Here is a 72089-nt window from a genome sequence, read left to right on the forward strand (position 1 = left end):
TTACTGTCAGAGTGCATATCATAATGGTTTTAGCTATGTGTTCACACAGTGATAAAGAGTCGTACAAAAACCTCTGTCAGTCAGACGTCACAGTGACTGCACTGATTCAGCTGAGAGAAACTGCAGCTGCTGATGGAGGATCACAAACTACACAATATCAATGTTTAGTTCAAAGTTTCTAAAGACTTAAAAAAATAATGAATTCATTGAGTAAATATACATTTATCGGTAGTAATATATTTGATATGAAATAAGAGTTAGAGCTGATATTGATTATGGCACTGGGATGTTTTATTGTCAGTGTTTCAGATCACAGTATGAGAGCGATGCGGAGTGAAGCAGAAACACCAGCTGTTTTTAATGTGTTTTCTCACTCCAGGATTGATCTCAGTGGTTTCTTTCATCAGTGGTCGAGGAAATAATATACACACTAACTAATCAGATTTGGTCTGAAAGGAAAGTTAGAAAGTTGTTGCTTATAGAACTGTTATATAAAGTAATATCACATTCACAGTCGTGCTGCTCTTCATGTCTATGGTAGAATCACAGGCGTGCTGATATTCAGTATAACGGCACTCTTGATCATGTGACACTGCTTAAATGTGGCAGGAGGAAAGAAAAAAATAGCACAACACCTTCACACATTTAAAGACAACTTCAGCAAGGGCATTTAACTGTAATAGAAATATGGGAGGCTATTTGATAAAAAATAAAATAAAAATGCTACCAAGCATTGTTTAACCCTCTGGAGTCTGAGCGGTTTTCTGGGCCCTGGAGGTGTTCTGACATGCTCTGACATTTGTGCTTTTTTCAGTTATTTATAAACATGTTAATGGCAAAGGTGTAAATTCACTCTATATAGCACAAACAGAGCTACCATGATATGTGAGCAACAAGAATGTAGATGTTTGTATTTTTAAGAGAATAATGTTTATGCGTGGTTATTGAAAAAAATAAAAATGAAAGTTGCTGAAATAAGACCACAAAACTCATAATAAATATGTGTCAATAAGACTTTTGACTAATAGATGTTGTTGCTTCGACTCCTGGCTTCAAAATTATGTGAAAATAGTCTTGCTTTATCGTTCACATAAAACAATACATTGATTTAAATTGATGTAAAACAGGTTTTGCTTGGAAAGCCAATATGCAAGGGGGGCGTGAACGAGGAGTGGTTTACACCTTAGATTACAATGTCCCACCCACTCTGCATAATGACTCTGCATAATGAGCCATTCATTCAGATGTGACACTGACTGAGCCACAATGCAAGGACAAAAGATATATTTAGAAGAAGACTTATAGGCCTATTGACCATTTAAGATTTCGCTTACATCTATCTTGTAAATATGTTTTGCTATTTTATTAAAAAGGTTACAATTACAACAATATTTCAAGTGTACTCTTTCTTTGTAAAAAAAAAAAGAAAGATTATAGGCCTACATTGTATCTATGTATTCATTAGTTTGAATATAGCCAACATTGGAACAGCTAACATCTTAGTTGATGACTTTATTTTTGACAAAAATAGTATTTTATATATATAGAAATTGCTAAACAAAAGCTTATTTGATGTGGCAGTATATTCTACAGTAAAAATGTACCCAAATCTAGTCAACAAAATGTTGTCTTTCATATTTCGCCTGACTGTAACGTTGTTTTTATGAAATATTAGGGCATATAAATGTTAATTTGCAGTTTAATACGTTGCTTATACAAATAGCCTACATTTTATTTCAACATATTTCAGTCGATTTTTACTCATCTCAGTATAGCAATACAGTTTGCTAAAACATCATCATTCATTCACACACGCAATTTAAATTTAACCTGTGTTTTTGCAAGCTGTGGTAAACAGCGCGCATCTCTGCCGTTCATTCATTCATAAACAGAACCCGATTCACATGAGAAGGAAAAAAACTTACTACAGTATTCCAGCTCGCTCCTCGATATACCCGCACTTCTGAGGTACATTTTCCATTATTATTATTCCTCACAGCGCTGCGAGACTGTGTAAACAAGTAATGATCTGAATAATCTTGTGTTTTCTCGAGCTGATATGGGGGCGTTCACAGGTTTGCGTGGATTGCCTCAGCCATTTGCGTTTGAATAGCGCGCGCTCTCCGTGGGCGGAGTCACATTAAAAATAATTAGATGAGATGAGAACGACTGACATCTCGCTCTTTTCTTACAGATTACATGAACTGAGAATATTTGTTTTTTATATAAATTACTTCATTTAAAAGAAGAGAATTCAAGCTTCATGCCTGTGTGTCTGTATGCCTGTTTGACTGAGTATTCGCTGAGTTATTGTTCATTTTCGGACGCGTTTCAGAATGGTCTTCACTGACAGAGAGAAGTCAGAACTCGCATCACGTTTATTTTTCTTTATTTGGCAAAAAGCACAACACTTTGTTTTTATTGTGAGTATACACAAAAATAATACACATTTAACAGAATCGATTGCTGTATGAAACTCCTATGGAAAATCAAAGTCAACAGAGTATTTATGAGTTTCTTTTACACTGATAAAAAAAAAAGTGAGCTGGTATCGCCGGCGATACCGCCGACTTCAGGGGGTTAATACTGAAACACATTTTCATAACTCTTTATACATTCTGCATTACCAACATGAATCTTGGCCAAAGAGTTGGCCTGTCGGGTGGGATCTCTGCTGAGACGACCTCATCTACCCTCCGCCCAGTAAGACTGAGATGAGCAACCCGTACCCATCACTCTCATGCCTTGGTGGACTCAGGAGCAGAAGGTAATTTTATGGACCAACACTTTGCTCACAAATTCCACGTTCCCATCACGCCACTTAAGGACCAGATTTCCATCAACGCACTCAATGGACAAAGACTTCCCAACATTTCTTTCACTACTGGTCCCATCACACTCATCACCTCTGGCAATCACACTGAAATAACTACATATTTTCTCATGGACTCCCCCTTGCACCCATAGTTCTGGGTCATCCCTGGTTAACCAAGCACAACCCCAGAGTGGACTGGGGACAGAACTCCATTTTAGCATGGAGTGATCATTGTCATGAGTCTTGTCTTATATCTGCCTGTTCGTCTGTGTCTGGTTCTGTGTTTCAGGAGGAGGCAGTGGATTTGTCTAACGTGCCCGTTGAGTACCTCGACCTGAAGGAAGTGTTTAGTAAGTCCTGTGCTGCTTCTCTTCCTCCGCATCGACTTTTTGTGGGGAAGAAGGATGGTTCTCTGCGACCGTGTATTGATTACCGAGGGTTGAACAACATCATATTTATAAGCTGTAAATTCATATTTCATCTTGATTCTAATTTACTTTCTTTATTAGAGATTTCAAACCTATCTGCATGCGAACTCAAAACATGCACCGTAGCAGACAACACAGGAAATATTGAAATTTCCCTGTGGGACAAACACATTCATCTAGTTGAAGTAAACCACTCATACAATTTCACAAACCTTTCAACCTGTATCTTTAACAGTACCCTGACAACAACTTCACAAACCACCATAACTCTGTTACAAACCCCGATTGCATCCATTTCTCCACACACCAGTCAACAACCTCCACTACTACAGATCACAGGAGAGATTGAAGGGGCTGTGATAAACCAATCAAACAAATGCCCAAAATGCAATACTCCTCAACAGGTAACCTTGAAACAAACTTTCCACCGCTGCAAAGTATGCAAAGTAAACCGGAAAGCAACCACCTACATCAGCACATGCAGCGGACTACTGACTTTTAACACACCCACCGAAGCAGTAGAGCTAACCATAACCAACTCTGTCCTGAGACAGTTTTTTAAAAACCTAAAGGACATAAATGCAATTGATGCAGTTGACGAAGAATATTTACTGACTGCCGGGCCTCTGACAGTTACATATACTGCTGAAAAACATATTACAGACCTCACGCAAACCAAACAAGACCTCTCCTCCAAATCAACCCCTACATTGCCACAAAGCCAATCTGCAACAACCAGTGACCAACCTAACTTCACCCAGTCCACTACAACCAGTGACCAACCTAACTTCACCCAGTCCACTACAACCAGTGACCAACCTAACTTTACCCAGTCCACTACAAACAGTGACCAACCTAACTTTACCCAGTCCACTACAACCAGTGACCAACCTAACTTCACCCAGTCCACTACAACCAGTGACCAACCTAACTTCACCCAGTCCACTACAACCAGTGACCAACCTAACTTCACCCAGTCCACTAAAACCAGTGACCAACCTAACTTTACCCAGTCCACTACAACCAGTGACCAACCTAACTTTACTACAACCAGTGACCAACCTAACTTCACCCAGTCCACTACAACCAGTGACCAAACTAACAAGTCAATAACATCCTGGAACGACCAACCTTCAACCTCTGACCCACCTGCATTTCCTCCTGACCCAAAACTCCACAAAAACCTCCTGCTAACAACAAGTGTCCAACACCACAAAAGATAAAAAAAAACGACTGAAAGTCCTTCATCTACTTGTCCTTGTCATCAGTCCTTACTATGACCGATGACAACGAACCCGCTCTAGAAGGCATCTCGTTTATGTGTTTGTGGAAAATTAAACACTCCACCACAATATACATGACACATATATCACACATACACACATACCTGTTTTAATGTAATGCATTATAAATATGTTGTTATATTTTTCCTGTGTTAAAGTTTAGTCAAATGTTTTATTCTACTTTTCCACTATTAGTATTTAAAGTGTGTTTCCTTCCTGTTCACATATTGTTATGTTATATACTACAATGTAAAATGTTACATTATTTACATTGGCTATGTTACATAAAAAGTTAAACTAAATACATACCACTGCTTCTTTAACATGTTACTTTCTGTGTTTCAGTATTTCTCAACCCTGTCCTGGTGACCCCTCACCACTGCACAAGTCTCCCTCACTTAACACACCTGATTCAACTTATCAGCTCATTAGTACAGATTGCAAGACTTGAATTGGGTGTGTCTCATGAGAAAGACATATCATATTATATATATATATATATATATATATATGTGTATATATATGTGTGTATATATATATATATATATATATATATATATATAATATGATGAAAAAGGTTGTTTTTAAGTCTCAGGTTATAAAGGCTGTTTTACATTTTACACAAACCCTGGCAAAAATCCTTGATTATGCGGCACGTTCATACCTTCATGTTGATGTAGGTCAGCAATGGTTTCTTCACTGGAATCATCATCACTCGTGCCTACTTCATCTGGTTGGGTAAAAAAAAAACAGTTTGGACCAAGTATTTAAATCAAAGACTAAATACAATTATAAATGTGATATGAGAAGTACTTAAAAACAAAATTTAAAACTGAATTTCACCTTCAGGATTGATCTCAATGTCATCCAGCCCTTTCCCTTGCAGGTCAGACAGTCTTCCTTTGTCTATTGCTATCAACAGTTTGCTAACTTTTGCAAGCTGCAGGGTACTCTCTGGAAGCTGATAGAATTCATGTCCTAGAAAGGTAGCAAGTTGATCCATTTCATTTTCTTTTAAGTTTAGTACTGTTGACAAAGTGGCAACTTGTTTCCTCAATCTTGTTGAGGTGAGTGACTCTGTTTTTTTTTTCACCACATCGTTTTGAATACTTGCGGAATCAGTCAGAGCCTCTGTAATGGGAAAGCACACATGGACGTGCAAACAAGTACACATTCTCTGTGTGGACTTGACACTCATTCCTGTTTTTAATCCATTGCAGTGATCATGTCAGGTGTGAGAAGCACGGGCACCATTCGTGACCTTTTACCTCGAATCTCAACTCTGTCAAAGTACTATTTTACAACCTTCCTCTCAAACTCAGTAAGGCCCATCATGATGTCAGGATTCAACTCTGTACGGTTTCTTGATGTGAAAGCCTGGAGTTCCATTTCTGAAACTTCCCCATGCCTTCTGTTAAATAGTACCACCTGCGTCAAAGTCACTTGTGCAAGATTCCCAAAGCTTTTGATGTTGGGTTCTTCCTCAAGGTCCTTCATGCACTTACCACGCTCAGTAGCAATAAACTTGTGCAGCAGGTACACATCCCGTGTAAAGGGCAAAACATGTGGTTTATTCCATGTGGCTTGTTGAAGTGTACCCAGTGCAGCACCTGAAATGGATTCCGCCCATCTTTTCTCATATAGAGTGGCGAATTGCTTGACAGACTCTGCGACGGCATTGCGAATGCCTGCAACCTTAGCCAAACTGTAACCCAATTTTAAAGCCAATGATGGGATTTTATATGAGTTGCTATCCAAGTCATAACCAGCAACATATCTCACTGCTTGTATCACGTGGGGGAAATTACTGGGCATAACAAGGTCTTCAGTGCTCTTCAAAGGTGTTGTAGCTCTTGCAGTTATCAAGAGTCTTGCCATCTCTCTCATTTTTTGACGTATGTAATCATTTCTTTTCTCATTTGGTTTCCTGCCATTGTACATTGACTCGCCAAGACTAAGTCTCTTTCACTCCTTACAACTAAAGAAATGTCATCCTGGTTCATTTCACAAGCAATCTTCCAAACAGCTTCATGAACTGTATCAGCTTTTGGTGTGGATCCGTTTTCGCCCAACTCTAGTCTCCACCTCAACAGACTTCTGAGGGCAGTTTCTGACATGTCTCCATAGACTATCTCTTGCATAGAGTCCTTGACAAAACTTGCAGTGACTGAAGTCATTAGATTGTCGGCAAATCAGAAGAAAATTAATGTTTGTGAACATTAATTAAATAGACCAAAATCGAGCTGTTTTTAGCAGAGCTGCTGAGAGAGGAGCTGCAAAACGATATTTACCTGGTGTTTGATACTTACAACTGCAAATACCCCTAGCATTTGATAGATCTAACTACCCCTCAAAACATTAAAAATTATTTTAATTTTCACAAAATTTAATGTTTTTATCTACTTCAAACACATTTATTGCCCATGTAAGCTTCTGCTTATTAGTTTACATGGTTTAACTTCTAGGGAAGTAGATCCCTGTCCATTACTGTGGAGATTTTAGCTTTCTTTTACTACAACAGTATAACTTAGAAGACAGGAGCGCTGACTCTTTGTGTGTTCAGTCGTCATGTCCTCATTTTGCTTTAGGCTGTGAAAGATTGAACTGTGTTTCAGATGACATCCTGATATTGTATGTTTCAACGTTTACAGTGTGTGTGTTTAACAGTGTCATCATATTGTGGGTAACAGATATTGTACAGTTTTAGATATTTCCATAGAGTCTTAAGGAACACAAATTGTAGTAAAAATAGCTAATGTGAGGACCTGGGCTTTTCATTCAAATGCAAAGTTGACGCAGCCCTTGACTTCAGCAATGAGTCTCAGCCCAAAGGTGGTTATGATAGAATGGGGGTGGGAATTCTTTGAACTGAAATAGGTATAGGATCATTAGTTTGTTATAGTATATATGTTTCAATATGATCATCATGTTTTAGGTGTAATATATGATCCTGTCAATCAAACTGAACAGACTGCATTCATGCTGTCTGGACGTGATGCTTTCCATTTGAGACACAGAAACTTTTACATTCTTGATTTGTGATCATGTTTTTATATGATTTATGATGCCATTTTAATATATAAGTTAATTATCTCATAAAAAAATTAAATGATCATGTTTTTATATATCAGTTTGTCTGCGCTGCTTCACTAAAGCAGAAGTGAAAGTGTTCCAGTCCAGATCATGTAACCAATCAGAGAGTGAGACTGAAACCCCATTTGCATTGTCAGGGTGGAGTGATTGTGATCCTCTCAGAATAGAGCAGCTCTGTCTCCAGAGACCATGTTCAAACCCCAAGAGCTTTATTTGACATTTACTGCTACATCAACCTTCTGAAAAGCACCTGCATCTTCATCTGTTAGTTGAATGATGTTGTCAGACACAAAGTGAACTTGTTGAGAAGCTTTATTGAATGTTGCAGCAAACACAGCAGATTGAAAGATCACACACACACACACACACACACACACACACACACACACACACACACACACACACACACACACACACACACACACACACACACACTCAGTTTCAGTATTGAGTTGTAAATCACTACAGCTGCAGCACTAGACTCATGTGAATCCTGCCTGACACAGGACGCTCAGATACGGCTCATTTAGGAATATTATAAGAATTAAATCGACAGGGTCCCACTTTATATTAAGTGGCCCTAATACCTGTGAACTTACATGGTAACTACATGTGTACATAGTATGTAACTACAGCGTAAGTACACACTGGTACATAGTACGTACAGCTGTAATATTTGTGTACCTACACATATGTAACAACTCACGGAATGGTATGCGTAAGTACAAATGTGTAACAGTACATTGGTAACAACACTTTTTTCACTTCAGTAAGTACACGTGTAACAGGAATTATGTAACTACATTTTGTAACAACAATATGTATTTAATCAAGTTCTTCCAATTCCACATGGAATCCAATACTGCAGTTACCAGTTTGGGATACACTGAAACTATATGTAAACCAGGATGATTCCTATGTTTATACCATGACTGGCAGGACTAATGTTGAATTACAGTGTACTTACATGGTAACTCCTCAGCAACGGTAAACAATATAAAGTCTAAAAAGGTCATCCTTACTGTATTATTTAAAACACTGTATTTACAGTGTACTTACATGGTAACTCCTCAGAAACTGTCCACTTAATATAAAGTGTAAAACGGTCGGTCCTTACTATGTAATATGCAAAACACAAACCTCTGTGAAACACTGTATTAACAGTGTACTTACATGGTAACTCCTCAGAAACTGTCCACTTAATATAAAGTGTAAAACGGTCGGTCCTTACTATGTAATATGCAAAACACAAACGTCTGTGCAACACTGTATTAACAGTGTACTTACATGGTAACTCCTCAGGAACTGTCCACTTAATATAAAGTGTAAAACGGTCATAACCTACTGTGTAATATGCAAAACCCAAACCTCTGTGAAACACTGTATTAACAGTGTACTTAAACCCAAACCTCTGTGAAACACTGTATTAACAGTGTACTTACATGGTAACTCCTCAGGAACTGTCCACTTAATATAAAGTGTAAAACGGTCATAACCTACTATGTGATATGCAAAACCCAAACCTCTGTGAAACACTGTATTTACAGTGTACTTAAACCCAAACCTCTGTGAAACACTGTATTAACAGTGTACTTACATGGTAACTCCTCAGGAACTGTCCACTTAATATAAAGTGTAAAACGGTCATAACCTACTGTGTAATATGCAAAACCTAAACCTCTGTGAAACACTGTATTTACAGTGTACTTAAACCCAAACCTCTGTGAAACACTGTATTAACAGTGTACTTAAACCCAAACCTCTGTGAAACACTGTATTTACAGTGTACTTAAACCCAAACCTCTGTGAAACACTGTATTAACAGTGTACTTAAACCCAAACCTCTGTGAAACACTGTATTAACAGTGTACTTAAACCCAAACCTCTGTGAAACACTGTATTAACAGTGTACTTAAACCCAAACCTCTGTGAAACACTGTATTAACAGTGTACTTAAACCCAAACCTCTGTGAAACACTGTATTAACAGTGTACTTAAACCCAAACCTCTGTGAAACACTGTATTAACAGTGTACTTAAACCCAAACCTCTGTGAAACACTGTATTAACAGTGTACTTAAACCCAAACCTCTGTGAAACACTGTATTAACAGTGTACTTAAACCCAAACCTCTGTGAAACACTGTATTTACAGTGTACTTACATGGTAACTCCTCAGGAACTGTCCACTTAATGTAAAGTGTAAAACGGTCATAACCTACTGTGTAATATGCAAAACCCAAACTTTGGTGCAACACTGTATTAACAGTGTACTTACATGGTAAGCAAACAGCAAATGATGAACGTTTGGTCTTACTAACAGGCAACTGCACATGACTGGCCAATGTAGACAATCTCCATCTCCAGACTTCCTCTGACCCCTGAGGAGGGAAAGAAATGCCCTTATCACAGGGCCTGACCCCAGTCCCGGTCATACTCAGATAGGGTTATTAAGTTATATTAAGTGGACAGTTCCTGAGGAGTTACCATGTAAGTACACTGTTAATACAGTGTTTCACAGAGGTTTGGGTTTTGCATATTACACAGTAGGTTATGACCGTTTTACACTTTACATTAAGTGGACAGTTCCTGAGGAGTTACCATGTAAGTACACTGTAAATATAGTGTTTCACAGAGGTTTGGGTTTAAGTACACTGTTAATACAGTGTTTCACAGAGGTTTGGGTTTTGCATATTACACAGTAGGTTATGACCGTTTTACACTTTATATTAAGTGGACAGTTTCTGAAGAGTTACCATGCAAGTACACTGTTAATACAGTGTTTCACAGAAGTTTGGGTTTTGCATATCACATAGTAGGTTATGACCGTTTTACACTTTATATTAAGTGGACAGTTCCTGAGGAGTTACCATGTAAGTACACTGTTAATACAGTGTTTCACAGAGGTTTGTGTTTTGCATATTACATAGTAAGGACCGACCGTTTTACACTTTATATTAAGTGGACAGTTTCTGAGGAGTTACCATGTAAGTACACTGTAAATACAGTGTTTTAAATAATACAGTAAGGATGACCTTTTTAGACTTTATATTGTTTACCGTTGCTGAGGAGTTACCATGTAAGTACACTGTAATTCAACATTAGTCCTGCCAGTCATGGTATAAACATAGGAATCATCCTGGTTTACATATAGTTTCAGTGTATCCCAAACTGGTAACTGCAGTATTGGATTCCATGTGGAATTGGAAGAACTTGATTAAATACATATTGTTGTTACAAAATGTAGTTACATAATTCCTGTTACACGTGTACTTACTGAAGTGAAAAAAGTGTTGTTACCAATGTACTGTTACACATTTGTACTTACGCATACCATTCCGTGAGTTGTTACATATGTGTAGGTACACAAATATTACAGCTGTACGTACTATGTACCAGTGTGTACTTACGCTGTAGTTACATACTATGTACACATGTAGTTACCATGTAAGTTCACAGGTATTAGGGCCACTTAATATAAAGTGGGACCCGTAACAAGGAATTTGTAAATATTATTAAACATTTTAACTTTGGTTACAGTCATAAGTAAAGTTTGCCACAATATCTAATAATCATTATTATTAATAAATGTTGTTCTTGTTTCCACTGTAAAACACTTTCTGAAATCTAAATTGTATTTTTTTATTAGGTGATTAAATAGACAGACTTACCGATCACCAGTTTAGTTCCTCCACCGAAAGTCCACCACAGTGATACAATCTAATGAAACGCTCGTACAAAAACCTCTATTCCACTCGAGTGAACACACACTCCAGCAGAGAGAGAGAAACAACACTTCAACACACTGATATTAGAAGATCCTCAGCTCTTCTCAACACTCACTCATTCAGATTTGACTAAATGCTTTCTGATATAACACTGTTTAAAGAAATATATTTGATGAGCTGTGACCTCTGAGGTGACCTTTGACCTCTTTGATCATGGATGATGTTGTGGAGTTTCTCATAATGATGCTTCTGTTCTTCATATGCAGATCAATCATCATGATTCACAGAAAAACCTGCAGCTTCAAATAAATGAATCAATAATTCTGAACATTTCAGATGCACATTGTTTAATATATAATGACCTGATTATGAGTCCTGATGAACTTCATGCATGTGGAAAATGTGGGAAAAATAGACATCATGATAATATTTCCCAGAGAGCAACATGTCAACATTGATTCCAAAGACCATAATGGACTTTATTTTTATTATTATTCCTCTAAATATAGTAAAACTGATTTATTTAGTTCTTGATTTCTCATTGTTAACATGCTTGTAAAGGTGTAGCACAGAACTGAACTCAGAGAAACTGCTGCGTATGACATATGTTTAAAATGATCTACATTCATGATTCTCCAGACAAAACCTAGTGTCTTATCAGCCTGACAAACATAAACAGAAATATTTCACAAATAATACATATGTACAATTAATCACTAGATTGTTCATTAACCCTTGTGTTATGTTGGAATTCTGTGCACTCCCCTGATGGTCCAGGTCAAATTGACCCGCATTGGATTTACAATACAATTCCTCAAAAATCACACTATGAAAAACAACAAAGATTCAGGTACAAACTAAACTTTTAATATCAACATTTGTCAAATATTCCAAAAAAATATATATATGAAGATATGATTTAATGAAAAAATTGTTTAACCATTTTTAAGACAAAATTTGAATATACATTATATTTATATATATTTGAATATACATTTTTTTGACTTTTTTTTTTTTTTGCTTAGAACGTCATAACTGAACAATTAATCAATTAATCTGAGCTAATTTTTCCTGCAGTCTATGTCGAAGTCTCAAGATATTTCAGATATCTTGAATATATTAATGAGAGCTTATTTTACTATCTGTGTCTGTCAAAGATTTTCATTTGTAATTTGCAATTAACTCTGAACACCATGATTTAGCTTTTTCAAGTGTGTTTGGTTTGGGTTAGAGCACTTTTAGATACACTTACACTTTAGAACTGGAGTTGATGCCCAGTTGATACATAAAATAAATGTTTTTATGTTGTGTCTGTACAGTTGCTTTTGAATAGCCTATGCGGGTCAAATTGACCTGCGAACATCACAAACGTAATAGTAATTTTGTTTGTATATGTCAAAAAACACCAGCATGTTGAAACTTTGCATGCATGTTCATGATGATAAATGAGAAAAAGTCACAAAATATCAAGAAAAAAAACATAGGTTAACCAGTATTTACAGCAACTATAAAATCTAAACGGGTCAAATTGACCCGCAACATAACACAAGGGTTAACATTATTCTGAAAGTAAAATCTTCTATGTAGAGTTTATGAGTTTGTTATCAGCACAAGCTGTTGTAAATCCTGCCCACTTCTTTGCATTGTCAGCACATGCTTCAGTGCTCTGAGAGTGTTTATAGTGCTGTGAGTTTAACACTTCATGACTGAGAGCAGAACAGAACACACTCTTCATCATCACACAAGACTAAACTACAGCAATGAACACAATCAACATCTTCATCTGGACCATTGCACTGTTTATTCAAGGTTTGTGTAATACCGTTTTTACAATGATTATTAGTTCTTTTAAAATTTTAAATATTTAAATTATTTTTTTCCTTTTTTCTTTCAGAGTGTAGAGGACAGATCACTGTAACCCAGAGTCCATCAATAACAGCAGTTCAACCAGGAGAACAAGTCAGAATAAACTGTAAAACCAGCAGTGATGTGTATTATTATAGTTCATATGGTCATTACTTACACTGGTACTCACAGAAACCTGGAGAAGCTCCTAAACTCCTCATATATACAGCATCAACCCGTAATACTGGAACTCCATCTAGATTCAGTGGCAGTGGATCTGGCAGTGATTTTACTCTGACCATCAGTGGAGTCCAGACTGAAGATACAGGAGATTATTACTGTCAGAGTTTACACTATCCAAACAGTAAATGGGTGTTCACACAGTGATAAAGAGTCGTACAAAAACCTCTGTCAGTCAGACGTCACAGTGACTGCACTGATACAGCTGAGAGAAACTGCAGCTGCTGATGGAGGATCACAAACTACACAATATCAAACCTTTCACAGACTTTATTCATTATTATGATATGAGTAAACATGTAATATAATAATATAATCTTATATCTCTTACTAAACTGGACTAAAATGTGGAGAAAATGTGAGTGTTGCTTGTCCCTGTAAAACTTGCCACTACAATATTATCTATACAACTTAATGGAGTTTATTGAAAATAACTCAGTTTAGTTGGATTAACAGTGTTGTTCATCATTATGCACACTGTATATAATGAATCACTATATAAAGTCAGATGTCAGTGAGTATAAAACACTGAGAGTCCACAGTCTGAGCACAAGCGCTACTCTTCAGCACAAACCACAACATTCAATAACAGAAACAACTCGAAATGTCCAACAGAACTGGGCTGCGTTCTCCGATAACGTTGTCTCTTAGCGCGCTACGAAGACTCAAAAGGTACACCTTAACTACAGGTATACCTTTCCTACGTGTGTTCTCCGAACTATACCTTAGGATGTTGCTTAAGGTAAACCTTCTTAAGTTCGACCTTAGCAGGCGCTGTCCATGGTGGAGGCGCTGAATAGGTTGATATCGATGCCTCGATGATCGATTGTGCGCTCTTTCCTTCACAGCGGTATAGGTAAATATTGAGAAAACAATATTCTTTATAAAGAAGCGTTTTAGAAATAGTACAAACTGCATTTATCGGGGCTCATTGAAATATGTACATGCAGAAATAAATATGAGTATGTGTTTATAATTTAGCAAGTGTGCAATCCCAAACCCTCACGGCCATAAGTGTGTTAATGTTCTCCACAACGTATGCTGATTATCCACCAGCCATGTAGTTGACATACACTAACTGGCTCAGCGGACGGCGCCGTCTTTGATTTAAAACAAGTACTCGCTGTCTCACTGCCATAGCTATAAAGTTTGTGTAAACTCATCTTTCTTTATATAGACTCCTAAGCCTTTTCTGTCAAATGGTTCGCCAGCTGATGTGCCTTAGGATAGTAATTAAAAAAGCTAACAACCATTAGTGTATGGAAACTTTATTAATGAAAACACTTCCATACACTGGGTGTAGGCTATAACAACTTAAGTATTTTATGTGTAAAATTTTAAAGTAAAAATGTAATTTTAATACTAAATCAGATTTTATATTAAATGTTCATATAAAATTTTCTATGTGTAATTAAACTGCGATGTAAAAAAGCTTTTTGCGTAGTGGTGGCCACTAGCGGTATGAACCGTCAGCAGCGATAAGGTAGGCTATAGCTAAGAGCGCTCCAGACCAACCTTACGAACTTATGACTTACAGAAGGTATACTTAACTAAGAAGGTTTCGGAAACCACGTATTAACGATAAGGTACTTCTTAAGGTACAACTTAAGAACGACGTAGCGTTAAGGTAGTTTCGGAGAACGCAGCCCTGAACATTAGACATTAACATAAACTGCCAACATCTTTCCCCGTGTGCTCTACGATCTACTTCAGGCTTATGATGCTAAACGCAGCCCTGGGCCGTGGACCTGGAGTTCCCAGCATGCTTTGCAAGGGACTGCATTAGGAGAGTCAATTAAGGTATTAAGTGTTAATTTATGTGTTTTACACTGTATCACTGAAGGGCCTGTTTCTGTTTTCACACAATTACTCTGCGTCGGTCCTAAAAAAATTATAAAAAAAAAAATCCTATGCTGACTTTTTTGACAAATGGATCAAACCGACTGTATAATATGAGCCAGTTCAGAGTGTGCATCTGACACAGGTGCACTGATGATATGAACAATATATGGAAACAACCTGAGAGGAGAGGAAGAGTACGTGTAAGAGGAGGATGAGGACGAGGAAGAGCAAGGGGACAGTGTTGTCAAGGCTGGATGTGTCTGACTAGAAGGTTTTTCCCTTCGTCCGGCAGGAGACAACATTGTCTGTGATGTGGACAAAGCCAGAGCCAGCAGGATCACATGATGCTGAAGCAGAATCAGCTCTCATTGTCCTCGATGTTGCAGCTGCACAACTTACAGTATTTGAGTCTACCGTAATATGCCTTTCATTAAGAGTTTTATTTGACCTTTTTGGCTTTTGCAGTTGGACTGCAGTATTTTTACAGTATGCAAATAATAATAATAATAAACTATTAATATGAACTAATATTCAGTAAAATACTATAGCCTACTTGTAGTGCATACAGAATACAATATGTTAACTCTACTCAGTTGCAATTACTAGACTTTTAATGTAATTGCAAAAATTGTTTACTGTATACAATATTATTCTTTTCTGTAACGTTCTGGATGCTGTTTTCTCCATGCTTTGATGTTGTGTCTGATGGATGTGTGTGTATGATCTGAAAGCATTGTTTGATTTTGAGTACAGTAATTGTTTGACTTTTTGAGAAGAGTCGATGGTTTTCTGAGTTTAGTTTGAAAATTTGGATTTGTGTTTAATGTTGTGAGAAAATGGGTGAAGCTTTCAGAAAATGTGTCTCAGCAACTGTGAAACACTGTAAAGAAAGGTCAATGCCTGTGATGTAGACAAAGTCCTCAGGCCGGACCCAACATGACTGATGCTTTTGTTCTGATCTTGACTCTGATTCTGCAGTTGCACAACTCTTCTGAGTGATTTATTTATAGCTACATTTATTTATTTTGTTACAATACTTTTTTTCTGTAACTGCAAACTTTGGATGCTGTGTTCTGCCACATATAAACAATGAGCCAAAACTAAATTATTGATCATTTTCATAAAATCATATGTAACACGTTCCTACATGTGCTTACGTGTTGTTAACGCGTTCCTATGGCGACCGGTGGAAGTGCCAGTAACTGATCGTCTTCCCAACATGTTGTTTATGTGTGAAGACACATTGTAACACTTTTGTGTTTTTCTTACCTTAGTTTAACTTCTTATGCTTCAGTTGTATCCTCTATAGTCCACGTTTGATTATTGCAATGGCTGATTTAGAAAGTTATGTGCGGTGTATTATTAAAGTTAAATAGCAGAAGCTATTATTAACAAACCCGGCATGCTTTGAAAAGCACGAGATATTCCACATCATTTTTCCCCATCTTCCAATTAAACGGAAGTTTCAGGAACAGACTGCTTACATCTCATATTTCATAGAAATACTTTACCATACATTCAAATGCAGCGAAAACTGACCATTTCTATTAGACAAATCGATTTTACTAATATAACAATTGTGGTCTCAGATAAATATAAAAATGTGTATTCCTACTCTATAGAGGTCCGATATGTCTGAATCTCAGGAGGATATCTTTGATCAGTAGAGTAGACATCTCTGTAAATGCAAACAAAAGTGATGTTCTTTATTTCCATTCAAGGTCTTACACACAAATCAGCTTGGCTTCTATGAAAACTGAACGTGTTTATATTTTATAACCTCAATTAACATATCCAGAGCTGACTCTGAAAAGTCTAGCGGTTCATGAGAAGTTGAGAACAATTGAAAGTCTTTATCTTAAATGTAAGGTCCACTGTAAAGACTCCTGGAATTGTAATGTTAAACATCAAAGTAGCAATGAACTAAAATAGGTTTATGTTGAACTATTTTAATATTGATCAAACTAATAACAAATACATATTTTCTTTTAGAATTTTCTTGAAATTGCTGTAGTTTACAATATTCCTGACTGTCACGGCCAGCTCGTTTCCGACCGTAACATAAAGAGGTTTACACATACAAACAAACAGTTTGCATTGCAAGCTTACTTACAGTATGTGGAACAAAAATGATCTGTTACAGAAATATAACACAATGTCCAGGGATTTAAATAAACAAGATAAAATAATAGTCCAATGGGGTAATAAATGTTGGTAAATAATAGACAAACTAAAATAGAACAAACTGGAACAAACAACTTCTCTGGAGAACTACGGTCCACCAGAGGAAGTAACGCTGGGTAAATCAGTTCAAACATTTATACTGTCCACCCATCAATTATCCAATTAACAGTGACGTCACAGTCGGATGTTATACTGCCACCATCAGGTAGAGAATAAGGACAGGGTCGTAACACCTCCCTCCTCAAGAGATTCTGCAAAGAATCAAAGAGAGAAAAAATTAAGAAACAACCCAAAACAATAATTAAGTAGTCTGTCGATCCATGAATCATCTCCTACTCCACTTCATCTTACAGCACCTCTGGGCCCTAGAAATGCAAAAAGAAGAAGAAGAGAAAAACACGCAACAGAGACATCATGTTACATTCTAGAAAGAGCGTCAGCGATTACGTTATCCTTCCCTCGCACATGCTAAATTTCCAAATGGAAAGGCTGCAAAATGAGACTCCACCACACAAGTCGTTGGTTTCGATTTCTCATCCGATTTAGAAAAACCAGAGGGTTATGATCCGTATAATCCACAATTTGAGCAGCAATTGATCCCAAATATACTTCAAAATGTTGTACCAACAACACAAGGGTGAGGGCTTCCTTCTCAATGGTTGAGTAAACCTGTTGATGACAATTGGACTTCTTGGAAAAATAACTAACAAGATGTTCAGCTCCGTTCGAGTCTTCCTGCAAGAGAACAGCGCCTGCACCGCAAGCACTAGCATCAGTCGCAAGACTAAAGGACTTCTCAAAATTTGGAGCGGTCAAAACAGGGGCACTTGCCAATAAAACTCTACAGTTTTCGAAAGCTTGCTGAGATGTCTCAGACCATTGAAAAATAACTTTTGGGCTCAGTAAGGCCCCGATCACACCTAACACGTTTTTCAGGTTCTAAACCGCGAGGCGCACAGCCCTGCCTTTTTTCAGTGCTTTTTCCCATCACACAGAACTAGCAGTGCGCTACGTTTTTATGTTGCTAAGCAACCACGAGTCAGCTGTCCTATCAGTCTAATCACGAGCGCTCTAAAAACAAAAAAATACTTGGTTTGCAGTTAAGTAAACTTTCACATTGTACAGTCAAAAAAACAAAAACAAAGCACAAGCAGAGGGCGCTTGCTCTGGCTTTGATCGAGGGTTAGAGTTGTATAAACACTCAGGAGACAGGGAAAAGGAGATCCATGTGGATACATGTGACCCTTAGAAAGAGGAAAGACCGCGGGGAGTGCCACCAATTGGTCCAGGAGCTTCGCCTTAATGATGGTCGGTTTAAGGCTTATTTTAGGATGAGTCGGAGACAGTTTGACAACCTGCTGTCAATCGTCGGTTCGAGCATCACAAAAATGACAGCCAAATATAGGGAGTCCATCGGTCCTGCCGAGCGGCTGAGCATTAGCACAGCTAATTAGCATTTGCATTTGTTTACGGTAGGTAATATTTTTGCTTGTAAATGTGTAACGTTCTGTAAAATGTTAATAGTCTATATCCTGCTGGGTAGTTTAACCTGTGATCGTACAGCATCATTTATGAGTTAATATTTAGTTAATATATTTTGTATCAGTACTCAAAATCTGTAAAGTAACTAATTGGAAGTGTTAGACAAACATATATATTTACAATATTACATCTGAAATTATGCACAGACACATTCACCTAGAGGTCAAGGCAGACTGCAACTCAAATGGGCCATTATTCTACCCAGGGTTATGTATGAGCATATACTTGGACATTTTAAAAATAACGTCTAGGCTCTTGCACATTCACTATCTACCATCTGAAGACACAATACATCCAACATCAATGTGAAAACAAAGGCTCTTTTATAAAGTTATGATTCTATAACTCTAGTGTATATGAGTTTGTTATCAGCACAAGCTGTTGTAAATCCTGCCCACTTCTTTGCATTGTCAGCACATGCTTCAGTGCTCTGAGAGTGTTTATAGTGCTGTGAGTTTAACACTTCATGACTGAGAGCAGAACACACTCTTCATCATCACACAAGACTAAACTACAGCAATGAACACAATCAACATCTTCATCTGGACCATTGCACTGTTTATTCAAGGTTTGTGTAATACAGCTTTTACAATTATTATTAGTTCTCTTAAAATGTGAAATGTGTATATTTATCATATACTGAACATAATTTTCATTTTTGTTTGTGTTTTCTTCCAGAGTGTAGAGGACAGATCACTGTAACTCAGAGTCCATCAATACCAGCAGTTCAACCAGGAGAAGAAGTCAGAATAAACTGTAAAACCAGCAGTAATGTGTGGAGTGGTTATCATTTATTAGCCTGGTACTCACAGAAACCTGGAGAAGCTCCTAAACTCCTCATATATAGAGCAACAAACCGTTATACTGGAACTCCATCTAGATTCAGTGGCAGTGGATCTGGCAGTGATTTTACTCTGACCATCAGTGGAGTCCAGACTGAAGATACAGGAGATTATTACTGTAAGAGTTATCACTGGATCAACAGTAAAGATGTGTTCACACAGTGATAAAGAGTCGTACAAAAACCTCTGTCAGTCAGACGTCACAGTGACTGCACTGATACAGCTGAGAGAAACTGCAGCTGCTGATGGAGGATCACAAACTACACAATATCAATGTTTACCACAGTTTCTAAAGACTTTAAAAATATACATTTATCAGTGGTAATATATTTGATATGAAATAAGAGTTAGAGCTGATATTGATTATGGCACTGGGATGTTTTATTGTCAGTGTTTCAGATCACAGTATGAGAGCGATGCGGAGTGAAGCAGAAACACCAGTTGTTTTTAATGTGTAAGTGTTTAATAAAGTCAGTGGTCTTCACTATTGTTTCATGATAGCCACATTGATGGGAGATATTCAATAGGAGAGACACTTTATCAAAGTATCAAAAGTTTCATCCAGTCATAAATACCATGTTTGCTTATTAATCTGTCATCTCTGAACATACAATATGTGGGTCATCATTCTTTATCATTTACCAGTTAAATTTGTAACTGAGACAAGATGATTTCCCTTAATGACAAAAAAATAGGATTAGAATATATTTTTAATGACCTTAAGTCATTTATTTTCTACATTAGCCCATCATGTATCTAACCATCCAAGAGCACATTCAGCGTTAAGAGCTGGACAGAAACTCTGCAGATACGCTTACATGAACAACTTGTGTTTCAATCGGACTGAATTCATTATGATTGATGAATATGAATGAGTTTACATGAACGCTAAACGAGTGATCGGGTTAATGTGTGCGTTTATATGTCACAAGAATCAGGGTATCTTCCGTCCATTCCAAATCCGTTTTCAATTAAAAAACAGAAAACAAAAAATGTAATCGTTTTTCAATTTATTATATCCGTCATAAAATGAAGAAAAAAGAAGATGGATTTTAAAAAGAAGGAATTAATACATTTTCCTATATTTCGTTTCTCAATCTTACTTCTTAAAACTAAATTGTGAAAAATGAAATAAACAAAATCTTAAAAAGCTACATTTTCCACGACGGAGCTACCTTTTTTCATCAGCATTTGCAAAGGTCAACGGCAGGGGGAGCAAAGATTATTAATTATTACAAGACAAAATTATTACAATGGCATCTTTAGCAAGGCACGCAGATGTGATCGTCAACATGATTGATGATCATAATAAAAATATTTATGCACACTTATCCCAAACGGGTGTACAAAAATGCTCTGCAAGGAGTGTTCGCAGATTTTGCAAAGAACACAACGTGAAAAGACGCAGCCACGTTGATGATAGTCATCTAGAGATGGCAGTGGCCAGCGCTATAAATGAGGTAAGTTTATTATTCATGTTTATTCATGTTATGTAAGGGGACATTTGTTATGAATGCAGCACAAAAATATTCAGCCTGCAAAAGCAAATCTATTTGTTATTACTGATAATGATTGTGTCTTCCTTTCGCATTTGCATTTATTGTACATCTTTGCCAGGATTAATGAGAAGATCTGGCATGACATGTAATCTCAGATGTATATGTAACACTCTTTGTAAACACACACACACACACACACACACACCTATCATTAAGGGGACTGTCCATGCGTAATTGTTTTAGTATAATGCATACTAATGAGTTATATCACAAAAACAAGATTTTCTTCTTTGTTCAACATTTGGGCGCACATTTATGACAGGTTATCTGTCATCAAAAGGCATACGTGCAGGTGAAGTTCGGGTCGGTAAAGCACTACGACTGGTTCATCACCATATCATGAACTGCGACATACGGTTGGTTTTACCCTGTCTTTAAGGCCTTTAAATTAGTTATTTAATGCAGTTGTCTAATCATTTAAAGTTAAAGCTTATTAATTAAATAGTATTATTGTTGATTATTCCTGAGTGAGTCTGAAATGCAGTGGCAGTTCTGTCACAACATGCGTCACTCCAAACATCACCAGCTTCTCATTTTGGTCCAAGTGTAGTTTATGTCCCATGTATTCTGCATGGTAGGGGACTGGATTCAGATTGCGTAAACCCTAATAGTTCACAAAACAAGCTGTTATAACAGAACTGCCACTGCATTTCAGACTCACTAAAGAATAAATGTTAATGGGGCATGTATTAACCTGTAAACTTTCTGATAGATTGTTAAGTTGACAGGTTAATACATGCCCCATTAACATTTATTCTTTGTGTGTCAGTCTTAAATCAATGGTTCTCAATTCCTGACCTGAGTGAACACATCACTGCACTTTTCAGATGTCACAGACTGGAAACGTTTTTGACTCCCTGACAAGATATTTCTATGGGCCCCCTACCCATTAAACACACTATATCACAATACTTTGGCCCTTATGAACAATTTGAAATTCAACTGGTCTAACTAGAACTGAGAATCATTGTGAACTAATTCAGCAGGTTTTGAACACTTAAACTGCACTGCCAGTTTTGAAGCCTGGATTTTCTTTCAGAGAAGCTGTGACAAAAAAACGGCATGTGGGATCAAATCCGGGTTGACCATGGAAAAGAGTTTTATATGTGCCTGTATATCCAAGAGCTGCTGTCCAGACACAGATACAATATAAACAGGCAACCATATGTCCAGACAAAATCATCAAGGGTACGTTTTCCCTGCCACATTAAGAACCTCACCTGAAGTCCATCATTTCTTTACACAATAAAATAAATAGTATGATACTGTATCCACAGAACCTCAAAGTTGAGCAAATATAGCCAGAAATAAATAACAGAGTCAACTATCCCCTGAAAGAAGCCCTGCTGCAACTTCAAGACTATGAGGTGATCAACACGGAGGACAACACAACTAGATTTTGTGTATCCGATCTCACTTGTCAGGTTTCCTCAATTGGGCTTGAACGAACTGCTTAGAGTTCTCAACGGGCCTGAAAATTACAACCCGACCCGACCCGACCCGTGGCTTTTTTTAAAGCCCGGACCCGATGTAACCCGGCACATAAACATGAATTATCTGCCCGAACCCGGCCTGCGGCCCGACGGATTTTTTTTTTTTCTCTCATACACGTATTATCATGACCAGCAGACGGGAATTCAAATCTTTTTGAATCCTCTGAGGTGACCTTTGACCTCTTTGATCATGGATGATGTTGTGGAGTTTCTCATAATGATGCTTCTGTTCTTCATATGCAGATCAATCATCATGATTCACAGAAAAACCTGCAGCTTCAAATAAATCAATAAATAATTCTGAACATTTCAGATGCACATTGTTTAATATATAATGACCTGATTATGAGTCCTGATGAACTTCATGCATGTGGAAAATGTGGGAATAAATAGACATCATGAAAATATTTCCCAGAGAGCAACATGTCAACATTGATTCCAAAGACCATAATGGACATTTTTTATTATGACTCTAAATATAGTAAAACTGATTTATTTAGTTCTTGATTTCTCATTGTTAACATGCTTGTAAAGGTGTAGCACAGAACTGTACTCAGAGAAACTGCTGCGTATGACATATGTTTAAAATGATCTACATTCATGATTCTCCAGACAAAACGTGTCTTATCAGCCTGACAAACATAAACAAAAATATTTCACAATTAATAAATATGTTCAATTAATCACTAAATGGTTGAATAACATTATTCTGAAAGTAAAATCTTCTATGTAGAGTTTATGAGTTTGTTATCAGCACAAGCTGTTGTAAATCCTGCCCACTTCTTTGCATTGTCAGCACATGCTTCAGTGCTCTGAGAGTGTTTATAGTGCTGTGAGTTTAACACTTCATGACTGAGAGCAGAACACACTCTTCATCATCACACAAGACTAAACTACAGCAATGAACACAATCAACATCTTCATCTGGACCATTGCACTGTTTATTCAAGGTAAGATGTAAAAACTGAGTCTGGTTTTGGTGTTTTTGTAAAAGTATATGATGATAATAGTTTTAAACACTAATAGTTTTTATTTTCTCTTCTTCAGAATCCAGAGGAGTGACTCTGACTCAACCTAAAGTTAAAACTGTCCAACAGAGTCAAACAGCAACAATAGAGTGTCATATGGATGTAGGAATAACCTATAATGGCTTAGCCTGGTATCAGCAGAAACCTGGAGAAGCTCCTAAACTCCTGATTTATTACATAAACAGCCTTTATACTGGAACTCCATCTAGATTCAGTGGCAGTGGATCTATCTATGGCACTGATTTCACTCTGACCATCAGTGGAGTCCAGACTGAAGATACAGGAGATTATTACTGTCAGAGTTTACATGAAATAAGCAGTAAAGATGTGTTCACACAGTGATAAAGAGTCGTACAAAAACCTCTGTCAGTCAGACGTCACAGTGACTGCACTGATACAGCTGAGAGAAACTGCAGCTGCTGATGGAGGAGCACAAACTACACAATATCAAACCTTTCACACACTTTATTCTTTTATTATGATGTACTACTACCATTCTCGCTGGAGAGGAGAGGACGCTGGCGCGTTTTTGGCTGCCGCTTCTCCCTCCGGGAAATCAAATCAAAACTTCTCATTGAATTAAAACTGTCTCAGCACTTACCTGGACCTTTTCGCCTGCACGTCTCTGCTACCGAGGGACCCAACCCAGTTTGGTTCGACTGCGTTTTGGGATTACGGACTGTATAGTTGGCAACGCCGCTCGATCGATCGGGCTAACACCCGCGCTTTCGGGCGGTTACGCTAACTTCTCCTGCCCAAGACGACTTCCCTCCCGGACGATGCAGTACCTGGTCCTAATTCTTTTTCTGCTCTCCATCCTGCTTCCTTGGTTGCAAAACTCCACTAACAACTTCATGGCTTTCCGGTACTCAGCTAAACATCTACTCTAGCTAAACCGCTATCCATCGGCTACTCCAGAGCTCACCGCTGAAATAAAAACCTTCGGACTACTTCAACGTCACCGTTACATCCACAGAGGCTCCCGTAGAAACTTAATACACATATCCACCGGGAATGACAGCTTCGGCAAAACACTTCCACATTGCTTCTCTTTCGCGTCCCGGCATCTCAACAACAGCAACACTCAACGTCATCAGAGCCAACGTCACGTGAACCATTTCAACCTCCAGTCAGTTCCCATTTCCGCTTCATCCCCTTCAAAACAAGAGTCTCTCAAGCTTGGACTATTGAACACAAGATCCCTTAACAATAAAAGCACCATTCTCAACAAATTCATCCTGGACTCACAATTAGACTTAATCTGTTTAACTGAAACCTGGCAAATACCCCATGACTATTTCTCCCTCAACCAAGCCCGGACCCGATGTAACCCGGCACATAAACATGAATTATCTGCCCGAACCCGGCTTGCGGCCCGACGGATTTTTTTTTTTTTCTCTCATACACGTATTATCATGACCAGCAGATGGGAATTCAAATCAACCTTTAATGTTCACGCCTTTTAACAATACAAACAATACAAACAACTGAAACAATAAACTTTAAATATATAAATAGGCTGTAGTAGCGACGGTGAATTAACCTGTGGCAAGTTTACTTCACCAACTCCATCTTCTTCTCCAGGCTAAAGGCGTGCACTCAGCGGCGTCAGGTCTGCCCCCGCCCCTCTCCATGATGCACGTTGCACGCAGCAGCCAGACTTTCTTTATGGTGACCAGCAGCGATGATTAATAAATGTTTTTGTTTTTTTTGTTTTTTTTTTACTGAGCGGAAAAGATTAAGCCCGAGGTCCGACCCGACCCGAGTCATTTGATTATATTTTCGACCCGAACCCGGCCCGAACCCGCGGGTCCCGTCGGGTTTGTCGGGCCGACCTGACCCGTTGAGAACTCTAGAACTGCTATCATGGAATGCACATAGGATTGCAGGTATTTCTAAACATGCATTTTTCTTTTTTTGGTTGTAACAATGTAAACATACAAAATTATACACAAATCATTATTTTGTATATAATTGCACCATTGTCAAGCTACATGTAGATTTTGTGTCCTCTCTATGATCGAGATCCCAGCCATTTCATGCCAGAGTTGGCTTTACTTACAATCTTTTTAAACCTTTCTTCTTGTTTATATATTAATTATGGTACTGCCGTTGTAGGAAAAGGAATACCAAACATCTTGCTGAAGGTGGGTGTCCAGCAAAGATTTCCGAGGAACTCCTTCCACAGGCCTCTGTGTTTGCTGACATGTACCAGCAAGATGTGGGGTCCTGTCTGACAAGAACATCCACATTCGGGACAGATCCCTTTTCTTGTGAGGAAGACAGAGCCCATGCGGAGGAAGAATTTGCTGATCATTATCCAGACATTACACTGGGCTTTGATCAGGCTGTAAATTATGACTTCACAGCCTTTAAAGAAGCCATATTTCATCTCATAAATGTAACAAGAAGTTAATCATGACGATAACACCAGGAACAAGACATTCATCATAAAATTAACATTTATTACATATTTCTGTGAACAATAATTTTACAAAGTACAAAAATAAACAGCAAGTCTTTTGAACATAGGCATTATCAATTGTATTAAAACAATGCTGTAATTTGAGGTATAAAACTGTCACATTAAAGCTTTAATAAAGTGCTATCCAGTGCTGCATTTTACTTTAAAAGTTGAACTTGACACTTAAACAGTGATATGTGGTATATAACTTACACTGTATATGATGTATATAATTACTCTGATTAAAGCAGAAAAAGTGCTGCCTGTAGTGCTTCTCACTTTTAAGTCAATAACTGAACAGTAATAACTTTTTTTTATACTGTATATGTATGAGTATATTTACTCTTAACGTGTAACTAATAAAGAGCTGCCGTAGTAGTGCCATATTATGAAACTTCTTAACGTGTGACACTTGTAACAGGTATACAGCTTTTTTTCCCCACTGTATTTAATCTTTGTTAAGATCACCAAAAGCAGACAATGCACCATCAGTTCCTGTGACTCTGCAGGTGTTTTCCCTTGAGTTGTCTCCTCTGCATTTCACACAGGTGTTGGCATTTCGCTGCCACTGGTCAAAGCACACTTTGCATGCAATGAGACTCTGACAGCAAACTGCAAAAACAGGATCATTCATGGGCCCTAGAAATTTCAAATAAAGAAAATTACTTGTTAGTTTTTTCATAATATTTCTGGGATCTTAATCCAGATAGAAGAGAGGAAAATATTACAGTTTAATTCACAAAATACTATCCTGGCTATCAACAAATCTTATAGAGACTAAATTATCTTGTTAACAAACCATTGCAAATTATGCAAGCAAATGCATTTTTAATAGCTGCACGTTCTTCGTCCGTGAATGTAATAAAACGTCTGCGTGCCAACGTGAGCTCAGATAAGCCTCTGATGGCCTGTCCAACCTCTGGCAGTTCTCGGGATGCCAACACCACCTCTTCAATTCTTTCTAAGACCTCTGGTAGCTGGCTGTCATCAACCCGATGGCTGAGGAAAGAAGTTACAATAAGCACACCATGTTTTTCATATATTTAAGTCGGTTAACTGTTAGTAACTAGCATGCTCCAAATATCTGCTATTTTACTTTAATCTTCTCCTTTTGGATCTCATATTCAAGAACTGTTGTTCAGGCACAGCAAAAACCTTCCTAGAATTTTGTTTCCAGTAAAGCTGACCCTGGGGAAATCATTCGTATTTTAAAAGATGAATTATGTGAAGATTGAACAAGTGAAAATGTTATAATAGGAAAACAACACTACTAAAATGCAGACACCAAAACAAGCTGCTTTCAATGTGCTTTTTGCCCTCTATCGAGGCTTCATCAATCAGAACCTGATCATTTTTCTTTAACTTTTTGAGGGTCAGATAAATTCAGGTCATTTTAATGCATTTTAATAATATTTTTATGTGAATTAAAAAAATTAAATCATATTTATATTGTTTAGCTGTATAGAACTTTTTTTTATCAACTGGTATTACATTTCTCTGACCTTACTGGTGTTTTCATTGTGTTTTTCTTAGATTTTTTAAAACAGCTTGTAGTCAATCTCATCTTTTGCAGTTACCTTGTGTTCCCTCTGTATCGAGAATTTCATTCCCCTGGCCATCAGTCAGTATCATACCATCTTCTGATCCAATAGCATCTTGGACTTTTGCCAAGATACCAGGAACTGATGCCTCATGTTCATGAAAACGGATAGCCACAGTCTTCTGGGATGTCCATTTTCCACCAACCAGGGGTGCGTTTCCCGAAAGCATCATTAGCCAACTATGGTCGCAAGTTCCGTTGTTATCAGCATAGTTCAACGATTTGGTGTTTCCCGAAACCATCGTTCCAACGAACGTTCGCAAACAACATCGCAAACTTGTGTGGTTGGAACGACAGCTCTCGAGCTGTGCTTAGAAGCAGAGTTTCTAGTTTACATGAGATGTAGACTGAATAAATCCTTATCTTTAGCAAAATAAGCAAGCTGACATTCAGTACACCCCGTGTTATTTATTTAGAATACATACAAATGTAATTTACGTCTTTTAGTTTGTCAAGAGATTTAAAGCACCGTTTTTGAAGACTGCGCATGTGCGAACGTGCTCTACTATGTAAGAACGAGCCAAATATTGAGTCTGGTAATAAAGCAAAATAACTGAGAAAAATTAGAAATGGTCTTCAGATGTCATGTCTGTAACTTATATGACAAAATCTAGCGTTAATTCGATCTCAAACAGATTAATTAAAATAAGTTATTAGTCCACCACGTGCGAGACGTCATAAACCAACGTGGTTGAACGATACTTTGCGACAGACGGTTTCGGGAAACAGTCGTGACGAGCTAGATGATTTCTCCAACGATGCACTGACTATGGTAGTTAAGCAGTGAGCTATATAGTTGTACGGGAAACACACCCCAGATCAGCAAGAAAAACATTCCTTGAAATGAAAATATGTTTAGTTAAATATCCAAAGACCACCCCATCTTCCTATAGCCTAGACCTAGGGGGAATCCAATGCCAACATACAGTGTAGTCACAGTATATTTCTGGCTTCAATAATTCAGGCAGACATACAAGTTGTTAAAAAAAACCTTCCTATTATTAGAGAACTGACAGTGAACTGATAACATATGCCATTTGCTAAGGTCTTCAGTTTTTCGTTACAAATCAAAAGCATCAACCAAAACTGTCATATAATAATATTGTTCCCATGTAAAAGTAGTTTAATGCATTAATTATGCACTGCTATATACATTAAAATGCATGTATGATCTAATCAATAAGTGTAACAGCAGTTATAACACATATTATCTATTATCAGGCCGATCTGACTGCTTTAATTCCAGCAATTATTCACTCTGAACATAAATATCTTACATTTTGAGATATTCGCCTGAACTGAAAATGTAACTCAATTTCAAACAGAGTTAAAACACAATTGAATCACACAGAATGAACAAAACACTGAATTATGAACAAAACACTGAATTATAAGCACAACATGAGAAAAAGAGATTCAGTATCATTGACTGAACTACAGAAAGGAGCAACATTTACATTCTGATGTCAAATCTCTTTTTTCCATGTATGATTTCTACAATAAAAGATGAACTAAATATGAACTCAGTGTAGAAATAAATGAAGGAAAGACAAACCTGTAAAAAACTGATTAAACTCATAGTGAGACACAGTGTGGAAATATGTTTAGAATTTTTATTTCATTTATATATATATTTTTTTTTTCATGTATAATCTAATCAATAATTTTAACCACAGTTTTAACAGATTATAATATTATCTATTCATTGTTACACCTCCAAAAAATTATAATACACTAAAACTCATGACAAACAACCAATTCTAGATGTAACAAGGAATTTGCAAATAGTATAAAACATTTTAACTTTGGTTACAGTTATTTATGAAAACATATATGACATTATAACATACGCTATTGATACCTTTATAATGCATTATACATAAAGGCTTTAAGTAAAGTATCACCACAATATCTAATAATCATTATTATTAATAAATGTTGTTCTTGTTTCCACTGTAAAACACTTTCTGAAATCTAAATTGTATTTTTTTATTAGGTGATTAAATAGACTTACCGATCACCAGTTTAGTTCCTCCACCGAAAGTCCACCACAGTGATACAATCTAATGAAACGCTCGTACAAAAACCTCTATTCCACTCGAGTGAACACACACTCCAGCAGAGAGAGAGAAACAACACTTCAACACACTGATATTAGAAGATCCTCAGCTCTTCTCAACACTCACTCATTCAGATTTGACTAAAGGCTTTCTGATATAACACTGTTTAAAGAAATATATTTGATGAGCTGTGACCTCTGAGGTGACCTTTGACCTCTTTGATCATGGATGATGTTGTGGAGTTTCTCATAATGATGCTTCTGTTCTTCATATGCAGATCAATCATCATGATTCACAGAAAAACCTGCAGCTTCAGACTTCAATCTTCAGTGAAAATCTCTTCAAATAATGAGTTTATTGAATATTAGAGCCAAAGTCAATAGAAAGTGTCAACAATGAAAATATAAAAGGTATTTTGCATGTTCTACACAGTCAAGCATGTTTTCATATTCAAGGTCTGTTCTAAAAGTATCTGGACTGGTTATGAATCTCCACACAAGATCATGAAACGTGAACAAGCTCTAATATGTCTCCATCTTTAACAGCCTGTTTCTTCTCCATTTGATGATTTCAGACACACATGAGGCTTCATGATAGATGGAGTGACACCATGAACTCTGATTAGAGATTCACAATCAGTCCTGATACTTTCTGAACAGACTCATGATTCATGATCTTACTTTAGTGATGGCGGTTCATCTAGTGGAAGTGTAGCAGTGATGATGGTCACATGACTGAATATGGACACAGAGATGGACGTTCATCTGCACTGCCTCAGTGTCTCAGGAGTCACAATAAAAATACAAAATAAAGTCATGATTCTGTAACTCTAGTGTATATTAGTTTGTTATCAGCACAAGCTGTTGTAAATCCTGCCCACTTCTTTGCATTGTCAGCACATGCTTCAGTGCTCTGAGAGTGTTTATAGTGCTGTGAGTTTAACACTTCATGACTGAGAGCAGAACACACTCTTCATCATCACACAAGACTAAACTACAGCAATGAACACAATCAACATCTTCATCTGGACCATTGCACTGTTTATTCAAGGTTTGTGTAATACAGTTTTTATAATCATTATTAATTATCTTAAAATGTGAAATATATAATAATCATTTTTTGTTTGTGTTTTCTTTCAGAGTGTAGAGGACAGATCACTGTAACTCAGAGTCCATCAATAACAGCAGTTCAACCAGGAGAAGAAGTCAGAATAAACTGTAAAACCAGCAGTGATGTTTATTATTATAGTTCATATGGTCATTACTTAGCCTGGTACTCACAGAAACCTGGAGAAGCTCCTAAACTCCTCATATATTTTGCAACAACCCGTAATACAGGAACTCCATCTAGATTCAGTGGCAGTGGATCTGGCAGTGATTTTACTCTGACCATCAGTGGAGTCCAGACTGAAGATACAGGAGATTATTACTGTCAGAGTTATCATGAAATAAGCAGTAAAGCTGTGTTCACACAGTGATAAAGAGTCGTACAAAAACCTCTGTCAGTCAGACGTCACAGTGACTGCACTGATACAGCTGAGAGAAACTGCAGCTGCTGATGGAGGATCACAAACTACACAATATCAAACCTTTCACAGACTTTATTCATTTATTATGATGTACTAAGTAAACATATAATCTTATATTCCTTACTAAACTGGACTAAAATGTGTAGAAAATGTGAGTGGTGACTGTTGTTGTAAAACTTCTAGTTCTTGTAAAGCCACTACATTACAATTTCACACATAGAAAGAGACACGTACGAATGAGACACTACATTTAAAATGGTTAAAAGCACTATTTTTAAGGAAAATCTACTAATCACACTGATGCACATTATGACAGAAACCCTTAACAACTGGGGTTAGATGTAGCACAGTGTTATAACTAATCCACCAAGTGTACAATGATAATGAAATGAAAACAGGGAGTCACACAACTTTCAGGTTTGAGTATTTATTTATATATTTATTTTGCCACATTTAACTTTGTTGGACTTTCACAAACAATGTTGTACTTCAAATGTCAAAGTATGATTTTCCCCCACATTTGTTTACTTTGCATTGATCACTTATTTATTTATTAAGAATATAGCCTGTTTTTCATGCAATAAACCCTTTAAAATGTGATTTTAAGCTCGTTTTTATTATTATTACTGTTATTAATAATAATAATAATAATAATTTTGCATGCAGCTGCCACACACGAATATAATTCAATTAGAATTACAATATTTGATGATTTTTACTCATTTATTTATTGCAAAACTGTGCTGCCCTTTCCTGTATCTCTATCCATGATATTGCTCCATAATAGAATGATTGGATGAGGGATGGATGTATGGATATATATCTATACAGATGCACACACAATATCAAACTATACAGATAAAATAGTACTGAATTATGTGTGTTACACACAAGTGTTCAACTAACCCCTCTGTCTGTTACAATTAACCCCGCATATGGGGTAAGCTGTGACATCTGCACTTCTGTCACTTTCAGTGCAACTGTATGAAAATGGAAGGTCCTAGAAAAAAAAAAAAGCTTTAAGTGTTCATTTGTAGCAGAGATGTGTGTGTTGCTTCTGTAAAAAAGAAAAGATGAATCTAACTTAATTTTTTTTATTTTTATAATTGGGCCAAAACCAAAGTGTGTTAGGTTGTGCCCCGTTCTCCCCTACTAAGAAAAGTACTGGGTAATATAAGGTAACTATATGGGATCAGGGTTATACCTAGTTATTACCCATTTATTTCAATTACTATAATAAGTACATAATAAGAACATAAAATAAAAAGCCACTGACTATCGAACATTGTTTAGTGTGGAATGATAAAACACAGTTCAGTTATCTTAAGATGTTGAATTTCAGAGGAACTATCCTACAGCAAACACTGAACCAGACTATTCAAATGTTGAGCAAGGAATCTCATTGGCTGCAGGATCATCAGAAGCCAATCAGCTTGTGCCTGTCACGGTTCATGAGTGTGCTGCTTCCTGCTTGTCTCGTGCATTTGTTATTGTTGTCTGTGTGCCATGTGCGTGTGTGTGTGGGTGTCACCGTATTAATTATCAGTTAATCACATCATCCGCAATCAGCTCAGCGCCAGCTGTCACTCATCTCCTGTTCCTTTAAAAGACTCACTGAATCCTTCTCTCATTGTCAGATCGTTGCTCGATGTTTGTGCCGTGTTTCCCGTTTGAGTTGATGTCTTCCTGGAGTCCTGTGCTGTTTGTTCTTCGTGTCTGGTTCCTGTCTTCACCTTCACGCCGTTTCACCGCCGGATTCATCACGACCATCTAAGTCCCTGCGTCACCCTGCTACAGCCGTCTGACCCTCACGATCTGCCTGAGTCAACTTCTGTTCTGAGTGATAATAAACGTACTTTCTTGAGATCGCCTGCATTTGCTTCCTTTTTTCCCAGCACGTCATGACAGAACGATCTGACCAATCGATGGGAGCAGCAGGCGAGACCCAGATGTCTATGGAGGCTTTCATCGGCGCTAGCATGCAACGAATGGACGCTCAAGAGGAGGGGCTTAACAACAACGGACGTGCCATACAGGCACTGGTGACGCAGGTGTCCGAGCTAACCCAGCAAATTCAACATCTGCGCATGCCCACTGCGCCACCCACGCCGTTCGTGCCCCCCGTTCCAGCTGATCCGCTCTCCCAGTCTGAACCTCGGATGCCTGTTCCGGAGAGGTATGCTGGAGAACCTGAGTATTGTCGTGCTTTCATTACCCGTTGTGAGATGCATTTCGCCCTACAGCCACGCACGTTTGCCACGGAAACTTCTAAGGTGGCATTCGTTCTCACTCTCCTGACTGGGAGGGCGGCCCTTTGGGGTACGGCGGTGTGGGCGAATAGAGATCCCTGTTGCGTGTCGTTCCAGGCACTCGCGGAAGCCATGAGGGAAGTCTTCGACCGCGCGGCGGCCGGGAGGGAGGCTGCTAGGAGGCTGGCGGAACTCAGACAGGGTAATCGCTCTGTATCGGACTACGCCATTGAGTTCCGCACCCTGGCCGCCGAGTGCCAATGGAACGACACGGCGCAGTGGGACATGTTCCTGCATGGGCTGGCTGACCGCGTTCATCAGGAGATCTACGCCCTGGACCTCCCGACGACCCTCCACGGGTTAATAGAGCTGGCGCTGCGGGTGGACTCCAGGCTTGGCCGGATGAGTCGACGCGCGCCAACCGAAGCTCCAGTCCACTTCTTCAACCTCCCGAGGTCCAGTGGCACCGACGCGGTCAGCCCCATCAACGACACCGAACCCATGCAGGTGGGGAGAGCTCGGCTTTCCCGGGAGGAGAAGGAGAGGCGGAGATCCCTGGGCCTTTGTTTGTACTGTGGAGGATCTGGACATTTTCTGAACTCATGTCCGTTAAAAGGCCCAGCCCGGCAGTAACTATGAGGCTACTGTCGGGTGGGATCTCCGCTGCTAAGACCTCAGGAACACCATCAGCGACATCTACTCTCCTCCCGGTTAGACTTAGATGGTCGCATCACCAACACCACTGCCACGCACTCTTGGACTCTGGGGCGGAAGGTAATTTTCTGGATCATCACTTCGCCATCAAACATCACATTCCTCTACTACCACTCACCCAACGCATCTCTGTCCACGCACTCAACGGCCAAGACCTCCCTGTCATTACCCTGTCCACTGCTCCTCTCACACTCACCACCTCCGGAAACCACACTGAAACCATCACCTTCTACATCATGGACTCCCCCCTGGCTCCCATAGTACTTGGACACCCCTGGCTTACTCAACACAATCCCAAAATAGACTGGCAACACAGAACTATCAATGAATGGAGCACTGAATGTCATAAGTCTTGTCTTTTGTCTGCCTGTTCGTCTGTTCCCATGTCTGTCTTACAGGAGAAAGCAGCGGACTTGTCAACCGTGCCCGAGGAGTACCACGACCTGAAGGAGGTGTTTAGTAAGTCTCGAGCTGCTTCTCTTCCTCCTCACCGTCCCTACGACTGTGCTATAGATCTACTGCCAGGTAAATCTCCGCCTAAGGGCAAGTTGTATTCACTTTCTGCTCCAGAAAGGGAGGCCATGGAGAAATATATTTCTGATTCTCTGGCAACCAAATTCATTCGCCCTTCCTCTTCTCCTGCAGGGGCGGGGTTCTTTTTCGTGGGGAAGAAGGACGGATCCCTGCGACCTTGCATTGATTACCGGGGACTGAACAACATCACGGTAAAGAATACTTATCCTTTGCCGTTGATGTCTTCAGCCTTCGAGAGGTTGCAGGGAGCGACTCTCTTCACGAAACTGGATTTACGCAATGCTTATCATTTGGTCCGCATCAGGGAGGGTGATGAATGGAAGACCGCCTTTAATACCCCCAGGGGACACTTTGAATATTTGGTTATGCCCTTCGGGCTTTCCAACAGTCCAGCGGTCTTCCAGGCACTCGTCAACGACGTGCTGCGAGATATGGTAGATCAGTTCATATATGTTTACCTGGATGACATATTGATTTTTTCTTCATCTCTCCAGGAACACGTGCAGCACGTCCGACGAGTGCTTCAGCGGTTGCTAGAGAATGGGCTTTTTGTCAAGGCGGAGAAATGCGAATTCCACGCACAGTCGGTTCAATTTTTGGGGTACGTTATCTCGTCCGAGGGGATTCGCATGGACCCTGACAAGGTTAAGGCTGTGGTAGAGTGGCCAATTCCAGATTCCCGCAAGGCCCTGCAGAGGTTTCTGGGATTCGCCAACTTCTACAGACGTTTCGTCCGTAATTTCAGCCAACTAGCCGCACCTCTGACTGCCTTGACCTCCCCCCGAACTACGTTCAGGTGGACAGACGCGGCTGGCTCCGCGTTTGCCAAACTCAAGGACCGCTTTGTTTCGGCCCCTATTCTCATCGCCCCTGATTCCTCACGTCAGTTCGTGGTGGAGGTCGACGCGTCAGAGGTGGGGGTAGGAGCAGTGTTGTCCCAGCGTTCCCCCACGGACGAGAGGATGCATCCTTGCGCGTATTTTTCACACCGTCTGTCTCCTGCCGAACGTAATTATGACATTGGTAACAGAGAGTTGTTGGCCGTCAAGCTAGCGTTGGAGGAGTGGCGCCACTGGTTGGAAGGGTCGGGGGTACCTTTTATTGTTTGGACCGATCATAAGAATCTGGAATACATTCGTACTGCTAAAAGGTTAAACTCCAGGCAGGCTCGGTGGGCACTTTTTTTCGGTCGTTTTGATTTTTCTCTCTCGTACCGCCCGGGTTCCAAGAATATTAAACCCGATTCTTTATCGCGACTTTTTGATCGTTCCGAACGCCTGGTTACTCCCGAGTGCATTTTACCGGAGAGTCTATTTGTCTCCACACTCGTATGGGAGGTCGAATCGAAGGTCAAGAAGACCTTAGAAGGGGTAACGCCCCCGGTCGGGTGTCCACCGAACCGTTTATTTGTGCCGGAGGAACTACGGTCTGAAGTTATTCAGTGGGGTCATTGTTCCAACATAGCCTGTCACCCTGGAATCAATCGCACGAGGTTTTTGGTTAAGCAGCGATTCTGGTGGCCACGGATGGCCCGCGACATTCACGATTTTGTTTTGGCTTGCTCGGTATGTGCCACTGGTAAGACTTCCAATCGCGCGCCAGATGGGTTACTCCAACCGCTGCCAGTCCCTTCGAGACCCTGGTCCCACATCGCTCTAGATTTTATTACCGCCCTCCCGCCCTCCCAGGGCAACACGGTTGTTTTGACCGTGGTGGACCGGTTCTCGAAGGCGGCTCATTTCATTCCCTTGCCCAAATTGCCGTCAGCCAAGGAGACAGCGGTTGCCGTCATTGACCACGTCTTTCGTTTACATGGCCTTCCGATTGACGTGGTCTCTGACAGGGGTCCCCAGTTTGTGTCCAAATTCTGGCAAGAGTTCTGTAGATTACTGGGCGCGACTGTTAGCCTGTCCTCTGGTTTTCACCCTCAGAGCAATGGCCAGACCGAGAGAGCCAACCAGGATTTAGAGAGAATGTTACGGTGTTTGGTTTCCAAGAATCCGACTTCCTGGTGTCAACAACTGTCTATGGTGGAGTACGCCCACAATACGTTACCAGTGTCATCCACGGGCCTTTCTCCGTTTGAAGGTAGTGTAGGATACCAGCCACCTGTTTTTCCCAGTCTGGAATCTGAAGTCGCGGTTCCCTCCGCACACGCCTTTGTCCAGAGGTGCCACCGCACCTGGACTAGAGCCCGTGAGACTCTACTCCAGGTGGGGGCGCGCACTAAGGCTAACGCCGATCGCCACCGGTCTAAGCCTCCCGTTTACATCGTCGGTCAAAAAGTGTGGCTTTCTACTAAGAACATTCCTCTCCGTTCCGTCTCGAATAAGTTAGCACCCAAATTTATTGGCCCGTTCACTGTCACCAAGATTATTAGTCCGGTGGCAGTCCGCCTCAACCTTCCTCCAGCGTACAGGAGGATACACCCCGTGTTCCATGTCTCCAAAATTAAGCCTGTGTTTCGATCAGCAATTAATCCGCCTGTACCGGTTCCCCCACCGCCGCGTCTTGTAGATGGGGAACCGACGTATTCGGTTAACCGTATTCTGGACACCAGGCGGAGGGGACGAGGATTCCAGTACTTGGTGGACTGGGAAGGTTACGGTCCGGAGGCGAGGAGTTGGGTTCCCGCGAGAGACATACTAGATCACTCCCTTATTGATGATTTCCATCGACAGGTAAGGGAGTCTGGGGACGCCAGGAGGCGTCCCTAGGAGGGGGGGTACTGTCACGGTTCATGAGTGCGCTGCTTCCTGCTTGTCTCGTGCATTTGTTATTGTTGTCTGTGTGCCATGTGCGTGTGTGTGTGGGTGTCACCGTATTAATTATCAGTTAATCACATCATCCGCAATCAGCTCAGCGCCAGCTGTCACTCATCTCCTGTTCCTTTAAAAGACTCACTGAATCCTTCTCTCATTGTCAGATCGTTGCTCGATGTTTGTGCCGTGTTTCCCGTTTGAGTTGATGTCTTCCTGGAGTCCTGTGCTGTTTGTTCTTCGTGTCTGGTTCCTGTCTTCACCTTCACGCCGTTTCACCGCCGGATTCATCACGACCATCTAAGTCCCTGCGTCACCCTGCTACAGCCGTCTGACCCTCACAATCTGCCTGAGTCAACTTCTGTTCTGAGTGATAATAAACGTACTTTCTTGAGATCGCCTGCATTTGCTTCCTTTTTTCCCAGCACGTCATGACAGTGCCATGCAGTAATGATGTCATTGCTTACAGACTGCATGTAAAGGACTGATCATCTTGATCTAGATCCAACCCTGGTCCTGGAGACTCTCCCTATCAAACACCTGATCAACTCATCAGATCATCAGTAGAGACTCAAGTGCAGTGCATTCAGTCACTTCTGCTGTCTGGACGAGATGCTTTCCATCTGAGCCTTTAACTTTGGTTACAATAATTGATTAAAAATATATAAAGCATTATTATCTACATAATTGAAACTTTTATAATGCATTATACATAAAGGCTTCAAATGAAGTTTTGCCACAGTATCTAATAATCATTATTATATAAAAAAAGTATTGTTTCAACTTTACAAAAAATATTAATAATCTAAATTTTTGTATTTTTTTAAAATATGTGTAACCCTTTTGCCACCCGGCTCGTTAAGTTAAAGGAGTGATTTCTTAATCTTTAACCCTTTTTTCCCTACTGAAGCATTCCTATGGCAAAAGAGACATTCCGATGTATAAAAACTGTGTCTAGGATAAAATATGATACTCACTTACAAATGAGGTTTCCCAGAAATAATAATCAATGAATAAACCAATGCGAAAATGTCACTAGTAAAAATAAGAATTAGTATTTATACAGTGTAGCCTACTTAAATGATGAAATGATTAACACACACACACACACAATAACTGCAGTTCAGACTTGTTAGTCTACTGTATTCAAAGATTGAACAATGAAAAAAACAATACAGTTTTTAGAGGAAACATAGTTTGAACCAGTTAAGATAAAGTTAAATTTTTTTAGAGTGCACTCTTTAGTTTTTAGAAACGTTGGCGCGCGTTGGAGCTCTTATCCGGAAAAAAATTGAAAGCAATAATCCTACCAGTCAGGAATGAAAAGAACCTTGTCCTCACGATCAGATAAGCAAGCTTGTTGCACGCAGAACCTCTCTCTGTCCCGTTGTCCTCAACTCGGATGAGTACTGAATCTCCGGGCGGCAACACCGTCTCTCCTCACCGTCCGACTTCTGACGAGGCTGATCCTTCCGACGCAGTAGCGTTAGCTTAGCGTTAGCTTCACTCAGCTAGTTCAGTTCTGTCCTAACAGCACCACTCAACTCACTCTCTCGCGGTACAGGTCGTTAGTAAACTCCACCGCAGTCCACAGAAACGAGGGGTAAGTTATTCAGGCCTAAAGTCACTGAGCTATATAATATTTCCTCTTTCTCTCGTGCACATGTAAAAAAAGCATCACCATGGAATAAACAGAATAATACAGATTTGTTTTTAACTTACAACTAAACTATGAAATTCCTTAATATTTTAACATATATGTTTTACCATCAAAACATGAAATAATGTACATTACCATGTAGAAAAAACATTTAACACCCCAGTGTTATTTAACTTGTAAACAAAAAAACAATATACTGATTTAATAAGCAATCAGGTTATTACATATGTAATTAAATAGACTTACATTTGATCACCAGTTTAGTTCCTCCACCGAATGTGTACCACAGTGATACAATCTAATGAAACACTCGTACAAAAACCTCTATTCCACTCGAGTGAACACACACTCCAGCAGAGAGAGAGAAACAACACTTCAACACACTGATATTAGAAGATCCTCAGCTCTTCTCAACACTCACTCATTCAGATTTGACTAAATGCTTTCTGATATAACACTGTTTAAAGAAATATATTTGATGAGCTGTGACCTCTGAGGTGACCTTTGACCTCTTTGATCATGGGTGATGTTGTGGAGTTTCTCATAATGATGCTTCTGTTCTTCATATGCAGATCAATCATCATGATTCACAGAAAAACCTGCAGCTTCAAATAAATGAATCAATAATTCTGAACATTTCAGATGCACATTGTTTAATATATAATGACCTGATTATGAGTCCTGATGAACTTCACTCATGTGGAAAATATGGGAAAAATAGACATCATGAAAATATTTCTCAGAGAGCAACATGTCAACATTGACTCCAAAGACCATAATGGACTTTTTTATTATGACTCTAAATATAGTAAAACTGATTTATTTAGTTCTTGATTTCTCATTGTTAACATGCTTGTAAAGGTGTAGCACAGAACTGAACTCAGAGAAACTGCTGCGTATGACATATGTTTAAAATGATCTACATTCATGATTCTCCAGACAAAACCTAGTGTCTTATCAGCCTGACAAACATAAACACAAATATTTCACAATTAATAAATATGTGCAATTAATCACTAAATGGTTCAATAACATTATTCTGAAAATAAAATCTTCTATGTAGAGTTTATGAGTTTATCAGCACAAGCTGTTGTAAATCCTGCCCACTTCTTTGCATTGTCAGCACATGCTTCAGTGCTCTGAGAGTGTTTATAGTGCTGTGAGTTTAACACTTCATGACTGAGAGCAGAACACAATCTTCATCATCACACAAGACTAAACTACAGCAATGAACACAATCAACATCTTCATCTGGACCATTGCACTGTTTATTCAAGGTTTGTGTAATACAGTTTTTACAATAATTATTAATTCTCTTAAAATGTGAAATATATATTTTCATTTTGTTTCCTGTTTTCTCTCAGAGTGTAGAGGACAGATCACTGTAACTCAGAGTCCATCAATACCAGCAGTTCAACCAGGAGAAGAAGTCAGAATAAACTGTAAAACCAGCAGTAATGTGTATTATCATAGTTCATATGGTCATTACTTACACTGGTATCAGCAGAAATCTGGAGAAGCCCCTAAACTCCTGATTTATGACATAAGAAGCCTTCAGAATGTGGAACTCCATCTAGATTCATTGGCAGTGGAACAGCAAGTACTGGACGTACTCCTGCCCTAAGAGCAGCGCGTAATACACTAAAAATAACAGCAATTTAAACTGTAATGTAAAAAATAACAAAGCGCTAAGGCGGGAGATATATCATTTTGACCGTTGAAATATCCGGAAAATTTGAACTAGTTCTGTTCTCGCATATCAATTTAACAGACAGCGAGGTAGCATTGGAAAAGCATGTTTTACACCAGTTACCCCATAAGCAGCTTTGTTTTGGTTGACTGATGAAACAGTCAAATCAAAATGCATACAATACGATATTTAGACAATGATTATTAGTTCTGTGCATTTTTAAATGTTCGCTTATTATCTTAGTAAACGTTAGAGGATGTTGAATTGTAATTAAATATAGTAGTAAATTCACTTACCTTGCAATAAATGCGTTCTCCCACGAACGTCTTTTATTCCGACTATTCCTCAAGAATCCCTCCGCAGCGCACCTCGAATTCAAACGTCTAAACCCCGCCCTTGCTTCAGTTTCATTGGTTGAAGCTGTAAACCAATCATTTTCCTTTCTGCCCTCAGAACATGTTTGAGTAAGTAAAACTCCCATCTGCTTAAATTAGGGGCCGCCAAGACGACACCATTCTCTCTACGCAGACTTTAAACGCGATCCTGTGAGAAACGCTGATGGTGTTCATATGCGCATTAAGAATTGGTTCTATAGTTATGTGTGTTTGAATATATGTATGCAGGTTTGTAATTCCCTACAAACCAAGCCTAATCAAATTACTGGTGTTTCCTTATAGTTTTGATTAAGAATTTTATTTTATTTTATTTTATCAATTCGGGGTAGATACGCAAATTGAGTTTTCCCGACGACGCTTTATCTGTAGAGTGGGAAAGGGATCCTCCATAGGGAGAGACTAGTTGGCACTTCAGCACTGCGTTGTCATCGGTCCAGGCGAAGGTCCTTCATCAGATCTGGATACGGCCTGGATCCGGCAGGCTGCGGGAAGACCTTGGGATAAACAAAGACACTAAAATTAGCGTAGATGCCATTCTTCTTATGATGTAACGAGTACATCAGGATTTATGGGAAGTGTTCCCGGGTTCCAGCTGACCTAATCTATGCAGCCTAACATTGAATTATAGAAGTCTATAATGTATTATGTGAATGCTAGGTCAAAGAGATGTGTCTTTAATCTTGCTTTGAACTGACAGAGTGTGTCTGCTTCCCGGACAATGGTAGGAAGGCTGTTCCAGAGTTTTGGTGCTAAATAGGAAAAGGATCTACCGCCAGCAGTCGATTTAGATATTCTAGGTATTATCAACTGGCCGGAATTTTGAGATCGCAATAGACGTGAAGGAGTATAATGCGTTAAGAGCTCGCTCAAGTACTGCGGAGCTAAACCATTTAGTGCTTTGTAAGTAATCAGCAATATTTTAAAATTGATGCGATGTTTAATAGGGAGCCAGTGCAGTGTTGACAGAACTGGGCTAATATGGTCATACTTCCTGGTTCTGGTAAGAACTCGAGCAGCTGCGTTTTGAACTAGCTGTAGTTTGTTTATTAAGCGTGCAGGGCAACCACCCAGTAGAGCATTACAATAATCTATCCTTGAGGTCATGAACGCATGGACTAATTGTTCCGCATTTGTCAATGAGAGCATATGACGTAATTTAGATATATTTTTAAGATGGAAAAATGCGGTTTTACAAATACTAGACACGTGACTTTCAAATGAAAGATTGAAAGATATATATATATATATATATATATATATATATATATATATATATATATATTTTTTTTTTTTTTTTTTTTTTTTTTTCCCTCCTGTGTAATGTGATGTTTTAAATTTCACTGCTTTATTATTTAAATTCCTTAAATACATCATACCAAATTTTCTAACGCAGCGAGTGTTTGTCACAAATTCTTTCTTGAGCGAGTCTGGTCTTCTGGTCACTGGTCCAAATCTTGAAGCGGTGCACTTCACGCTCATTTGCATATTTCGCTGTTTGTAAGTGAGGGTTGCACTGTCGCCGCGACGCAGGTTACAATTGCAATATGTAGCACTTCAAAGTCAATACAAAATCAAAACTAGTTAGCACATTAGTTGTAATTGAAAAGGTTTAATGACAAAATATGGTTATGGTTACACTTAAAATAGTTACAAAATAGATGTATGAGATGATGATGATAACTTATATTATTAATTGTACCCAGCATATATGAAAAATGTTACCTGAGAGAGAGAGACAGAGAGTAAGAGGAAAGAGGAGGCAAAAGAAGAGAGGAAGGAGGAGGTAAAGAGAGAGAACCCCAAGAAAGGGACCCAGAGAAGAGAGCCAGAGCATCAAAGAGCCAGAGCAACAGTTACAATCTTCTTTTATCCTTTCCTTGACCATGTGACTAAAACCCAGATGTGAGACATTCAAACTGACCAATCAGATAATTACAACTTCCCCCGCCATACTAAAGCTGTGACAATTCATCGACCCCCGAAGTACACACATCTTGGCCTACAGGCCTTGATCACTATCAGCCCCTCTGTGCCTTTAGAAACTCCAAATGGTCATTGTGGTAGGAAGAGGGGGTAGAAAAACAGTCAAGATAATTTTCAATTCTACAATGTATTGTATTTTTGTATTAACTAACATGAACAAATAATGATCAATACATTTGTTACTGTATTTGTTCATCTTTGTTAACGTTAGTTAATCAAAGTACAGCTGTTCATTGTTTGTTCAACAATGTTGTTAAGATTTTAATAAAGTATTAATGGTGAAATTAGCATTACCAAAGATTAATAAATGCTGTATAAGTGCAGTTCATTATTAGTTCATGCTAACTAATGTAATTAACTAATGTTAACTAATGAACCTTATTGTAAAGTGTAACCGAAATGTGTTTGTGACTGATCTACAGTCTTCAGGATAATGATTTAAATAGAGAGAGTCACTTTGCATTGTCAGCACATGCTTCAGTGCTCTGAGAGTGTTTATAGTGCTGTGAGTTTAACACTTCATGACTGAGAGCAGAACACACTCTTCATCATCACACAAGACTAAACTACAGCAATGAACACAATCAACATCTTCATCTGGACCATTGCACTGTTTATTCAAGGTTTGTGTAATACAGCTTTTACAATGATTATTAATTATCTTAATATGTGAAATATATTTATCATATACTGTATATCATCATATATATCATTTTTGTTTGTGTTTTCTTTCAGAGTGTAGAGGACAGATCACTGTAACTCAGAGTCCATCAATAACAGCAGTTCAACCAGGAGAAGAAGTCAGAATAAAGTGTAAATCCAGCAGTAATGTGTATATGTCTAGTGGTCTTTATCATCATTTAGCCTGGTACTCACAGAAACCTGGAGAAGCTCCTAAACTCCTCATATATTATGCAACATACCGTAATACTGGAACTCCATCTAGATTCAGTGGCAGTGGATCTGGCAGTGATTTTACTCTGACCATCAGTGGAGTCCAGACTGAAGATACAGGAGATTATTACTGTCAGAGTTATCACAGCAGTGGTCCAGTGTTCACACAGTGATAAAGAGTCGTACAAAAACCTCTGTCAGTCAGACGTCACAGTGACTGCACTGATACAGCTGAGAGAAACTGCAGCTGCTGATGGAGGATCACAAAGCCATGTCATCTTTATTTATATAGCACTTTTTACAATAAAGATTGTTTCAAAGCAGCTTTACAGTGATAACAGGAAAATAATGCAACAAAGTTTGTTTCTGCTGTACAGCAGATCTAGAAGAAAATCGTCCAAGTCCAGCTGAAGTAAGTTTGGTGGTAGTTAACTGTTGTTGTAAAAACGTTATTAATGTAGTTCATTTATATACAGTGCTTAGCATAAGTGATCACACCCAAGCTAAAGGTGACTAAAAAGAGGACTAAAACATATTTTGCAAATTGATCTTAATGCCTTAATAAATAATAATAATAAAAAAGAGATATTGATTGAGTTTACCCCCTATATGTTAATTAATGCATTGTAACGACACTAGCTCAAATAAAGGGGATATTAATAATTAATCAGGGATTTGATTAACATGTCGCATACAGATTAAAATAACCCAAACAGGGAATAAATTGCCAATGTATCTGTATCCGTACTGATAATTAACTACAATGAATTGTAACCAATTATCAATACAAATAGGCTCAAATTGATCAATTATATAAATAAATAATGAATTACAACGAATTATAGACCCGAGACCCGATAACAATCTCTCTGAAGCTTTCCCCACATGACTCGTGGGGAAAGGTCTGTTGTTCTGGAGACCCTCAGCGGGCCCATAAAAAGGGTCAGGGGGCAATTTGACCTAGACTCTCTGGCGTTAGGCCATGATTTGCATCTGACAAGTCAGGAGGTTGAAAGCTTTAGGAATCTTAGCAAAAATGTGTTCATTGTTTGCAGAAAGAAAGAATCATGAATCTAGTCCATACGCTACAGCATTGATTATCAAACATGTACGAACATGTAGTTAAGGCTTCTGTTATTCATGTATGAATCCTTATGACTCCTGTCATAGTTAAGGATAGCTCTTCATTGGTTCATGATTAGTTCATATCTTACTATTAGGTATTAGAATATGATTATTCATGTACTGTTATTGTAAAGGGTTGCCTAAGATATGCCTAAGAGTTTCTCCTATTACAGTATTGCTTTGGTTAGAAAACACATGCTAAAATCATAAATGTGATCAAGTTTTATCAGTGTAATGATTGTTGGATAACTATAATGTATGGCAGAATAGCACTTTTGGGAGCACTTCAACTCGGCACAGTAAAAAGTCACGCCTGATCCTCTTCCTCTCACTTCTGTCAAGAGGAAGAGGATCAGGCGTGACTTTTTACTGTGCCGAGTCGAAGTACTCCCAAAAGTGCTATTCCGCCATACATTATAGTTATCCTTTTTAACCCGCTTAGAAAAGCGCCACGTTTTATTTTGTGTCACCATACTTGGTTGGATAACTACTCGTGTAACTGTTTTTAAATAGGGAAAACGTTGATGTGTTTGGTCACTTCTAAATTCATTGCTGTTAGATACCATTGAATATACTGGGCTAAGCTTAGTGCTATCAAAGTGTCACCGCGCGCTAGAGCGATTAAGTGCACGCACTGAGATGAGAGAGGTATGTATCAACTCGTCTTAGTTAAGGGAATAACATAGTTTAATATGAAAAAATGGTTGAGTGTCCCTTTAAGTAATGCTTTTTAATTCGATTTTTTGCTAAGCAAAATATAGCCGCTCTGGAGTAAACAGTGATGTTATCGTCCAGCTCAGTTCAGTTCTCATATAGTCAATAGCCGCTTTCCGACCGGAGGGATTTTTGCAGTTCCTAGAACCTAACGTTCATATAACCCTTTTTTTCTCGTGTTCCGACCGGACTAAGTTGGGGATTTTTTAGTTCCTCAGACCGTAGTTCCTAGAACTCTTTTAGTACCTAGTCTAGAGCGAGGACTTTTTTAGTTCCCTTTCACTAGGTCTACGTTGATTGGTTCAACTTATAAGTCACGCCGACTGTCAACACGGAACTTGCAGCGCGCTGTCTGCCATACCTGGCTGTGTGTTTTCGCAAAACATTAGCTACTACGAGAATGGACGGAATGCTGAACTCTGAAAAGTGGACTGATGCTGAGGTGCAGGCTCTGCTGGCCATGTACACCACCGAAGAGGTGCAGAAGGACCTGGAAGGATCCACAAGAAATATTAAAATCTTCGGGAAAATCTCCACGGAGCTAGCGCAAATGGGGGTTTACCACACGGCCAAGCAGTGCAGAGAGAAGGTGAAGAAGCTTAAACAAGGCTACAAGAAGATAAAGGACCACAACAACCAGAGTGGTGCAAATCGTAAAACAAGCAAGTGGTACGCCACACTGGACGCTATTCTAGGCCACCGTCCAGCATACTCTGGTAACGCCAACACGAGGGACTCCGCAACCGGGTTGTTAGAGACGATCGTCGGCCCCGAGAACACTGAACCGTTGGATCAGAGTCTTCAAGGTTAGTACTCATTTTATACTAATCAGACTGTAAAGAAAGTCTGCCTTACAGGTTGAGAAATGTAAAAGATGCGCAGAATAATATAAGCCAATAATAGGTTGCTTGATTTCAATTGTTTGAAAGCTAGCTTCGTCGAATCGCATATTAACACCACACGGTCCTTTAGAAATATGGGTCTAATTTAAGAGCAGGTTGTTTCTTGCCTACCTTATCCGTGTCATCTGTTATGCAGCTTTAACGGGTTTTTTTTATACACTTCTGATCCTAAAATGTTTCTTTTGTTAGCTACTACACCAGAACCCGTGGCCAGTTTCCTGCTGGATCCAGTCGCACCAGAACAGAGTTTCTGTGTCTCTCCTGTTGGCACCAGTACCCCCCGTCGCCCTACACCAGGTAATTGAATTATAGGCCTATTGCACTGCATATAGAAATATGTAATCTACTCAATAATAATGTAAGAGTGTAATACATAAAATAAAAACAACAAACCACAAACATATCATTTACTCCTAGCAATTTATGTACTAAGTATCTCTCTTCACACTCCCTGTCTTATCCAGCAAAGAGAAAGAGGCCTGACTCCAGTATCCTTTCAGCGGTGGAAAACCTGCTGGAGTCAGATGCTGAGCTGCGGAGGGACAGTGATTCCCGCTTTGGTGAAATTCTAGAATTTCTAAAAGACTAAGCCAAAACAGATGCTGAGGAGCGTGCAGCTTTGGTGGCAAGGGAGGAAGTGGTGAAGTGCTTCCAGACTCACTGGATGGAGAGTCTCCTATGCAGCGTCAACAGACTGGCACCCAGGCAGGAGGGCCTGTAGTCAACACTTTACTTTTTTAAAGATGTGTGTGGTTTCTGCACTTGTAAATAATTTTGCCGCACATATATATACTTGTAAATAGTTCATATGTACATACGTGTGTAACCTGCGTCGCGGTGACAGTGCAACCCTCACTTACCAACAATGAGTTATGCAAATGAGCATGAAGGAAGCACACCGCTTCAAGATTTGGACCAGTGACCAGAAGACCAGACTCGCTCAAGAGACTGTGTCAACAGCAAGGGGAGAAAGAATTTGTGACAACACTCGTTGCGTTAGAAAATTTGGTATGATGTATTTAAGGAATTTAAATAATAAAGCAGTGAAATTTAAAACATCACATCACACAGGAGAAAAAAAAAAAAAAAAAAAAAAAAAAATAATATATATATATATATATATATATATATATATATATATATATAAAAAATGACCAGAACATCAAGGATTTGCCGTGGAACAAATAAATGTAACCTTATTATAACCCTATTTTATATTTCCTATTTAGTTTATAATTATTATTGTTTCTCTCTTTTTTAATGACCTATTTAGTTTCAAGCTAATAAATTGAATTGACCCTTATTCTATTAATATATATGTATATAATTTATTTGGTTACCCATTTATACAAATTGTTTCTACTTGGCTTATTTAATGGTAAGTATACGGTTTAAATTCGAATATAATCCTTCCAAATGATAACCCTTTGAGAATACCCTTTTCTCTCGTTCTCCAAGAAAAAAAAAATAAAGAAAAAAAATATATATAAAATCAAAATTAAATGAAATGAAATACAATAGAATTTGAAAGAAAAGAAAAATAACAGCAGAGAAAATAAAATCACAGGTCAAATTAACTGCTTAAATAGCAGTCTCAATATAATTCAGATTCCTCTTTTTTTATACACTAATTTTCAGTTCCAGTTCAAATGCCGCTCCCACGAGATCCTTCTTCCGCAATGTATCTCAGATCAACACAGTTCAATTCAGAAGACGTGTGCACAATCCTACCACTCCGTTCGTTCCTTGATTCACAAGCTCGGTCCTTCCTTATATGGGCAAATGGCTCGTCAGTTCCCGCTCGCAACGGTTTTTTTCCCGATGTGAAGCAAGCAGGGACAATTCACATACAATTCTTCAAAATCGTCCGATGTCCAGGAAATGTGCAGCATCCGACTCAGAAATGACAAAAAGTAGAAGAAAAAACAAGAAAAAGGGGAAAAGGAAAGAAAGAAAAGACCCAACCTTGCAAAGACAAGGCCAAAAATACAATTAGACATTCCTTTCAAAAATATACATCATTAGAGCAGTTAGTCTGCATATAAACAACATTCAACATTTTTTCTTTTACTGCAATCACGTCTTACTTTAGCACATATAGTTTATGTATGTGCAAAGAGCTATTTTTCCGATGACGCACTTCTGCCCGTAGAACATGTGCGTCATGATTGCGCATTAACTCATAGCTCAAATACACGACGAAATTCGTTAAAATAACCTCTATTAACCATTCAAGGTGACTTTTAACTCTGAAACATTAATTATTCAACACATACACTCTTCCCATTATAAACAAAAGGGTCAACTCTTTTACATACAACTGTGTATAACATCAGAATTTAGTAATTCAATACCATTTATCAAGCATTTTACACACACAAAAAAAAATTAATTACAACACTCATCAAGAGAACTCAATTCTCGGCTATGAAGGGCAAAACTATGGAGGTATTTTTGGTGCAAAACTACTGAACGCCTGTGACAGTGAAATTTGTAGTTGTAGAGAATAGCCACACATGTGTATCAGTAAATTTGAAGTCACAGAGAGAAATGTTTTAAGAGTTGCAAACTTGTAGACTTTTTTTTATCTTCCACAAACACAACACAACAGTTTCACCTTCTCAAATTCTTCATTGCAGGTGCACAAATCCTATTCTACAAATCACAAATTAAGAAACTCATATACGCTCACATTTTTGCTACAGTTGCTGCAGTGAATATGGTGCAAAACGCATTTACACACCTGCATAAAAAAAGGTGAAGTCACGGAGAAATTTAGCTCATCTGCAAATCAGTATGTGAATTCATCCAATGAGAGTTGCACACTTGTAGAATATTTTCTCACAAATGTCTTGTATATTTTTCTAGCACAAACACAAGTACATAACTACAGCTGCTTGAATCTGCTGCGACGAGTCTCAAACACTGTTTTTCGCTTTCAAGTGACAAGTTTCGCGCGCTCTCCCTTTTGCACCAAGTGCACCGTGAAATGCATTCTAGTTCACGCTCCTCGTTTCTCAGCAGGTTTAATGGATTATTTTGAAAAAGGTAAATATAGTTTCAGCGCGAACTTAAACTACAATTGTGTATCGTTTTGTTAAATTCATAATTTTTTATTAATTCGTCACTGACTGAATGATTGCTGGCATTCACTTCGTGTAGGCCTATATGTATACAGTGTGTAGTTTTACCCTACTGATGTCGGTGTCGTTGCAATAGTAATCCTGCTCAGTACGAGAGGTGCGTTTTCGGCCAAGCACACACACCAGACATTTGGTGCGAGTGCTTGGCTGAGGAGCCACTGGTGCGAAGCTGCTATCTAATCTGCGGGATTATGACTGAACGCCTCTAATCAGAATCCCGCCTAGAAGGAACAATGTTTTTTTGAGGCTCTGCTCCACTACAAAAGCTCTGCAACAAGTGATCCGAAATCAAGAATCAAAAACTGCTGTAATAACTCTGGTTAAAATAACAACATTATGACAACAAATATTTGTTTTTTAATAATTATTTCCTATAGTATACTGACTCAAAACCTTTGATTGCGTGTGTGTTCATCGGTCCCTGTAACATCCAAACAAGATTTAATGTTAGATCTGTCATTTATGTGATCAAAAGGCTACTAAATCATAGACAAATACAATCTAAAAATTATCTTCAGTTATGTAAATCTTTATGTAAAATTAGTAAAATAAGCATTAATGTGTGTAATGTAAAGTGTTGACAAAAGCTTAGGCCAAATGGATGACATTATAGCACACATTCAACACACACACGGCTATCTGATGTGTTTTCATCTGGAAGATGTATTTCTAAGAGTTTCATCTGCCGTACTGTACGTCTGTCAAATGTCCCCTGTCAAATATTAAACACACATTTAGGAAACGTCTATGTTGCATTTGGTTACGAGTGAATCTGCACTTTTTATAAACAAACGTTTATCAGATGTTTGTACACAGTTAAAGCAATGCTGTCAAGAAAACGATGTTTAACCCTTGTGCATCTTATGGCATCTTGTCTTTTTTTTGTGTGATAATTTTGCCTGTGTTAATGCCAACTGCAAAAATGTTGGTACAGGTGTGTATTTGTATTGGAATTTTACTATTTCACCCCCATTTCCTTTTAAAAAATCTGTTTTGCACTTGTAACACAAAATACTTCCTCTCAGGACCTTTTGGACAAAAATGTCCACATTGAAACCCTTTAAAACTGCAATTTTTAATCCCAGGGCCATTTAACTATAAAATTATGCAATCTTTGTTAACAGGCTTTCATTCTGTTGGCAAGGCTTCAAAAGTTTAATTTTTTAAATATTTTACCAGATGGTGCCATTTTTTCAGGTTTGGCCTATAAAGCAAATACTCACTTTATTCCTGTTTTCTGCTTCGGCATATTATTGAGCTAATTGGATAAATTATGCAGTGATAATTGTGTGGGTGTTTTGGTATGGATGTCAGAGTATGTGTGTAATAAAATGTGTGTGTGTGTGTGTGTGTGTGTGTGTGTGTGTGTGTGTGTGTGTGTGTGTGTGTGTGTGTGTGCTTGTAATACCTGTATTTGAGAGAGAAAAAAACTCTACTGCAAATCACAAACCCAGGACTGCGCCCAAACTAACTCTCACTGAAAGCAGATTTCTGAGATATCAGCCTCACATTTGGAAAACACCCTGTGTAGATTCATGGCTTTGAATTTCTACCAGTTTTAGAGTTCAACATGTTTCATAAAATATATATTTTATATAAAGTGTTCTTAAACCCTCAGTACATCATGTTCAGTACATGTTTCTTTAAATGATTGCAACCAGTTAGAAGGTTAAAAGAGTATCAAAGAACAGGCCAATAAGGTTTGGGAGTCACTATCAAGCACAGTCCTTTTCTGACACATGCTCACAGGAGCACACGGTGTGAGAAGAAGGCAAGATTATTTGCTTTAATAGTCTTATATGAAATGACATGAACTGTACATAACAAATATGTGTGTGTATGAAGGTGTAGAGAAGCCTTTTGGCAGGATTTATGAAGTTTTTTATTTTGCATGTTCAGAAATTCAGTTTGACTTTTTGTTGCCTCAGGACAACGTTGTGCGATAAGGAGTACTTTTCAAGGATGTCTTGGACAATACCTCACAATGGCAAATAATGTGTGACAAGAAGGGAAGATTCAAGGTTCTGGGTGCACAGGAACACCCAAAGTGATGTGCAAAAAGTGTAACGTACACCTGTGTTTCACAGCAGAGAAGAACTGCTTCACTCGGAGTCAAATCTCATTACATCAAGTTCATGACACGACATGATACAAACCTATGCCTGTATCAAACAAGGGAAGGAGGGGAAATGATCAATAAATCAATAAAATGTTCCCAAATGAGCCAAGAAATGATGTGGAATAATTTTTATCATGTGCCATCAAAATGTTTGCAGAGGGTTAATATATATGCATGTCTTCAAATCAATAGTTTCCTCGTCAGTTGTTAAATAAGTGCAATGTAAATATTAATAATGACTGAATCAATAATATATATGATTCTGCCAGTAGAATCTTCAGAAATGTGTGTATAATAGCTTAGCATTTCTCAACATGAGGAAGTTGTTTGATAATGTGTTTGTGACTGATCTACAGTCTTCAGGATAATGATTTAAATAGAGAGAGTCACTTTGCATTGTCAGCACATGCTTCAGTGCTCTGAGAGTGTTTATAGTGCTGTGAGTTTAACACTTCATGACTGAGAGCAGAACAGAACACACTCTTCATCATCACACAAGACTAAACTACAGCAATGAACACAATCAACATCTTCATCTGGACCATTGCACTGTTTATTCAAGGTTGTTACTTTTTAATATAAATATAATATGTTGTTTTGATCATTTTAATATACAAACATTGATTTCTTAAAAGATGATTAACAAACTAATTGACTTTATTTTCTCTTCTTCAGAATCCAGAGGAGTGACTCTGACTCAACCTGAAGTTAAAACTGTCCAACAGAGTCAAACAGCAACAATAGAGTGTAATATAGATGTAGGAATATACGGCGGCTACTTATACTGGTATCAGCAGAAACCTGGAGAAGCTCCTAAACTCCTGATTTATGGCATAAACAGCCGTTATACTGGAACTCCATCTAGATTCAGTGGCAGTGGAACAGCAAATACTGGACGAGATTTTACTCTGACCATCAGTGGAGTCCAGACTGAAGATACAGGAGATTATTACTGTCAGAGTTATCACAGCAGTGGTAATGTGTTCACACAGTGATAAAGAGTCGTACAAAAACCTCTGTCAGTCAGACGTCACAGTGACTGCACTGATACAGCTGAGAGAAACTGCAGCTGCTGATGGAGGATCACAAACTACACAATGGTGTAAACACAAACGTTTGGTCACTGCTGCAAGAACGTCCAGATGATGTCCCTTTGAGGTTCTCCAGACACTCAGACGCTGCATGCTGTGCTCAGGTATTATTACATGAATTTTATGTAGTATTGGACAGGATTACATTAAAATATTTTGGTTTGAATCTATAATTTGCTATTCTTCTGTTTAATCTTAATTAAATAAAGACTATCCTGGATAATATCATACGGCCTGCTGAGGAGGAGGATGATGACGATGAGGATACACACTCACTGCACATTAAATGTCGCATTGCAGAGTACCTCCGTCGTTTCATTGAACGTGGTATGATAGTTATTCTGTGTCTGAGTTGAATCAAGACTTATTCAAAATGTAACACATGTATTTACTAATATATATTATTAATACTACTGTTTCTAAGCAAGTGCTGGTACACTTCAACAACTAGTGGAGTTCTGGGTCGGATGGGAGCTTCCCTCATGTGGCATGAAGGTTGAAGTGGTCCGTGCTAATCATCCAAGATCATCAACATGTTTTCAAATCCTACGTTTACCTGGTCACTACAGGACATTTAATGAGTTTTCTGTGGATCTGGAGGCCTGTATTGCAACATTTGACACTGGATTTGGGTTGGTGTAAAGGTGTGGTTGAATTGGCATAAATTTGTACATAAATAATGTATCAGACTGAATTAAAATATAGTTCTACAGAGAACACATCATCACCTGATAGTTTACAGTTCAGAAACAATTACTATTGTTGAATTTCATACGTTGTAAAATACATTTCCCTAATCCAGCTGCTTTCTGAGTTCAACGTTCTTGTCAGTGTTATGATGTCATTGAAGTGATTCACATCTCATGAGTTGGCATAAGTTACATCTATAATGTACCAAAATGTTATTCAGAAACAAATTGTTCAGTTCAAAGACTGATCTACAGAGAACCTCGCCTGAAAATAGATCATTCCAAGAAAATCAATTATCATGAATGGCATAAAAAAAAGAAGTGATTCTATGTCAATGTTATGATGTATGAGTGTTCAATTCATTATATAGAAACATTATAATAAAAAAAAAAATTAAAAAAACACATTCAAAGACCAATTTGTTTTAATTAACAGTGTATTCAGACATTACACAGATGTCAAATACTTACAACTTTGCTAACTACCAGAGTTTGTCTGGAACTGTAATTCTTTACACATACACATTGAAATGTTGTTGCACATACTGTACAACTGAAATATAAATATCACGGCCAAAACACTCTGATGGCCCCATTGGGTCCACTGCAACCCTGAGTCCCCCATACGCCTCTGCAGTGAGCGGGTCCACTATTCCTGGCTCTATTCAGGCTCTTCAGGGGGGACACTGCTTTCCCAGTCACTCAAGGGAATGTTGATGTCCTATATGAATGAGACAAAAATATATTTAATTAGAATATTTAAAATAGAATAAGAAACAATGACAAATGCTTCCTGGATTGTCCTATCCATCACGGAAAGTGTCCAGATGACTTTGAAGTCGTGGAACAAACACGTAGTGGCAACAGAAGAGATGCATACGGTTAGACATATCCAGCTGTCCTTCTTCCTCTAGTTGATGAAGCACACTGTAGTAGATGTTTGTGGCTGTAACCCAGACATCTCTCCAAAGCCTCTCTATTCTGTTAATGTATTAATTCTAGGTTACAATATTGCCATTGGTGTTTTGAATTAACATCTGAAATAGGTATAACAACATTACCACCTTTGGTTGTGGACACTCTTCCCTGCAATCAAGCTTCTTCTTCTTGTACCTCGAACTGAAAACATCATACGGGACACTTCTACATGTTCAACCCCTTGGTCTCCCCTGACCCTAAAACAATATTAAGATAGCACATTTTAAAATTAAATATCTCACAAAACATTTGTTTAAACTAGTACAAATACAACATTTTACTTTGAATAAAATGTTAAGTACTGTATTTATTACATTCTTTACAACCCATGTTGGCATAAACTCTCACACTGGGATGTCAAAGCCTGTTCCTGGACAACCACTGTTCTGCAAATTAGTTTAACTTTAACTTTTTAACATCATTCAACCAAACACACTTGAAGCAGCTAATGTAGGGTAATGGACTGGAGCTGGCGTTGAAACCCCTGCTCTAGACCAAAAGCAAACTGAATCAAAGCCAACATTCACCTGAGTGGAAGACCAAATCTCTCAACTGAGCACTGGAAGAAGTAAAGGGTTGGTGAAGCCAGATTGTTGGTTGCAACACCAAGATACAAGGTCTGCGTTAAAAAAATAAAAAATAAATAAAAGTAGGTTTTTACAATATGTGATTCTGACATCAATATGTAATATAAATGTTATAGATCTCGAGTAATGACTAAGTTTGCTAGTAATAATTGGTTTACTTCAGTGCAGAATAGCCCTTTGTTCACATTTAAATACCTTTCTAGAGAAACCATCGATGCCCCCGAAGATCACAGTGTTGAGGCTGTTTTGGAGAAAAGTCAAAAACAATGAAAAGAAAAGGCTCAGCTAATTTTTCATTTCTTTGACTAATTTAGGATGAGTATACATATACCGAATGAGCTTATGATTTGTATCAGTGTGCATCAGTGCTCTTGGGCTAGGCACAGAGTATGTTCACCGAACCACACATCCCAACTGTGTCAGCCGGGAGACGATGCCTGCACAGTCGACTCTGAGCACGGAGGCCCGGATTCTTTCCCACAGCACTCCATGACCCTCAGCCTGCAGCAAACCCCAGATGGGACAGTCGAGTATGGAGTCTATCCAATACAGCATTCATCAACAGTTCCTTAAGAGACAGCTTTATAACAATTAGCAACATGCACATTACAAGTTTTAATTATAGATTTGATATATAACGTTGTAATTACATAGTTTAGCATCAGCTCAAAGGTCTAAGCAGATTATATGATACAGTATACATCATTTCAATGAAAATGCCAAACCAATCGAATCTGTTTTTCTTACTTAACACCAGCTTGAGTATGTGATATGAATTCAGTATGAACACACGGGAGTCGGCTTAAGTCGCGTTAAAAGTATCATTCTGGCGGCGAGGACGATGCTGAGCCAGATCAGAACGTCAGGAGGATCGTCTTCTCTTCTGGTGCCTGGCGTGTTTATTGAACCAATCAGATAAGAGTAAATCGAGAGTCAGTGAGAAGCTCATTTGATTGGCTACATGATGAAGGTGGACCCGCCCTCCTCTTCACGTTTGCAAAACTCAATGAGTGAGAGAGTCGTGCCAAAACTGTGAGCGCAGAAAGACGGAACTGTGCAAATCGGGTTATTTCGGGAGCATTTACCCCACGCACACAACAACTCATTTAGACATTTGCAACAGTTTATTTTTTACGCATACAGATTGGTTTTACACTTTCAATCTGGTTTGCAGTTCTTTAAACTGTTGTTTTCGGATGCAAATCACTGTTCACAGGCTTGCAATGATTTTGGCCATATTTCGGCAAAGTGCCAAAAGTGTAATCGCGGAAAAATGGAAGCCAGAAGAATACAGATCATATTTATTATGCGTTAGCGTGAAGCTGCAGTTTCACAATACATGAATTACACTTACGAAAACCAGTCAAATGTTGTACTTTTTTTTTTTTCGCTTGAAACGTGATTTACACCTTTACAAATCTTCTCTTGCGCATGCAAATTTAATTTACGCTTGCTATCTTATGCACACTTTCACAAATCTTACCCTCCGCATGCGATTCTTCAAGGCATCATATTACCTTCATAGTATACTTACTCAAAACCTGTGATTTCTGCATCTAAGGCTGCGTGTGTTCATCGGTCCCTGTTACATCCGAACAAGATTTAATGTTAGATCTGTCATTTATGTGATCAAAAGGCTACTAAATCATAGACAAATAAAATCTAAATTATGTTCAGTTATGTAAATCTTTATGCAAATTAGTCAAATAAGCATTTATGTGTGTAATGTAAAGTGTTGACAAAAGCTTAGGCCAAATGGATGACATTATAGAACACATTCAACACACACACGGCTATCTGATGTGTTTTCATCTGGAAGATGTATTTTTAAGAGTTTCATCTGCCATACTGTACGTCTGTCAAATGTCCCCTGTCAAATATTAAACACACATTTAGGAAACGTCTATGTTGCATTTGGTTACGAGTGAATCTGCACTTTTTTTTTAAACAAACGTTTATCAGATGTTTGTACACAGTTAAAGCAATGCTATATTTCATATTAAATAATGTTCATACATCATTTTCATAAATTTAAACCTATATAACTTTTGTTTGTTTTTTTGTTTTTTACTTCAGCAATAATCTGCCACAGATCTTCTTTTAAATGAGACCAAACTTAAGTCTGTGCTCCCAAGCTTCACATTTTTATGAAAGTTTTTTGACACAGACATTTTTGTCCAATATGTTTTTTTAACTGATGCACACGGGTTAACAAATCTTGAAAAGTATGTGTGCTTAATGAAGCTATATGAAAATGAAACGTTTTACAGCAACTTAAAATAATTAATATATAATTTTTTTATATTTTAGTATATAAATATTTAATATAATATCCCAATATTTAAACCCCTACAGCACAGCGTTGCCCTCAGGCAACAGAAAGTTTTCTTAAGCCCTCAGTACATCATGTTTCTTTAAATGATTGCAACCAATTAGAAGGGTTAAAAGAGTATCAAAGAACAGGCCAATAAGGTTTGGGAGTCGCTATCAAGCACAGTCCTTTTCTGACACATGGTCACAGGAGCACATGCTGTGAGAAGAAGGCAAGATTATTTGCTTTACTAGTTGTAAGGCTGGAAGCATACGCTGCAATTTTGAACCAATAATCGGAATAAAAGGCAGCTGAAGGATGACGTGTATAATTCAAATATTGAACTGACTCCAATAGGCCTATGTCACGAAAAAATTGAAGACCGGAAGTACGTCTTTTAGTAGGGATACGGCTCTTCCGGTTAGCTTTTTACAATGGCGGAGTCCGATAGATACCGCTGGACCAAATCTCTCCGCAACCTGCCAGAAGTCACATATGACTATGTGGTTCGGATGGTAAATGAAAACTCTCAAGTGGAAAAGCGTGAAAGCGGAGGTATGGCTGTCTACATCCTGACGCAGAGCAACCCGGTGCACTACAACAACAGCGGCGGGCCGTTCGCCAGTAAGGTAAACGTTTCTATGGTAACAGCGAGTTGGACCAATCAGCAGACGTTGCTGCTACGCTTAGGATTGTGGGTAGTGTAGTTTTTTTTCATAAGATCGCGGCTAAAACATGTTTTTCTTAAAACAAGGTTGATTTCATACGAACATATAGCTTCTACAGGAGCAAAAACCTTCGTTTCACAACCTCATAGCTCGTGGTCAGTCTACCTCGGATGGTTCAGACATTATGGCTGATAATCTAAATCCTTATCGAGAAATATTGTTGACCGGAAGTTCTGAATCCCTACTCCGCGTTCCGGAAGCAGGAAGTGTGACATAGGCTTATAAAGTTGTTGTTATTCTTGAACCTCTTATTCTTTAAAGGTAAAGGTCTTTCTTAGAACTGATAGGGAAACGTAGGATTTTACCTGAACGTATAGATAACGAAAGTTATAATCACTTTAGCTTTCAACAGAATCAGTGATAAAAGGAAAGATTCTCGAAGCCTTTAAAGCAGGCAAAGTTACATGTTTAAATATACAGACAGTAGAATAGAACAACATACTGTATAGAAACTTAGTTGTAACAAATAATGCACTGTTGTGCAGAAGAGGCCGTAAAAGCCTTTCTAGTAGTATGAGGTTACGCACCGGTGTGCGGGAGTGGCAGAGTTAAAGCCTTTCTCCTAGATCAACAGTTACCTTTCCTTCTTATATCCTGAGCAAAGCATTGTTGAACATGAGTGGAATACCAACTCCAAACCGACCGACAGGAAACCAGAAGATGAGGCAGATGTGTGGAGATCCAGAGGGGGAGAAGAACATTAACATATTCTCCTCAATGCATGTTTAACCAATAGTACCTAGATTGTACATTAGGATAGTTTAATATCTCTAAGTTCACCACCATTCATTTCAGTTTATAGGCTGTCAGATGAGACCAAACATGGCGTAGTTACATATTAGAACACACTAATAAATAAATAGTATGTAGTTGAAAGCATGTCCTGTGAAGCAAATGGTACAGACGTGTCATTGAGGTGCAAACGACTCTGTCTTTCCCGACAGAACCATCCTGTGCCTGGAGTGTCCCAACAGTCCTCGATCCACATCAACAGTCCTCAATCAGCATATTGATGAAATCCCTGCACTAGATCGGCATTAGCATACTGGGATGATGAAGGCCATTGTGCCATGTTTAATTCACATATACCTTTAAAAGGCATTATGAAGTACTGGGGCAGTAATGAGTTCTGCCCATATTTGCTCAGCCCTACATAGTCTTACATAAAATGACATGAACTGCACATACAAAATATGTGTGTGTATGAAGGTGTAGAGAAGCCTTTTGGCAGGATTTATGAATTTTTTTTTTATTTTGCATGTTCAGAAATTCAGTTTTTCTTTTTTTTGCCTCAGGGCAACGTTGTGTGATAAGAAGTACTTTTCAAGGATGTCTTGGACAATACCTCACAATGGCAAATAATGTGTGACAAGAAGGGAAGATTCAGGGTTCTGGGTGCACAGGAACACCCAAAGTGATGTGCAAAAAGTGTAACGTACACCTGTGTTTCACAGCAGAGAAGAACTGCTTCACTCGGAGTCAAATCTCATTACATCAAGTACATGATAAGACATGACACGACATGACACAAACCTATGCTTGTTTCAAATCAAATATATTTCAAGTGTTTTCCCCTTTTTACTTAATGACTTCTTGACATTTCTGAAAAAGATTTGTGATTTTTTTACTGCTCTCTGAGTATTATATCATGATGATTTTCTCTATGATTCTGTACCATGTGCCATCAAATTGTTTTGCATTAGAGGGTTAATATACAGACCCTTTCCAAAAAATTTGAATATCATGGAAAAGTTTATTTATTTCCATATTTCCATTCAAAACGTTAAACTTCCATAGATTATAGATTCAGGGCCCACAACTTAAACGATTTCAAGTATTTAGTTGTTTATTTGTACATAATTTGGGCTTCCAGCTCATAAAACCCATGAAAACAGGATTTAAAAAAATAGAATATTACATGAAATCACACAGTAATTACACAGTGATACCATGGTCACTGAACCAGGTTTTGGTTCTTTTGGCAGTGTGGGCAGGTGCAAATCCTGCTGGAAAATGAAGTCAGCATCTCCATAAAGCTTGTCTGCTGATGGAAGCATGAAGTGCTCTGGAAATGTCCTGGTAGACGGCTGCGTTGACTCTGGATTTAATAAAGCACAGTGGACCAAAGTCCTCTTTTCTGATGAGAGCAAATTTTGCATCTCATTTGGAAACCAAGGTCCCAGAGTCTGGAGGAAGAATGGAGAGGCACACAATCCAAGATGCTTGAAGTCCAGTGTGAAGTTTCCACAGTCTGTGTTGGTTTGGGGAGCCATGTCATCGGCTGGTGTTGGTCCACTGCTGTCCACTCAACGCAGCCGTCTACCAGGACATTTCCAGAGCACTTCATGCTTCCTTCAGCAGACAAGCTTTATGGAGATGCTGACTTCATTTTCCAGCAGGATTTGCACCTGCCCACACTGCCAAAAGAACCAAAACCTGGTTCAGTGACCATGGTATCACTGTGTAATTACTGTGTGATTTCATGTAATATTCTATTTTTTTTAAATCCTGTTTTCATGGGTTTTATGAGCTGGAAGCCCAAATTATGTACAAATAAACAACTAAATACTTGAAATCGTTTAAGTTGTGGGCCCTGAATCTATAATCTATGGAAGTTTAACGTTTTGAATGGAATTATGGAAATAAAGAAACTTTTCCATGATATTCAAATTTTTTGGAAAGGGTCTGTATATGAATGTCTTCAAATCAATAGTTTTCTCGTCAGTTGTTAAATAAGTGCAATGTAAATATTAATAATGACTGAATCAATAATATATATGATTCTGCCAGTAGAATCTTCAGAAATGTGTGTATAATAGCTTAGCATTTCTCAACATGAGGAAGTTGTTTGATAATGTGTTTGTGTCTGATCTACAGTCTTCAGGATAATGATTTAAATAGAGAGAGTCACTTTGCATTGTCAGCACATGCTTCAGTGCTCTGAGAGTGTTTATAGTGCTGTGAGTTTAACACTTCATGACTGAGAGCAGAACAGAACACACTCTTCATCATCACACAAGACTAAACTACAGCAATGAACACAATCAACATCTTCATCTGGACCATTGCACTGTTTATTCAAGGTTTGTGTAATAGCGTTTTTATAATAATTATTAATTATCTTAAAATGTGTAATATATATGTTTATCATATACTGTATATTATCATATATATCATTTTTGTTTGTGTTTTCTTTCAGAGTGTAGAGGACAGATCACTGTAACTCAGAGTCCATCAATAACAGCAGTTCAACCAGGAGAAGAAGTCAGAATAAACTGTAAAACCAGCAGTGATGTGTATAGTAATATTTATTTAGCCTGGTACTCACAGAAACCTGGAGAAGCTCCTAAACTCCTCATATATCAGACATCAACCCGTAATACTGGAACTCCATCTAGATTCAGTGGCAGTGGATCTGGCAGTGATTTTACTCTGACCATCAGTGGAGTCCAGACTGAAGATACAGGAGATTATTACTGTCAGAGTTATCACAGCAGTGGTCCAGTGTTCACACAGTGATAAAGAGTCGTACAAAAACCTCTGTCAGTCAGACGTCACAGTGACTGCACTGATACAGCTGAGAGAAACTGCAGCTGCTGATGGAGGATCACAAACTACACAATATCAAACCTTTCACAGACTTTATTATGATGCAAGTAAACATGTAACATATAATCTTATATCCCTTACTAATATGGACCAAAAATTTGCAGAAAATGTGAGTGGTGTTTGTCCCTGTAAAACTTTCCACTTCAATGTAATCTAACTGTAGGAAAGTCAATCACTTTAATTGCATTTATGAGATGTTAAGTTATTATTATGAGAAAATGTCTCATTATTATGACTTAAAGAATCATATTTTTTTACTCAACCATGGTGGGAACGTGCTTCAATACTTCACAGTAGATACAACTTACTATATATACTGCAGTGGGCCGGTGTATTTACACATCATGATGACTGATTTTATGGACTACATGCACACTTGAGTTTTGTTTATTAACCAATTAATCTATAAAATGTAGTTGTGTGAAAACCGCCAAACCAATTTTTACCAGCAAAATCAAATTCAATATTCAGAAACTTGCCAAATCTGGCAGCACTGGCTTCATTACGTCACTACGGGGCGATGATCTCTGTGAACCCATGAACCACTGTCTATTTCATTTGGCCTGATCTCAGATCAGTTTTTTTAAATATTAATGTTTATTGACACATTTTTATAATAAAAAAGGAGTTGTGGTTAAAAGTGTCTAATTGGTCTGATTACCAAGCTCTCCATAAAACAAACAAGCTTTGTTTTAGAAACAGGAAAGTTATCAATGACGCAAACAGAGTTCAGTTTGGCTGTAAAGCTGCTCTAAAAAGAAAAGTGTCATTGTTCAGCTGAATTCAGTTCAGTGTTGATTCAGTTCTGTTCAATAACTGTATAAAGTATATCAATTATAAAAATAGTTCATTTTCATTATTAAGCAGCTCTGCAGAAAACCGTGATGTCATCATCCAGCTCAGTTCAGTTCTCATATAATGGTGTCAATGCAGGAGATCATGAATATTAAGAAGAAGTGTCCTCAACTAAGCAAGCCAGAGGCGACAGTGGCAAGAACCCAAACTCCACCAGAGACAGAATGAAGAAAGAAAAACAGGCTCCGTCGGGGTCAGTTCTTCTCTGGCCAAACAACGAACATGGTGTGTGTTAGGACTCCAAGCCGCTTCACAAGTCAGACTGTGGACTGATATCATTCAGAGTATTTTATTCAGCTCCTGCTTGAAGATTGGAAAAGATTACATGAAGGTAGAAGAGTAGCAAAACTCGAGAGCATGTAGATGTGAATTTGAGAACTTGTACAATAAATATTTGTTCTTGAAAACCTGTTGAATGTTGAGATTTGCATTCGCAGGCAATAGTCACAAACCTGTATTCTGAATTTGAAGCTGCAGAAAAAGTCACAAATGTTAAAATACTTTCCCCACAGCATTCAAGCAGGCTCGGGTTACTCCACTGCTTAAAAAACCAACGCTAAACACATCCTTTGTAGATAATTACAGACCTATCTCTCTCCTACCATTCATTGCGAAGCAAGTAACATCCTTTTTGTCTCTAAACAACCAGCTGGATGTCAACCAATCTGGCTTCAAGAAAGGGCATTCAACTGAGACTGCATTACTGTCGGTCACAGAAGCCCTACGGATCGCAAAGGCTGCTTCCAAATCTTCAGTCCTCATTCTCCTGGATCTGTCTGCTGCCTTCGACACTGTGAACCATCAGATCCTTATGTCTAGCCTCTCATCACTGGGCATCACAGGAACTTCACTCCATTGGTTTGAGTCCTATCTCACAGGTAGGTCCTTCAAGGTTGCATGGAGAGGCGAGGTATCCAGTGCACATATCTACACCACATCACTGGGTCACATCATACAGGCACACGGCTTCTCCTACCACTGCTATGCTGATGGGAGAAAAGATGGCGTCAGGTGGAGGCTGCAGGTTGGCAGGTCCTGCGAGCTCACCTTCCTTAATACATTCTGAGGAATCGCCATTTAACAACAGTGGACCTGATGCTGAATTACAGTTGCCTTATCTAAGAAAAAGTGGGCGACTAAATATAAATCAGTATGTGGTGATCGCCTTGCATGTGCTTGCTGCGGTGTTACTTTCAACATGGAGTGACTGGCAAGCTCTTTGCTGCCGGTCAGATTACAACGCAACGCGCCACGTACCACCACCTTTCAACACATGGAGTAAACACGCCATTTACGCGTCTGTTTTAAAACAAGGACGCGCAGTTGTGCCTTTAACGATCAGCTCCCGTTTTGATAAGCGCCGCCGAGGATCAGCTGTTTTAACCTGGCTGTGCACTTTACTCTTACTGTGCGGGGATATACATCTAAACCCCGGACCTGGCAGCGGGGAAGAACTAACGGGAGCAAATGGCGTTTCACCCATGTGTGGATCTGCAGTCACGAACGCAGTGAGTTACTTCTACGAGCACACAAAAATAAACGGACAAAATCGCTGGTCATCAACACTGTGCACGGCGGAGGATAGATCTGGAATCTCACAGGTTTCTACTGCGATAAAGTTAGATGCGCTTTCCCCAGACGGTACTGAGACATTGCGTAAAAAGAACTTGTCGGGTGCTTTGACACAGACACCACGCATAGATACATTTTGTACGGATACTGGGGTAAACAAACAAAAAGGCGCTATGGAGAAAGTTGGAGCGGCATGTGATTCGGTGCATTCGCCTCATCTATCTATGCCGTGTCTCTCAAACGCTGTCACCAAACAACAGAGATACAGATTCTTTCAGACTGTCAATCATGCCAAAGTACTCTGGGACCGAAAGGTTAAACCTAAAGGTGTATTTGGGGGACACCTAAATATAAGAAGCGCTGTATCGAAATCTGAACAACTTGAACAGTTGCTAATACATTCCAACCTTGACTTTTTGTGTCTTTCAGAGACTTGGCTAAAACCCACCACTTCAAATAGTACTGTTTATATTCCAGGCTACAACATCTATAGGCGTGACCGTGGTCATGGCAAAGGGGGCGGAGTAATGATTTATGTCAAGGACACTTTTCAATGTGTACAAATGGAATCAGTGGGAGATGTTTTGGAATGTGTAGGGATAAAAATTAGGCTGTCTCCGGAAATGTCATTTGCTGTTCTTGCTTTGTATAGGCCTCCGACATCAACTAATGTATTTTTTGATCACCTAACTGACATTCTTAAAAAATGTGATGCGAAAGAAATACTTCTTATGGGGGATTTTAATATAAATTGGATCGATAAAAATGGTAGAAAAAAACTAAAGGAGATTACTCAAAAATTTAATTTAACACAAATGATTGAAAAAGCAACTCGAATTACTAAGACATCTCAAACGCTTATTGATTTAGTTTTTACTAACAAAGCTGACCGTATCTGTAAAGTTTATAATTTAATAACAGGTCTTTCTGATCATAATTTAACATTGGTTGCAAGGAAACTGTCAAAAGCGCGCTACCGAAATTTAAATAAGGTTGATATTAATGAATCTGTACTCTATATCCCCAGGAAAGATATTGAGAAGCTTGATAATGAAATAAGAAAGGTAAATTGGTTTGAATTGGTAAATGATAAAGAGAGTAATACAGCTTCTAGTGAGTTTATAAAGATGTTTCAACAGCTTGTTTTTAAATATTCTAAAGGAAAAAAGGTAAAGCCTAAAGGCAAAATCCCTCTACCTTGGTTAAATGATAATCTATGGAAATTGATGAGAACTCGAGATTCAGCATTAAAAAAGTCCCATAAAACGGGACTTACAACTGATCGCCTGATCTATAAGGGACTTCGAAATAAAGTCATTCAACAGCTAAGACAAGCAAAAGCAATGTTTTTTCTGAATATAATTAAACAAGCAAAGGGCAATTCTAAACAACTTTGGCAAACTATAGACAAATTAACTGGAAAGACGCAAACTAAGAGTGGAATAATAGAGCTGAAAATAAATGACGAAAACCATAAGGATGGTCTAACAGTTTCAAACTATTTTAATAATTATTTTATTGATTCAGTGAATGAAATTATCCAACACGCCTCTGGATTGCTTCATCCTTGTTTATCACTTCAGCCCTCCATTTATGATTATGAGGTTCTGTCTTTTAAACACATTGATTATTCTAAAACAGATAAAATAATACAATCATTATCTAACTCAAAAGCTAAAGATTTCTGGGGACTTGATAGCTCTCTCATTAAAAAACATAGGGAGATTTTAATACCAGCTATTACATATATTGTGAATAAATCTATTGATGAGAGTATCTTCCCCAGTGTCTTTAAAACAGCGGTTATAACCCCAATTTATAAATCTGGAAGCAAAAATGAAATAAGCAACTACAGGCCTATTAGTATATTGCCTGTAGCATCTAAAATTCTTGAGAAAGCTATCGTAGAGCAGTTAACTGATCACTTAGATTGTAATAATTTGTTGCACTCCATGCAGTTCGGTTTTAGACGTAACCATTCCACCGATGCAGCCTGCTGCTATCTGATAGAAAACATAAAGGCCAACTTGGACAGAGGGGGCACGGTGGGTGCCGTGTTTCTGGACTTGCGAAAAGCCTTCGACACGGTAAACCACCGTGTCCTCCTGTCTAAGCTCTCTAAGTATAATCTGTCCATGGAGATACTGCATTGGATACAATCATATCTTTCAAATCGGATGCAATGTGTGAGGGTAAAAAATGTATTGTCCTCTCTGAAGCCCTGCACAACTGGGGTCCCGCAAGGATCAATTCTGGGACCCTTGTTGTTCAGTATTTATATCAATGATCTCCCGGCTGTGTGCAAGGGCGTAGACATCATCATGTACGCAGATGATGCCGTCATCTACGTACATGGGAGGGATATTGAGCAAGTAGCCACTAAATTGTCCTCAGCCATGGACAAAATAAGTAATTGGCTTAAATCTTCTTGCTTAACACTAAATATTGAAAAAACTGTTGGAATGTATTTCGCTAAGTCCAATAAAGTTAAAGATATGCCTAACATCTATGTTAATGGACAAAAAATTAACATCGTGACAGAGATAAAATATCTAGGTGTCCATTTGGACCAAACTCTAAGTTTTAAAAAACATATTAAAAGAATGTACAATTCTATTAAATATAATATCTCCATCTTTAGACACATTAGGAATAGTTTGACAACTGAAGCATCTTTCATGTATTTTAATGCTATGATCTCTCCACACATCACCTACTGTTTGTCCTGTTGGTCTCAGGCCAACGAGACCACACTCAAACCGCTCAGATCGGTCTATAATCAGGCCTTAAAGGTGCTTGACAGAAAAGCCCCTCGTTATCATCACTGTAATATCCTCAACAAATATAAAATATTAAGTTTTGATTCTCTAATTCGATATACAAATTTAAGAACTATTTTCAAAATTGTTAATAATATTGCTCCACCCTCAATGAAAAAAGTCATAAAACTTTACTCTGAACAAACGAACCGAACATCCCGCTCCACTGCTCACAGAAATTGTGCTATCCCGAAAAGATCCTCCGCCTTTGCACAGACAGCCTTCTCATATAAAACCATTAAACAATGGAATCAACTCCCAGATAGTTTGAAATTATCTGTGGATCTAAATAATTTCTCTCGAAACTTAAAAAATTACATCATCGATAACCAGCTGTGTCAGCATCAGCTCATTTAAAGTCTACAAATGTAATATTGAAGTAAATGTTTTTGACTATGTTGTATATATTTTAGGATGTTATGGTTTTTTGATTCGTTTTTTTATTTTTTTTATTTAATGTTTTAATATTGTGCACCTGCCCGGGGACTACAGATGGAAAGTAGCTTTTGCTAATTCTGGTACAAAACATCTTTTCGAAAGATTAATGTATTTTGTACATTTTCCCTGACAAATAAACTAATAAAATAAATAAATAAATAAATGACACACAGCTCTTCCTCTCATTTCAACCAGATGATCCCACGGTAGCTGCACGGATCTCAAGCTGTCTGGCGGACATCTCCACATGGATGAAGGAACATCACCTGCACCTCAACCTGGCAAAGACTGAGCTTCTCGTCCTCCCTGCCAATCCGTCTCTACAGCACGACTTCACCATCCAGCTAGAGTCATCATCAATCACCCCATCAAGGTCGGTCAGAAATCTTGGAGTAACGTTTGATGACCAGCTGACCTTCACAGATCACATTTCAAAGACAGCTAGATCATGCAGGTTTGCACTGCACAACATCAGGAAGATCATCTTTCCTAACTGAGCATGCAACACAACTCCTCGTCCAGGCCCTGGTCATTTCTAGGCTTGACTACTGCAATGCTCTTCTGGCCGGACTTCCAGCATGTGCAACCAAACCCCTACAGATGATCCAGAATGCTGCAGCTCGTCTTGTCTTCAACGAGTCCAAGAGGGCCCACGTCACTCCTCTGTTCATCTCTCTGCACTGGCTACCTCTCGCTGCTCGCATTAAGTTCAAGGCATTGACGCTTGCTTACAGATCTATCACAGGCTCAGCTCCCTCCTACTTTCACTCGCTCCTACGAGTCTACATCCCTACCAGACACCTACGATCGATCAACGAGCGACGTCTCGTGGTTCCATCACAGAGAGCCACAAAATCACTTTCCAGAACATTCTCATTCACAGTTCCATGCTGGTGGAACACTCTCCCCACCCTCATCCGGAATGCAGAATCCCTGACAACATTCAAAAGACAGCTGAAAATCTTTTCTGTGAGCACTTAACCTCATAAAAAAAATAAAAAAAATAATTCCTTTCCCTTTGAAACATCACTTATCAGGCTTACGCTACTCTGAATAATGCCTGAACTTCGTATTTTGAGCACTTCTTGCGTTGTTGTTGTTTTTGCCTCTTCATGATGACTCGCTTAATTTAGTCCTAATTTGTAAGTCTGGTAAACAATCGAAATTTCGGCAAATTCTGCTGGGGTCATATGACCACTGTTACTCCACATCTAGATCAGTAGTCAAAATCCGAATTGGTATGTTCTGTGATTTTTAAAGAGCATTTTTTGATTTAAAGTTGTAATTATTCAGTGATCATACATTAACAACTCATTTTTACCCCAAATTTATTATTATATGGGTAATTATGATTTTTGGAACATTAAAATTCATTGTATGACCATTAAAACCTATTAAAAATTTATAAAATGCATATTTTTTGGTTAAACTGAACTGAGTTTGAATACTGTGGGAATGGCAGTTGTTTTTTTTCTTTGTTTACAAACAACGTCTGGTTTAGCAGGGTCACAGACTGCAGCTGCTTTGTTGGTGTGAGGAGACTGAATAGGGAGGTTGTGTGGTGATATTCAGAGAAAATTGGAGAAATTACATTGCATTATGGCCAAGTCTGCGCTTTATGAGGCAGGGAGGGTGAACACAGACAATATTTTGTCTGCTGTTGCAGGTTTTCCTGAGATGGAGGATTTTTTATCGGATGAAAATGTTAAAATCCCCATCCATTGTACAACTGTTGACCGTGACAGTATGTACTTTACATATGATGTTGATGGGGTGGTTGTGCAGGTGAAGGAGTTGTGTGGGGTGGTTGGGCGTGTACACTATCTCTTTCTTTCTGAATTTCATGCACACATGTTGAGTGAGCATCTTGATATTCTGAGGAAGCATGTCAATCTGAACACATTGTCTCAAAACCACATACGTGCTCTGCGTAACTGCTATGGCTGGACACTGGGACATGTTGAAGGGGGTTATTTCCTCAATGTATCAGTTGTTCCCCCAAAAAAATGGCAGAATTGATGACATGTTCATTGATAAGCTTACTGCCAAGGTTAAAACCTCAGACATGTTAAATGCAGTTGTTGCTCATTTCAAGTGTGCGCTGCGTACAATGGCCCCACGTAACATGGATCCGCCATCCATGCTCAAGGCAAATTTTCACGATTTGTCACGATTCAATGTTCTTGACGGTGATCAAGGCTATGTTTTCATGCTACTGCAAAGGAGCATTGCTGAGGTGACCAAAGGGCTGAATATTGATGTCATGCTGACATTGAGTATGTTTGGCCAGAAAAGCGAGGAAATTATTGATTATAGTGGATTTGTGGATACAAACTATATCGTGTCTGTGTCTCTGCATACAGCATGTAACATTCATGCGAAAGACCCGCAGATCCATGTAATGTGGTCACGATATGGGATCCAGGATGTGGTGGGCAACAGGGGCAGTTTGTTTTCTGCTCTCAGTATGAATGAGGTGGCCAACTTCTCCTCAAACCTGGATCACAGAGGTCTTGACATCTCCCGGGCACTGCGGGGGGTGTTCAAGGAGATGGATCTTGGCTACACTCTAACCTTTGTGCAGATGTATGCTACTACACCTCACAATAGGTTAGCCAAGGTCAGTATGCACCCAGTCAGTGGGTGCTTGGTTAATTGTGGGTCGTTTCACCCAAGGCACCTGAAAGCGATGTGGTCGAGGGCAGACACATATCTTACTTATATGTCTGATCTCTGTTTAAAGTTTGGCCCAACGGTTAGGGCTAGAATTGAGCAGGTTGCTCTTTTCGAGGAGGACATCATCCATGCCATGGATAGCGAGTCGACCTTTGATGAGGAGAGGTTGTTGGATTTGATTGTGAACAAGCCTTTGCTTGTTCCTTTCACCGATGTCAGTAGGGATGCTGGGGCCATGTTTGTAGTGCAGAACGTGGCCCAGCACATGGTGGGGAAACTCAGGTCACTCTTTGAAAACCATACAGGAAAGGGTGGCTATGAACAAACATGGGCAGCATACCAGTGTGAGCTAGGCCTAGAAGAACTGTTCTTTGGCCACCCGTTCTCTAATCGGGATTTCAAATATAGTGTGAGTCTGGGCACCAGCTCTGACCAACCCAAAAGCCTGACATGTCAGCGTGGGTTTGCTGGTTTTGCCCCTGCCAGCAGTGCGAGTGCTGGACTTGCTCCACCTCCACTAGAGCACTGGACTTCTAATGAGACCCAGCAGAGCAGAATTATCCGGCTCTTTAGATTTTCAGAATCTGTGAGTGCGGGAATGGGTGTTGCGGGGGTTGAGCTGGTGATGCTCCTTCTTTGTGATTTGTTTGATCGCAATGATCGTATACCAATGTCGTCCCTGCAGAATCGCACCTGCCCGGGTACATTGAAGGGTTTCATGTCGGTCCAGGGTCTCTGTGAGACCCTGGAAGGTGAAGGTTCCTTTGTGTATCCACACAGCTTTTGCAGGGCAAAAGACATGATGTCCCAAGCAGGCCATGATGTCAAAGCGTCCTTAAAGTATGGAGTATGCGGACACAAGCTGCGTTTTTTCCCAGCTTTGAAATTCTACAGTGTCCAGAACAACAGGAAAGTTAGCTGGAACTATAAAGATTACTGGGAGATCCATGACACTGCTAACGAACCGTCAGTGGAGGCACGAGCTGTGAGCCTGGTCGGTGACGTGTGTCTGAAGATGGAGCAGAGGGGGCTCTGCTTTATCAGAAACACTGCAAAGTACATGGAAAACGGTATGCCTTGGGTAAAGGATGTGTTGGAGAGGCTGCCGAAAAGTCTTACTGACCACCAGGAGCTTGTCAGAGTTATGAGTTTTGTCAGCTCGATTGCCATGCTACAGAACGGGGACTTCATTTGTTTTGAAAAACTTAGAGTTCTCCTTGAGGAGCTTCCTCTGACACAGGCTCGTTTGAGGACTCTGCAGGTCCTGTCACGTTTTCTGTTGC

At 38.8% G+C, this 72089-nt stretch overlaps 4 long non-coding RNA genes across 5 annotated transcripts; 3 read left to right on the forward strand and 1 right to left on the reverse strand.

The window, feature by feature from the left end:
* Nucleotides 1-20460: 20460 nt before the first annotated feature.
* On the forward strand, nt 20461-23066 carry LOC311071510. The gene is made up of 3 exons (XR_014603884.1): nt 20461-21755; nt 22439-22587; nt 22677-23066. It is a non-coding gene; the product is annotated as an uncharacterized lncRNA (long non-coding RNA).
* A 687-nt stretch (nt 23067-23753) lies between these two features.
* LOC311071509 lies at nt 23754-26766 on the forward strand. Its single transcript, XR_014603883.1, has 3 exons — nt 23754-23842; nt 23940-25809; nt 26039-26766. It is a non-coding gene; the product is annotated as an uncharacterized lncRNA (long non-coding RNA).
* Nucleotides 26767-52908: 26142 nt separating this feature from the next.
* Nucleotides 52909-54950, forward strand: LOC311071496. 2 transcript variants are annotated; one of them, XR_014603869.1, is made up of 4 exons: nt 52909-53015; nt 53129-53648; nt 53754-53871; nt 53969-54950. It is a non-coding gene; the product is annotated as an uncharacterized lncRNA (long non-coding RNA). The 2 variants fall into 2 exon arrangements; XR_014603870.1 differs by having other exon boundaries at nt 53754-53984.
* A 55-nt stretch (nt 54951-55005) lies between these two features.
* On the reverse strand, nt 55006-57999 carry LOC311071503. Its single transcript, XR_014603877.1, has 3 exons — nt 55739-57999; nt 55298-55408; nt 55006-55214 (listed from the first exon to the last, which is right to left on the reverse strand). It is a non-coding gene; the product is annotated as an uncharacterized lncRNA (long non-coding RNA).
* Between the last annotated feature and the right edge of the window lie 14090 nt (nt 58000-72089).

This window comes from Abramis brama (assembly GCF_963993115.1).
Source record: "Abramis brama genome assembly, chromosome: 20".
NCBI classification, from domain to species: Eukaryota; Metazoa; Chordata; class Actinopteri; order Cypriniformes; family Leuciscidae; genus Abramis; species Abramis brama.